Below are 68,285 nucleotides of genomic sequence, written 5' to 3'. Positions count from 1 at the left end.
ACTGGTGCACAACAGTGCTGGGAGGAAACTTGGCAACAGGTATTACAAGCCATGGGAACCCAGTCCTTGCCATGTATCTCCAAGAGTGAAAAGCTGCAATCTAGAGAAGTGCACTATTCTCCAAAATGCTTGGAACTAGCAAGAACATCGGAGGAGCTCCAAGGCACTGAGCTGGAAAGACTTGGAAAAATGACTGTCAAGGTAGAAGCTGGATCCACGCTTGCTGCTCAGGTTCTGACAGAGCCAGTCCCCCAAGAGGCTGATGCCTTAGGAAAGCTGGCCTGTCTGCCCAGCATGGTGCAGTGTGGCACAATTGAAGAGCTGCTCCATCGTGTGGCTCCAGAGCAGGTAAAAACTGGTACACAACAGTGCTGGGAGGACTCTTGGCAGCAAGTGTTACAAGCCATGGGAACCCAGTCCTTGCCATGTGTCTCCAAGAGTGAAAAGCTGCAATCTAGAGAAGCCCACCATTCTCTAATGTGCTTGGAACCAGCGAGGGCACCTAGGGATCTACATCGTACAGGTCTAGATGCCTCTTCTGAGACAGCACCAATGTTGTCACTCTCATTGAACAACATATGGGCACTTAAATTCCACCCGGAGGATGATATTGAAGCCTATCTGGAGGCCTTTGAAGGGGTGGCCCGCGCCTGCCAGTGGCCCAGAAATAAGTGGGTTGTCCGACTGAAACCATATCTGAGTGGCCAAGCTCTTCAGGCCTGCAGTGTCTCTGAGTGCCTCTCTAAAAACTACGACCTAGTGAAGGAGAGAATTCTGAACAGGTACAGTATCACTCCAGAGAAACAACGGCAACGCTTCAGGCAGTTCCAATACCAGGAGGCTGAGGGGCCCCGAGAGGCATGTAAGAAGCTCCAGGCACTTGGACACCGCTGGCTGAAGCCAGAGAAACATACCAAGGAGCAGATCTTGGCGCTGTTGATCTTAGAGCAGTTCCTGATGATCCTGCCAGAGGAAATGCAAAGTTGGGTCAGAGAACGTAGCCCTGACACCTGCGCCCAGGCAGTGGATCTTGCTGAAAGCTTCCTGCTGGGAAAACAGGTAACTGAGCAGAGACAGTGGGAGAGATGGAGAGGAGTGCTCCCTATGCATTTATTTCTTTGTTAACCTTGAGGGATTAAGAACACAAGAAGTACCCAGCTGGTTCTGGGCTTGCCAACTCCAGGCTGAGAAATTCCTGACAATTTGGGGGTGGTGCCTAGGGAGAGCAGGGTTTAGGTAGGAGAGGGACCTCAGTGAGATATGATGCCATAGAGTCCCCCCTCCAAGCCATCCACAGCAACTGATCTGTGTAGACTGGAGATTTCCCAGAAGTACAACTGATCTCCAGATGACAGATGGCAGCATCATGGGAGAGTGGACTCTGTGGACTCTATACCCCACTGAGATACTTCTCCCAAACCCTGTTCTTCCCCAGGCTCTGCCCCACCCCATACTCCAGGAATTTCCCAACCTGAAGCTGGCAACTTGGTAATTCTGGGAGATCTCCAGGTCCCTCCTGAAGGATGCCAATCCTAGCTGGGTGAGACCAAAGGCCCAGCTAGACTGGGGTCAGTCAGCAATTTTTCTCCAGGCCATTTTGGCAAGGGATCCTGGAGGTTTTTGCCATCTTCTGGGCATGGAGCAGGAGTCACTGGAGATGTGGAGGGAGAGAAGAGGAATGTGAAGTTCCTGCACTGTACAGGGGGTTGGACTAGATGACTCTGGAAGTTCCTTCCAACTCTATGATCTCTCTTTCCTACAGTGGCCAATCTGATGCCTTTGGGAAGCCCGCAAGGAGGGTATGAAGGCAGTAGCAACCCCCAGAGGTGCCGCAGTTAAAGTAGCTTGAATGCTTTGCAAGGAGGGGGGTGGGGTTGGGAGGAAAGATGGTGGCCTTTGGGTTGGATCCAACCAGCTTCTCCACTGGTAAAAAAAAAAAACAGAGGAGATATTCCCTTTTAGCACCTCAAAAAGCTATACTGCAGATCATAGGACCTGCATGGACAAAAGCTATGGGGGACAGGAGCTGAGTTAAGGAGGAAAATTGGGTGAGATTAAGTGCAAAAGCTGCCTGGATCCAACCTTGTATGTCTGGGGACACTGTTCAGGTTTTATAGCTGAGTTTGGGCTAGATGCTGAATTGTTCTTACAGCTGTATTAGAATGGGAAAAGGGCCTTTCCCTCAGTGTATTTTGGGTCTAGTGAAGTCTGGTTTGTGTTTCCCTAATTCTGTTTCTAAACAGATGCTTCTTTCCTCCCTTTAAAGCCAGAGGTGCCATTCAGAGAGGTCTGTGTGAAGTTCACTGATGCCGAATGGGCCTCACTGTCAGAGGAGCAGAAAATACTGTATTGCGAGGTCATGTTGGAGAACTTCCGGAATGTGTCCACACTGGGTGAGAAGAATTGGCCTGTTCACTAGGTTTCTCTCTTGTTTCCCTGACAACAAGCACCAGGGTTGACTCTTCCCTCATCAACCCTGGGGGCCTAACTACTATGATACAATTATCCCCACTGATGACTAGGGTTGCCAAGTCTAACTCAGAAAATACCTGGGGACTTTCGAGGTGGAGATGGGAGACTTTGGGGGTGGAGTCAGGAGACTCTCCCATTTCCTAAAATGAATAGAAATACAGCAGTGCAGTCCCCCTGAATACAGTCTTCATTTCCTCATTCCCCAGCAGCTGACTGTACTTCCACTCAATCACTCTCTCTCTCTTACACACACACACAAAGCAACCAAAATAAACAGTTTGGAAGCACACACTTTGTGGTCCCACTGAGGCAATTTACTCACCATGGGAGTTGTTGAATGCTATATACTCAACCAAGTTCTTCAGACTAACACATGGAAACCAGAGGTTCTAGTTTACTCTTTACTCTCTATTTTACTTTGCAAACAACTTCTGAAGGGACTGCAAAACAAACAGAGGGACTGAGATGCTTTCATTTCCTTTCTCACAACTACGTTGTTCTGCAGGCTTGCCCCACCCCCATTCAGCCTGGCTCTGGAGATTTAAAGGCACACACACTTTTCAAAAAGCAAACTGTTCCCAAGCATCTTCTAAGCCTTTGTAGGTGGAAAGGTACATGGTGGTGGTTGGGGTGGGCCTTCCCCCTACCGGCAGCTGGCTGGGCACAGGAAGGGACCTGCAAAACTGGGGGATCCCCCGCGGGGACCTGGAGACTGGCAAACCTACTCATGACAGCAGCAGTACACATGCATTCAGTCAGTACACATGCAGCCCTCAATGTGTCAAAAAAGAGCAGCAGCTTGGGGCTATTTCAAGTCCGGAAGGCATTGCTGTACATTTTTCTTAGGCATTCTGAGAACTTCTTTTCCTGAAGTCCCTTGGTCATGATCCCTAACAATTAAAGCAGGTCTGAAATGTGTTATAGAGACATGCTGACTCTATAACAGCCTTTCTTGGTTTTCACTTTAAGCAGATCCTGCTCATGCCCTGACAGAGTTCTTTTTCTCTTTCGTAGGAGTTTCTGTGCCGAAACCTCAGTTGATCACCCAGATAGAGGAAACGGGAGAACCACATTTCCAAGATGAAAGCTCAGATACCATAACGGATTATTCTTCAAAAGGTCAGTTTAAGGGAGGGGATGCGATGGAGAGTTTAGCTGTGATTCACTTAATTTGAATGGGAACTCAACCTTTGATGTTGCTGGGAAAGGCACAGGGCCTCTCTCAGTGGGAAGGGATAACCTTGTCAACCAGCCAATTCAGTTTGTTTACCCATTTTGCCAAGCAGGTGATGTGTGTGTGTGTCAAGTGCCATCACTTCCAATATGGCAACCCCATGAATTAATGACTTCCAAAACGTCCTATCATTAACAGCCTTGTACAGTTCTTGCAAACTGAGGGTCATGGCTTCCTTTACTGAGTCACTCCCCACCGCAGGATCAGCATTCCTTTGTTGCCTTCAGCCTTTCCTAGCATTATTGCTTTTTCCAGTGAGTCTTCTAATGATGTGCTCAAAGTTCAACGGCCTCAGGTTGGTCATTTTAGTTTCCAGGGGGAGTTCAAGCTTGATTTGACCTAGAGTGCGTTGGGGACAAGTGAGTAAAATACAGGTCTGAGATGCGGAAGTTTGTTGTCATTTTTGCCATCAAGTCACAGCTTGATTCTTCCTTTTATAAGTGTATGTATGTATGAATATATATGTGTGCATGTGCACATACGTGTGTATAATTCCTTTTTTCACCTTTATTTTTTGGGGAGGGGCATGCTTGTGCTTGTATATGTATCCTTGGGGTTCTTTCTCCTCTTTATGTTTCCTTTTAAAATTAAATAAAATTTAAAAAGAGAGAGAAAAAAAGTCACAGCTGACTTATAGCAACCCGGTAATATTTTCAAGGCAAGAGACATTTAGAAGTGGTTTGCCATTGCCTGCCTCTGCATAGCGTCCCTGATCTTCCTTTGTGTTTTCCCATCCAGCCAAGGCTGACCCTGCTTAGCGCCTGAGATCTGACAATGTTGGGCTAGCCTGGGCTATCCAGGACAGGAAAATATAGAAGTAGAGGACATGAATTGCATTCAGGCAGAACTATCAGGCCCAGGAATTGTAGACTGGGATGGAAGGTCCACTGCTGAGTAAAAATGACCTCCTGTTGAAGCTGATCCTAGAATCTTTAATCATTTTCAAAAGAAACTTCTTTTTATGTTTTCAGGTTTGTTTTCTGCCATAAGAGTCTGAAAGTTGCTAATTAAAAAAGAGAGAGAGAAATCTTGGGTTTCTGAGCCAACCACCATATAAGCAAACCTGTTTCCAAACCTTGATGGTGGCCATACAAACAGATTCTCTAGAACTGTATGAGTCTGCGTGCAAATATTTGAATCAAAATCAGAAGCTTGTCTGAGATTTGGTGGCTATCAATGTAAAGGTTAAAATTGCTCTGGTGAAGTTTAAAAACCCATCAATGTTCTGGATTCAGGAAGGGAGTGCAGAGTGAGGTTGTGATAGCCATCAGCAGGGCTTTTTTGGTGGAATGGAGTTCCAGAACTTCTTTGTGGAAACAAAATTCTCAAAAAATGTTTCAAAGTTCATAAGGGTCACCCGTGTGTTTCTTCTTCATTTCCCTCTTGAGAGTTCCAGCACCTCTTTTTCCAGAGGGGGAAAAAAGCCCTGGCCATCAGTGTCCTTTGACTTGACTTAGGTTTGAGACTGCAGACAAGCAAAGACCTGGAGCAAAGACTGTGGCAGAGGGGGGAAAAATAGGAAACTAAATGGAGGGAGACCTCAGTGACATGGGGAGACAGGGACAGATTTTATGGCTTGAGCACTTCAGAACTGAGGTATCCAACCTGCCATCCTTGGGGACCATGATACCCATTGGAACCTTTTATGGCACCCAGTCAATGTTTTAGCCCCAAACACTTTCTTTACCCATTGGGGCTTCTGACTGATCTGATTGGCTAAGCAAATTCAAATAATGCTGTTTCAGTAGCAGCTAAATTACCCCTCTTCTCCCCTGCACTTGGAAGTCGTCTATGTGTATGGATCCACCTTCTGTGGCAGCCAATTTGTGGCTGTCTGCCTCCCGTGGTGACCATTTTGGGGGTTGCACCCACCATCCCATGTCAGAATTTCAAAGGTGCTCAGAGGCTCAGAAAGTTTAGAGATTCTTGTTTCAGTGCATAATTTCAATAATAAACTAACTGTGGGAGTTCAGCCATCACATTTTAGGCATGTATACAATCCTCTTCGCAGAACTGACAGTCATCCTTCTCACAGCAATTTTTAAAAGTGTTTTCCGAAATACACAAAAATGCTTTTAAAAGAGATCCAGTGCAAGGCCCTGGAAATGAAAACAAAGCGGACAGCTCACCTGGAAATCACACAAGGTTGCCAGTCTCCAAGTGGGGCCTGGAATTATGGTTACAGCTGTTTCCCAGACTGACTACAGATTTGAGTTTGCCAGAAGGAAATGGCAGCTCTGGAGGGCAGACTCTGTGGCATCCCATCTGCCCTGAGCTCCTTCCCCAGTCTCTGCTCTCCCCAGTCTCTCCCCCTCAGATCTCCAGGAATTTCCCAAACTGGAGTTGGCAACTCTAAACAGAATGGGTGATCAGGAAAAAATACTTAATCTGGAAGCTGCAGAAGTTCTGGTTCAGGAGAAATGGGAAAGTAAACCTCAGTTCCCAGCTTCTGCTCCTAGGTAGGGCTGGACAAATATTTATCTAGCTTTTATCGCAAGTATCTTCTCAGGAGCCCATTTTTACAACAGAGTTCCTGTACCTTTGACAACCATGTAAGCAGCCAAACATCCTCATTACTGCATCGCTGTGCTAGGAAAATAAATTTCTGCCTTAGCAGAAATGTAGGCAAAGGAACAAGAGTTGCCATGGGGGGAAAGGAGCAAAAGGTGGAATTCTAGCATGATGGCTAGTATGGTGCAACTTCAGATCCCCGCTCTGCCAGGAAAGTCTGCTGGGTGACTTAAGGGCAGTCACATATTTTCAGCCTAGCCTACCTCACAGGGTTGTGTGGTTAAAAATAGAAGTGAGAAGAATGATGTAGGTGGCTTTGGGTCTCCACTGGTGAGAAAGGCAGGGCATAACTGAAAGTTTAAGTTTTACTGGATTTATATCCCGCTCTCCCTGCCGAAGCAGGCTCAGGGCAGCCCACAACCTGCAAAATAAGAACAGTTAAACAATACAACAAGTTAAACAATTAAAATGGTTAAGGACAATTAAACAATTAAAACAATTAACAATTAAAACAACTTATTGAAGGAAATAAATTCCTAACTTTATTTATTTACTTATTACTCTTTTCTCCATGACTGAGAGAAAGCAGCTTATTCCTTCTCCTCTGTACAATTTAATCCTCACAACACTCCCTTGAGGCAGGCTAGGCTGCGAAAACGTGACCGGCCCAAGGTCACCCAGCAAGTTTCCATGGCAGAGTAGCGAATCAAACCCAGATCTCCCCTATCTTGGTCTGACATTCTAACCACTACACTATGCTGGCTCTCTCTTTTGAGATACAGAACCCTGTCCTTGTGTCTAAAATAGCTTTTCCCCCTATAGAATTCAATAGCAGCAACAATAAATGCTGATTCCTGGCTCTTATCATCTCTGGGGTCCTTCAGCACAGACCATGCGTCCTCATTCAGTTAGCTTTCTAACAGATAAACCAGGATGGCCACAGAATGTATGGGATGTGGAGCAGAAGGTGGTTGTGGAACTTCTTATACATATTCCTATTATGCACCAAAAACATATGATGGTCTTTCCTCCCCACATCTTACATGCATTTTTTCGTATCAAGTAGAAATTCAAACTAGGGGAGCTATTGGGAGGGGAGGGGGAGGCTTTCAGAGACAAACTTGCATCAGCTTTTCATTCTTTCTCTTGCAGGAAATGCACTGCTTCTAGCCTTTAAGAAACTGGTACTGGAGAAGAAGACTGCAGCAAAGAGAGCCCAAAGAGTGGGCATGGGAGAGTCCATGGCAAAGAAAGCAAGGCAGGACTCTTCAGGCCCAGTGGGTATGGCTAACAATGAATTTTCCACTCCTGAGAAGCAGCGGTCTTCTAAAGCCCCCAAACAGGCACATAAAAGGATGTCCCCGAGCAAAAATCGCCCCACAAAAAGGCAAGCGCCAGCTCCCAAAGGTAAAAATCTCAAAAGAAAAATACAGGAAACACCGCTGATAAGCGAGCTTGCTTCCAGGCCACAGATGTCTCGGTCACCCCTGCAAGGAGAAACATCTGGAGAGCAGGAAGAGAACACCATGACTGCAACCACCAAACCCCATAAGCACAAGAAGAGACCAGGGACACAGGACAGACCCCCAAAGCTGAAGCAGCAGCCATCGTTGCTAGGCAAACCTTCCAAACTAAAAAATAACCTTGAGGCAAGCAATCAGCTCCTTGAGCTGAAGAAGGAAAGCCTGTTGCAAGATGACACACCTCCTCAAGAGAAGAGCCAGCCTAAGGAGGAGAAACAGCGGCTGCCGTTTGTAGAGGTGAAATTCCCTGACACCACCATCCCAATCATCACGTGGCACCCACCGTCCAGTGCCTCGGTGGTTTCAGACCTCGCGTGTCCAGATTGCGGGCGGGCCTTCAAGCAGAGGGCCGACGTGCGCCGCCATCGGTACGTCCACACCAAGGAGAAGCCATACGCCTGCAAGCAGTGCGACAAGCGTTTTGGCCACCCAAGCAACCTACACATTCACCTTCGGACGCACAGCGGCGAGCGGCCTTACAAGTGCCCAGAGTGTGGGAAGGCCTTCACCCAGAGCTGCAACCTTCAGACACACCGCCGGATCCACAGCGGGAGCAAGCCGTATTGCTGCTGTGTTTGCGGCAAGTCCTTCCGCCACCGCTCTATCCTCACCATCCACCAGCGCGTACACACTGGAGAGCGCCCCTACACCTGCTCCGTCTGCCCCAAGCGCTTTGGAGACAGATCTACCTTGGTGCAACACGAGCGCACGCACACAGGTGAGAGACCTTACGCATGTCAGGTCTGCGAGCAGAGGTTCAGCCAGCTTTCACACCTGGTCAAGCACACCCGGGTCCACCCAGGTGCCAGAGGGTCACCCCCCAAGTCCTCTCTTGGCATGCAAAAGATCATGCAGCCAAATTCCAAAGACTTGCAAAATTACACAAAGCAGCTGATTAATCAATCAAAAAACGCCGCCTGATCAACTAAGAAAGAGCTTCTGATGAATCAGGAGACCCGTTTTTTAAAGAAAAGTCATCTTTCAAAACATAAGCAGATTAAAAACTGCAAACAGCCCTTTTCTTTCAAAAAGGAAGGCACACCTCTTTTAATAAGACAGGACCTTCTGCAGCACAGATACCCTCTAAAAACCCAACATGCTCTTATTTTTTCCCTTTGGGAAGCGTTCTTTTACTCAAGTTATGTTACAATTTCATTAAGTGGATGATAACAATAGAAACAATGATAATAGATGATAGGATAAATAACGGACAATTTGCTCTGCTTGGGTAGCATCCAAGGAAACTGCTTCAAGGCAGGGCCAGCCCTGTCACATAGGAAGTGAAGAAATGCATGTTGGTTCAGAAAAAATGATCCACTCCCATCAGCACCCTCTCTTCAGACAATAGCCACAAGGCAACTCACAAACCAAGTGAGATTCCTCGATCTCTCTGTATCCCAGCCATTTGATTGCCAGGAGTGCTTATGTGATGAATGAAAGCTGCAAGTCTTCCCAGAACTCTCAGAATGCCTTGCTGATGCTTTAAGCTTTTCATAATGAATGCAGATGAAATGGTTTGTCCAGAAGTCTGTGAGGTCGTGCTGAGAAATTATATACAGCTGTGTTGATGGCCAGTCAAAGAAAGAGTCATCTCTAAGTGACCAAACAGCAAAACTGGGGGAGGGGACTTGGTGCAGTGGGGCAGCACATGCAGAAGATGTCAGGTTCCATTGCTTGTCATCTCCATTAAAAAGGGACATGGGGCACTGCACGAGATGTTCCTCCACATGGCGTTCTGCCAGTCAGAACAGACAACACTGAACTAGATGGACCCTGGACAGCACTTTGTACATTCTGATTTTTATAAAATGATGTGGCCAGCAGGCTAGATAACCCTTTGTGGACTAGTAACTTGCATGGGCTAGTTTTCAAGGTTGTCATCATTCTTGTCTGTTCCCACCTACCGTCATCACTGGTATTCTGTGCCCAGAATTTGCTCTTCTGATTAAATAACTGTACAACAGCTCATCCTCCTCATATTTATCTGATCTGATTTTGTGAACACACCATAGAATGAGTTTGCATGAATGTGTGTTTGTGTGTGAGTGTGGGCCAGTGTGCTTCCGTGTGAGCCTGCCAAAAATGCTTATAGTATAAACCTATGCAGCTTTGTAGAGCACGTGCTGAATTTAGTGTCCTCCCAGTGTCTCTCCAGAGGGTGAGGAGTTCTGGAAAGCTCCTGGAATTTAGCAGTTGGAAACAAAGGAGCTGCTGAGACAAACCAGCATCTGCTTGATTAACCTCCATCCCAGTTTCAATATGGGTTGGCCCAGGGCCTTTTTTTGTAGAAAAAGCCCAGCAGGAACCTATTTGCATATTAAGCCACACCCCCTGATGTCACCATTGTTTCACACAGAGCGTTTTTTGTAGAAAAAGCCCAGCAGGAACCTATTTGCATGTTAAGCCACACCCCCTGATGTCACCATTGTTTCATACAGAGCGTTTTTTATAGAAAACGCCCAGCAGGAATTCATTTGCACATTAGGCCATGCCCCCTGACACCAAGCCAGTTGGAACTGCATTCTTGTGCGTTCCTGCTAGAGCCCTAGGTTGGCCAGATTGCTGGCAGCATCTATGAGCCATTTGAGCATCAGAGTTCAGTAGCTGCTGCTTCTGTGTGGAGCTCCCCTTTCTCACCACAGGGGCTCACTCCAGTTCTAGCCTATGCCCACAGAAGAAGCAGAGAAAGTTGTCTTCTCACAAAGATTTGGTCTTTGGGGTCAAGCCAACTGAGGGGAGTATTTTCATTTCATATACTATTTCTGTTATTTTTTAAAAACTTAGTGCAGAGCCTCTACAAAAAGGTGAGATGTTTGCTAAAATAAACTGCAAAGAATTATGCAGGTGGGGACAGAGGCCAGTTTTGGGGAAGGGGGTGCTGCAAGGATAATGAGATTAAAAAGGTAACCCTGTGCAAGCACCAGTCATTTTCAACTCTGGGGTGACGTTGCTTTCACAACGTTTTCATGGCAGACTTTTTACAGGGTGGTTTGCCATTGCCTTCCCCAGTCATCTACACTTCCCGCCCCCCACAGCAAGCTGGGTATTCAATTTCACCGACCTTGTTAGGATGGAAGGCTGATTCAACCTGGAGCCAGCTACCTGAACCAGCTTCTGCTGGGATCAAACTCAGGTCATGAGCAGAGGGCTCCGACTGCAGTACTGCAGCTTTACCACTCTGTGCCACGGGGCTCTTATAATGAGATTAGGGTGGACTAAAAGCTACAAAATCAAAATTAGGGTGAACTAATGAGTTGGTGGAAGGGGCTGTCAACTTATGGCAACCCTGTCGGGTTTTCAAGGCAAGAGATGTTCAGCGGTGGTTTGGCATTGCCTGGCTCTGCGTCATGACCCTGGACTTCTTTGGTGGTCTCCCATCCAAATAGCCAGGGCTAACCTTACAAGATCAGGCTAGCCTGGTCCATCTGAGTCAGGGCGGGATTGACCAGTAGCTAAAATGAATGGATTTACTGGGTCAGGGTATGGTTATTAGGAGTGAATAAGCATTACCTCCAAGTGAACAGAAACAAACTTTTTTTTTTCAAAGCCAGGGCACATAATAGAAGCTAAATATAGTAATGGGGGAATTAGCTGGAAGCAGGCAGGATAATATTGGAGTGGAGGATCATAACTCGCTCTCACTGGCAATTTTGCCTGACTTTTTGTTATTTAGAAATACAACATTTGTTATTCTGAAATACAAGCCATTGGAGCTGGGGTCTGTGAAATAAGCTTTGAAGCCATAGACCTTAGATGGAAATGGGAAATAAGATGTTGCATGCATCCAGGGCCTTTTTCGGCTGGCTTGGCATCAAGGGGTCTAATATGCTAATGAGTTCCTGCTGGGTTTTTTCTACAAAAAAAAAGCCCTGGATGCATCAATATATTAAACCAACAGACTGTTGTTATTGTCTTCATTGTATCTCTTATTAATATTGCCCATAGATATGACAATAATACAATGTGAATGGATGACAGAAACATGTATACTGCTTTGGTTTCCTTGGAAGAAGGTAGGATAAAACCAAAACAGATAGGGAGATAGATAACATACCTTACTAGAGAGACAGAGATAAAATACATCACAATGGCTGTTTTCGGGTTTCACAGTAGATATAAAGGGCAAGAATGAAGGAGTGAGGCAGTCTGTATAGTACACATGAATAGATATGGCCCAGTACAGAGTACTAACATAAAAGTTTACTAACCATCATCAAGAGTTTGAAAAGTTCCCCAAATTTCTCAGAAAGCTTCAGGGTTCTAACAGCACTTCCAGGGTTCCAACTTATGTGAGAACCCTTCTCGCTGTTCTTATAGAATATTGCTTCATGTCAATTGGCTTAAATGAGGAACGTAGCCAGGGACAGGAGGCACTGATACCTACAATGGGCTCTAGTTGCACTTTTAAGACCAACAAAGTTTTATTCAGAATGTAAGCTTTTGTATGCATGCATACTTCTTCAGACAAGGGGATAGGGTACAGTGGGCTAAAATACATGTAGTTGTACCATTTGGCCTAGCTGTCATCCTCAAAGAAAAGGAAAAAAACCCCAATCATTTGACTGGTACTTGTCCTAAGGGCATTAAAGTCTAAATGCTGCTAGTGAGCAGAGAGGCAAAGGTTGCAATCCTTGGAAGCTAGTTAACAGCTTTCTCCCCATCTTCCTCATCCTGTTTTCTCAACCTGAAACAACCCTGTCCTCCCCAGATTCCACCCCCAAATCTCCAAGAATTTCTCAGCCTGGAGTTGGCAGCCCTAACAAGAGTATCCTGCAAGGATACCAGCCTCCAGGTGGGACCTGGGGACATACCCAGGCTACAGAGATCATTTCCCATGCAGAAAACAGATACATCGGAGGGTGGACTGTATGAGATTGTATCCCACTGAGGTTCCTGTGGCCCCCAGTCTCAACCCTCAAATCTTCAGATGTTTCCAGCCTGGATCTGGCAACTCTACCCATGCTGGTGGCCTGGGGGGGGGGAGGGGGGGATCAGGCAACCTTAGCAGCAGGCACACCACATCCAGCACTCTTGGGCCCCAAACACTCCACAGGAAGTTGGGTAAGTACTGTTGGGAGAATAGTTTTCCCTATTAGTTTCTCTGTAATTACTGACATGTGGATTGCGAAACCACTGATAAACATCTGCAGATCACAATTTGAAAACTACTGCTCCAGTCAATCCTGTATGGACACAGGATTCAAGGCAGTCCTAACATATGCCCTTTTAATGTTTTCCTTGTGATAAATTTGTGGGTCCTTCTTGCTCAATTTGAGCTAAATAAAACAAGAATCCAGTGGCACCACAACTGAATGCCTGTTTTATTTAGACTAACACAGTTTCCCATGTGGAATGATCCGGGGGGGGGGGGGGGGGGGTTTGAGCAGAAATGCACAGGAACGCAGTTCCGGTTGGCTTGGTGTCAGGGTGTGTGGTCTAATATGCTAATGAATTCCTGCTGGGCTTTTTCTACAAAAATAGCCCTGGGAATGATTATATTCCGGCTGTGAAATCAGCCTATATTCTCTGCCTTTTTATATACCAGAGAATCGAAGGTCGGATGCTGAAGGGTGCTGGAGAGAAGGTGGCTCAAAATATCAGCCATTAATTTGCAAGGACATAACTCCAACCACCATCTTCAGCTAACATACAAAACTGGAAACTGAATCAACAGCTCCACTCAGTAGGACCAAACTAAATCCTAGGGGGGAGGAAGCAGACTGTTCCATTACATATATACACATACACAATAAACATACTACAAAAACGAATGAGGGGAGAATGGCCCGCTCTGAGGAAAAAGCGGGGTACAACTATGTGCCCTCCGTATTTGCATGCCAACAACCGGTGAGTGACCCTTTTTTTGTAGTCTCCTGCAGACACTGAGGCTGCGCCCACCTGGGAATCCTGTTTGCTTTGCAGCTGCTTCATATACGAGCCCTGCTAGCTATTTCTGCGATAAGTGGCAATTCTACAGCGAGGAAATCACCACTCCTTTCCCAATCAGCAAGCGGCTGCTTGAGCCTCTGAGCTTGTCTTCCGATGGGCCTTTCCTCTAGAATACACGTGCATAGGGGTTGCGGTTTCCAACGCCTTGCAACCCCGAAAGGGTTAACAAAATCCAAACCGCAGCCGGGCTCCTAGAGAGGCTCGGAGCTATTCCCGGGGAGGGGTGCAAATGTCGCCTCGCTTTCCCTTTCCGCCCAAACTGTGAAAGGAAGTGTATTGGGCTTTTTGAAAAAAAATTTTTGATAGCAGCTGCAAAGGGGGAAAGAGGCTGCGCTGTAGAAGGGGGGTGAGTTCGATGCAATGGCGGGGGGTGGGGGAGTTTAAAGAGGAATGGACAAAAACTGCAAAGATTCTTAGGGCTGAAAGCTGGGGGACCTCGAGGTTTCTGCTTCCCTTCCTTCCAGAGCCGTGGGACCCTTGGAAGTTTTAGCCAAGGGGTTCTCGCTTGGTCTCCTTAGCTGGGAGTTCATTGGGGGGGGGGGGGCTGGGGAGCCAATTCGAAATCGGTCTTGGGGCTGCTTGCACTAAAACACGTGAGCGACGCCTTTCTCGCTTTGGCGCGGCGTTCTCAAGACGGCCGCACACGGGTTGGCAGCTCCTAACAGCCCTGGGGTCAAAAGCAGAACACCTTAGCAGAGCCGCGGGTCTTCTGAAAACCACGCCCTCCTGGTGCGTCCTGGTCCGTGTGTGTGAAGCTGTAACCATCAGAGGTGACAGTACCTGCGGCTTTTCACACGCAAGGCTTTTGCGTCCTTAGCGACGTTCAGACGGACAGAAACGTCTGCTCTAGCATAGTGTATTGGCTAAGAGCTTTGCAGCCGTTCAGATCTGGCCTCAGAACAAACTCACTTCGTTAAGCAGGCTGCTGATTCTCAGTTGCCCCATCACAATATGGGGTGAGAGCCTGTGTGGTGTAGTAGATGCAGGGTGTAGGACTTGGATCCTGGGAGACCCTGATTTGAATCCTCAATTTTGTCATGGAAGTTTGCAAGGGTGACCTTGGGCTTTGCCTGCCTCATAGACAAATGTTGTGGGGGGATGGAAGGAGGGGAGAACTGTGTTCTAAGCCTTATTTGGTCTCAACTGGAGAGAAAAGCAGAATATAAATATGTAAATATATTTGCATGTGGTAATAATACTGTTGTACCTTACAGACTCAATCTAGAAATTAAAGTAATATTTTATTTTATTTTTTATTTTATTCTATTTTTAGCCCACCCTTCCCGTAGAACAGGCTCAGGGCGGGTTACATCATAAAACAATCAACAGTAAAAAACCAATTTAAAATATATAAAATCTAAAATTACAAAGTAACAGTAGATACTAAAATGGCAAATTCTGCCTCACAGACATGGCCTATTGTCCTGGTGAAGTGCTCAAAATGCAGTGAAGGGCTAACAGGAATGTGTGATTAGTAAATGCATTCTGTTGTGTTTGCTCGCATTCCTCACCCTATCTTGATATTGTTTTGCCCACTGACTGTGTTAGACTAGAAGTTCTTTGAAGAGGAAGGACTTAATAATTTTTCCATGTCCTTCTGCTTCACCCTTGGCACTGGTGCCCCTCTTGATATCACCTTAGTGCCTGAAGACTGTATACATGGACAGTTTTGTGTAATAGTAGAAATTAAGTTGGTGAAGTTGGAAGCCTCCTTTTCTTGCCATGCTGGGAGGAGCTGATCTGTCTTTCTTTTGTACAGTTGGAATAGAGAGGAACACTGAAGGAAGGGGTCAGAAATAACGGTGAAAACCCCAAGAGGAGCAGCTGTGCTTTTGAAGTACATTGATCAAATGAAACTAAAAGTCTTTTTTCCCCTGACAGGATCATGCCTGCCCTGCCTGGCCACAGATTTCTCTAAAGGTAGACCAAGGTCAAAAGCCTGACACTTACTCTCCAGTGGAAGAAACGAAGAGGAGACTCTTGCTGAGATAACCCCAACTGTAGTCTCTTGAGAAACCAAATCACCTCACAACCACATAAAATGGCTGCTTCTCCAGAAGAAACGACAGGAGCAGGACTGCCATTGCCAATTTGTGTGAAATTGGAGGCCCAGTGCCAAGCAGACAACAGAGCAAGGGGAGATGGGAAAGCCCCTTGCATGATCCAGTCTGCAGGCACTGAGGGGGTATCAAGAGGGGCACCTGTGCCAAGGGTGAAGCAGGAGCAGGCTGAGGGACTGTTTCCCAGCTGGGATTGCCAGTGGCAGCGGGTGCTGGAGGTGGTGCAGACTCCTGTGATTGCCCCAGTATGGGACAATTTACAGTTGCCCCCTCTCCCTCAAGCAGGCAGCACTGAGGCCTATCTGACCACTTTTGAGCGGGTGGCAGATGCTTCCCAGTGGCCTAGGGAAGAGTGGGTGGCTCGGCTCATGCCTGTTCTCAGTGGGCAAGCCCAACAAGCGTATTTTAGCCTGGATCCAAAAGACAAGGGTGACTATGGGAAGGTAAAGGTAGCCATTTTGAGGCTGGACAACTACATGGCCACAGAGACGCACCGCCAAGGTTTCAGGCATTTCTGTTACCAGGATGCTGAGGGCCCACGAGGGACGTGCCAGAAACTCCAGGAGCTTTGCCATCGTTGGTTGAGGCCTGAAGGTCAGACCAAGGAGCAGATCTTGGATCTGTTGGTCTTAGAGCAGTTCCTTGTCATTCTGCCACAAGAAATGCAAAGCTGGATTAGAGAACGTGGGCCGGAGACTTGTGACCGAGCGGTGGCCCTGGCTGAGGAGTTTTTGCAGGAGCAGCAGGTGACTGAGAGATGGGAACAACAGGTAAGGAACTTCTAAATGCTGGTTTTCTTTGGGGGCAAAGAGAGCAGACTTTGATTTTCAAGGAGAAAACTGCATATTTCATTTGTGTATTTATTGAAAGCATTTAGTAGCAATCTGTCTTCCTTAGGGAACTCAAGGCAGCTTACAAAATAAATAAAATGTTACACAGAATCCACAAAAGACATTTAAAAAAACAAACCAAAATTTAAGTTCATTATTTAGGACTGCCAGTAAATTAATCATATGTGAACTATCTTCAGCTGGTTCCTAAAGATTGAAAGTGAGGAGGCCAGACACACCTCCCTGTGGAATTTGTTTCATAATTGTGAGGCTGCCACTGAAAAGATCCTCTCTCATGTACCTGCCAAATGAGATTTTTTTTAATAGGACAATCAGGAGGGCTTCATCCTGTGATCTTTTCCTGGGAAGGAACATCTGGGAGGAGACAGTCCTTTGTGCCTTATGGGTTTTCCTGCCTTCATAGACAGTTATGAATCAGGCAAAAAAAAAGTAAACTGCATGCCCAGAAGGATTGCATATCATTTGATTTTGTTAGGGCAGACTTGAAAGTCACCTTTGCGTTTAGAAATTTAAGAAAAGGTTAAACAGAGCTTGACTTGGCTACAACAGAAGGGGGGAGTCAGTTCCTTCTTCATGTTGTTCTTGGGGAGGGGCTGTCCCCCTGGAGCAACATTTAAGGAGGCGTTTGGGGCTGCAGCAAGCAGGGGAGGTGAGAAAGTCAGGCTCTATGGATGGAAAATCCCTTCCATCCACAGAAATAATGGGATTCAAGCTATTGAGGTAATCTGCCCTGCCTTCTCTGAAAGCAGCATGAATTTGCTTGAGTGTGCAGGCTGTTATAATTTTTTTTGTTATAGTCCCACTCAGAATGTCATCTGTGGGGTCCTGGCCCAGTGATAGAGCATCTGCTTGGTAAGCAGATGGCCCTAGGTTCAGTCTCTGGCATCTCCAGTAACAAGAGCTGGGAAAGTAGGTGGTCTGAGTAGACAGTACTGACCTTGCTGGACCAATAGTTTGATCCAGAATAAGGCAGCTTTGTGTGTTCAGTGGAGCCAGAGCTTGCTGACCAAGCAGAAATGCATTCTGATGCATCTGTATCAGCTTGAATTGTGAGTACAGTTGTGTGGCACCTTTGCCATAGATGAGGGAAGTGATGACTTCAGCCTGAAGTGGGCAGCCCTTGGTTTCCAATATGGCAATGGCAGAAGGAGCATGTTGACTAACTTTGTCCGCAGTGGGCGGTGCAGTTGTGTCACTCCTGGGTGCAAGTAGAACCACAGGGACTTTGCCGTTTTCCCCACCCTGCCTTCTCTCCCATGGCACACATTGATCCAGCCAATTTTTTTCAATCTGTAACAATTTTACTCCTTATTCCAGCCCCTGTCCCATATGGCTTTTATATATGAAGGTCCCATGTTCTCCAGCATAGCCAAATAGGGACTCCCTTTTTTTTTAATCAGAAAAGCCTGTTGGATCCGACCCATATACTCTGTGGATTCCCTGGCTGTCTCATGCATCCACACACTGTACTTCTTATGGTAAATATTCAGGTGGTCACTTTCAACATTCATAGGGGAAACCTCTTTCCCTAATCAAGGGAAATCTCATGGCTTGGCTTTTCAAAGGGTGTGTTCATACTACACTGATGCATTTTGCAACTAGATTTTTACTGTGTTAAGAATAGCAAAAATCCAGCTGCAAAACATTATTTAATGTAGTCTATATGCACCCAAAATGTCCTCAGGGAGTGCCCATACTATTTCAAGTTCCTTTGTCCAATCAGATGGGCTAGGAACCAGAGTTTTGTTCCACACAAAATCTAAGCCCTTCTGGATGCCAAATTCTACACACCCCATTTTATTTTCTGTGCAAACCGGCTATCCCTCGCTTATAGTAGCAAAGCAGGTGCTGCATCTTGGGAGTATAGTTACACTGCTCCTTTTCACCCTATCCTTTTCAGCTATCCCAATCCTCTGTGGTTTTGTTTTTCCCCAGATAACCGTGCCTGTTGAGATGGTGATCATAAACTCCCCTATCATAGATCAGGCTCTGTCTGATACAACGCAGAGACATCCTCCCAAGGAGACCAGCCAAGCTGACAATAAGGATGACGGCTCTGAGAGTACTTGTAAGTTCTGGGCGGCAAACGTCCTTGCCATGGAAAAACCAGCATCTTCATGATGCTGAGCAAAAAGAGGGGGGAGTGAAAAAAAAGACTGTCTAAAGGAATGTGAAGCAGGGGTGGGGATTCTACCATGAAGTCACCTTTGGCCAGTTACTTCCTCCTCCCTTCCCCCTCGATCTGGAACTTGGGAGAGGGGATCAAACATTAGGCTTGAAGTGATCCTCAGTATAGTGCGTAGCACCCAACATATGCTACCCCAAATCTTCACACCTAAGAAGCTGATGCCACTAGAAGGTCCTTGGCCCCATTAGTGACATCAGGTTCTTAGGCCTCCTCCCTTCCCCCTCGATCTGGAACTTGGGAGAGGGGATCAAACATTAGGCTTGAAGCGATCCTCAGTATAGTGCGTAGCACCCAACATATGCCACCCCAAATCTTCACACCTAAGAAGCTGATGCCACTAGAAGGTCCTTGGCCCCATTAGTGGCATCAGGTTCTTAGGCCTCCTCCCTTCCCCCTCGATCTGGAACTTGGGAGAGGGGATCAAACATTAGGCTTGAAGCGATCCTCAGTATAGTGCGTAGCACCCAACATATGCCACCCCAAATCTTCACACCTAAGAAGCTGATGCCACTAGAAGGTCCTTGGCCCTATTAGTGGCATCAGGTTCTTAGGCCTGAATCACCAGTGGTGGCTACTGTATGGCAAAGGACCTGCACATGTTCAAAATGATCTTAAGGGCTAGAGACTTGCTTTAAGTTAAAATCTTAGCTTTGCTGAATGTTGCACTGGAGACATTTTATACTCCTTGGTAGCTGGAAAAGCAAAACAAAACACCTGCTGGTCTACCCTTTTCCATTGAATCCCAACATGGACCTCAGGGTGGTGTCTGAGGTTCTTCCCCTGGTCCAGTGGCACCTTGAAGACGAACGTCATTGATTCCAGCTAGGGCTGCCAGCTTCCAGGTGGTGACTGAAGACCTCTTGGGATTACCACTGATCTCCAGGTGACAGAGGTCAGTTCCCCTGGAGAAAATGACCACTTTGGAAGATGGGCTTTATGGCATTATACCCCCTGAAGTGTGTCCCTTCTGCAAACCTCGCCCATTTCAGTCTCTACCCCCAAAATCTCCAAGTATTTCTCAACCTGGAGCTGGCAATCCTAGTACCAGCATGAGCTTTTGTGAGTCAGAATTCATCCCTTCAAATGCAATGTAGTCATATTCCACATTTTTATTAGGGAAAACTACAGAAGGGAAGAGGGGAAAGGGAGGAGGAAGTAATTGGCCAAAGGTGACTTCATGGTAGAATGAACACAGGCCTCTCTCTGCAAATCTGCAGTGATACCAGCTTGTTAATGTGACTTGCCAGATGTTTTCTTCCCAGCAGGTAGCAGCTTTGCAAGCAGAATCGGGGCCAAGGAGGTACACCAGGGAGAGTCCGAGGCAGATGATCCAGGAAGGAGACCTCAAGGAGGATTTCGAGAGGGTGCCTTCCAGAGGGCTGACCCTAAAAGAACGTACGTGAGTGAGCTGAGCCTGGGAAGACCGCAGAAGAGCTGTCTCTCAGTCGGAGTGCTGAAGGACAAAGACCTCGATGGGGTCCTTGCTGACCCGGAACTCAAACGGCACTTGTGTAAGGAGTGTGGGAAAAGGTTCCGCAAGAAGTGGGACCTCATTAGACATGAAAGGATCCACACAGGCGAGAAGCCCTACCAGTGCCCAGAATGTGGGAATAGCTTCAACCGGAATGCAACCCTCACAAAACACCTCCTCATTCATTCGGGAGAGAAACCCCACCAGTGCGCTTACTGTGGGAAGAGGTTCACACGGCGTTCACATGTGGTGAACCACCAGAGACGCCACTCATGGTAAAAGTCCACAGCCTTCCTTTGCTCCCCTTTAGGGCCTCAACTAACAGCACATGGGTGTTATGTGTGTGTTTGAGGGTAGAACTAAACAAGACATTGGGACTTCCATGAACAGAGCTTCTACCCCCCCCCCCCTGCTTTTAAAAATCAGGTGCTTAGGAGCCAATGTGGCTCCCCAGCATGAATGGGGCGGGGGCTAATGCCTCTCCCCCTTGCCTTTTTTTCTTGAAGCAGCCCTGTGGAACTGATATTTTGCCCTTATAGTTCCTGTATTTCCCCCCAAAATAGAAAATGGCTGCTTCTTGGTGCCATTTTGTGTTGGGGGAAAAGGCTGAACAAGTACAATTCTGTGCAGTTAAGAGTTGTTTGTGAATCGGTATCCATAGGATTCCAGCGATTGTAGCCCTGCCTGAGACCCCTGTCCTCTCCTGCTTTCTGGGGAAGGACTACCTTGGCGCATTTAATCATACCTAATAGGCATTGGGTTGTTGTATCCATGGCAACTGCATCACTAGAGTCACATTTGAAGTGAGTCTGTCAAATCTTTTAAAAAGAAGTCATGTATGGTCTTCCTATGGACATTGGAGACTGGTATTTGGTGACCCAGGTTAAGTTTCACATTGGGTGTCAGAGTTAGTAAGTTTGGATTGCCCTCTGAGCTGATCTTTACTTACATCTGAGGAGGGGTGGGCTCTAAAAGGGAGCTGATGGACCAGGGAGGAAGAAGCTGCTGAGAGGTGCCGACCAGGAGGAGAAGGAACCTGGTGCAGCAGCCCTCTTCTCGCCCAGTTCTGAGGCATGTGGGGTCCCTGCTAAAGAATTGCAGGCTCCCAAGAGAGCCAGTTTGGTATAGTGGGTAAGTGTGCAGACTCTTACCTGGGAGAACTGCATTTGATTCCCCACTCTTCCACTTGCAGCTACTGGAATGGCCTTGGGTCAGCCATAGCTCTTGCAGAGTTGTCCTTGAAAGAGCAGCTGCCATAAGAGCTCTCTCAGCCCCACCTACCTCACAGGGTGTTTATTGTGAGGGAGGAAGGTAAAGGAGATTATTATTATTAGTTTATTTCTATTCTGCCCCTTCCCCCTTTTGGGGGGCTCAGAGCGGAGTACAACAATTTAAATTAAAATCACAATAAAATCATAATAAAAACAAATTTAACATTCAGTAAGTGCAGTAAGTTAAATTCAGCAAGGTGGTATGAAGCAAGATGGTATAGCTCCACAATACAGTGATGCAGTGGGTCTTAAGAGCGTAGGGAGAGGCCAACCGATCTAATAGATGGATGCCCGCTGCCTCATCCAAGGACCTGGTGGAACAGCTCCGTTTTACAGGCCCTATGATTGTGAGCTGCTCTGAGATTCGGCGTGTAGGTCGGGTTATAAATCCAGTTTCTTCTTCTTCTACTGAGCATGCTCAGAAGGGGATTCAAGGATTGAAAATGAAATGTCTCATGTCAAAAATTCACTTCCTCTAGAAAGCTAGCATGTCAAAGTCCTGCAACCCAATTTTGGGTTCTGACATGCCAGCTGCAGTCCGGTGTTCCTGGGGGTGGGGCATTCTTGGCTTGCACATTTTGGGCCTCACTCTCACCCTATGTAACAACACATCTTACCTGCCCCAGTTTCTTTGTGTTGCAAGGAAAGATCAGGAACTGCTGGGAAGTTTTCTTTGGGGGAAGCTTGTTTGCCAATATCTTCTTGAAGAGGAACCCGACGAAGTTTTCCCCAAACCTGCAAGTTTCCCTGAAATGTTTGCACAACAATTTTCTACATGAAAAAAAAGCTGTGGCACAAATCAATCTATTCTTAGCCTTGGGCCTTGTTAGGTGGGGGTTTTATGTTCAGTGTTGGTCTTCAACGATACCCAAAATTGACTGAGAGCAACTCTTGACTCCTTGTTGTAATAATGTACCCTCTCTTGACTCCTTGTTCTAATAATGTACCCTCTGCTTTGGTTGCAGCCAAGGAAGGTCTTGATGAAGCATCCTGCGAGACTAGTCCATATGACAGAAGGGAGTATGTGGAAGCATTTTTAACCTGCAGCTCAGAAGATGGGAACAGCTGCGTGTGGTGTTGGGAATATCGGCTAACCTGTTTGAGTGACTTTGGGATGTTCTCCTCTTCACAAGCATCTCATGAGCCAAGGACAAACCATCCCTTTGAAGGGTCTCTGCTTCAATCAGGGTGGGGAAAAGAATTCTTATCTGCTTCTGGCAAGAGGCTGAGGGGGGGACAAATGTGATCCAAGCAGCATGTGCCAGTGTAGGTGAAATGCCATCTTTTAATGCGTTGCTGAAGTAATAAGCACAGCCTAACTAATGTTGCTGGAAGGACGGGGGACTAAGACCTTTTGAATAGGCTGCTTATTTTAATGCCAGATGACCCTTGCTGAGCAAGGTCATCTCTTTGATGTGTATGCCTGGTTGCCTAAATGGGGCAGGAGATGCAACAGGTCGCCACAATAACTGTGGTTGTTTGCTGAAATCTTAATAGCACTTTGACCTTGTACTGCACTGGCAGAAGTAATGCTTTTGCTACCTTGCAGTATCGGTGACTGAAATTAGCTATTCATGCTGTGTGAGGTTTTTGAGAGTGAAATATGCTACAGGAACAAAGAAGTAGGAGCAAATCTGACCCTAGCTGCCTCTGGGGACGGTTTGTAACACTGCACCAGGACCAGGACAAACCAGGTGCCGCCCATTTCAGCTTGAAATCACTCCAGGGCAGTCTTTGCAGTAAGGTTTGCTGGCCTGTTTGCGCAGCTTCATGTGCAGAAACAGACGTGGTGCTTTCAATATTGTGGCATGGAGAGTAATGTTATCACCTGCTGGTCTTGTGTCTAGGAGGCAGTAAGGGATGGTGCAGCTGATGGGACTGGTTGAAAAACTGGTGATCTGAGTCAGAGGAATGGGGTAGGGAAACCAGAACCATGTTAGTCTCACTCTTTTAATTACAGCTGGTGTGCTGTTCTGTGAACATATGCCAAGGATCCCTGGCATTGGTTTCGCTGGCTGGGAGCATGCCCTTGCTGTTGCTAAGTTAAGACTGTATTGCCCTCAGCTGTGCCAGCAGCAATCACATCATTACAAAGCTAAAGCGCTTTAAGACAGAAAGTCCACTTGGCTGTTGAGGTGTTTCTGTGTTAAAAGGGTTACTTAAAAAAAACAGTCGGTTCTAGATCTGCTTAAGTTATTTCTCACCTTTCCAGAAACACGTTACAAGGTTTGAATATATACAGTGCCAGTCATTCACATACTAAGACATCTGCCCTAATAAAAATCTGGTAGGAATCCCCCAACACTCCCCTGGCCAGGGGGATTGCTTCGAGCATCCAGTGGACCACTTCTAGCCAAAGCTGATCATCTGCAAAAGCAACACAGCATCTATAGTATATGGAGCTTTCATCACAACAGAGTCCAGACTTTTTAAAAAATGTGTTGGAATGGCCACAGCAAGAGGATGTGTTGGCACGGTCAGCTGTTTGTATCAGTCTCAGTGTTGCAGTACCCCTAATAACAGCAGTTCTACTGAAGTGAAGCAAGTCCAGTCAGTGCCTGGAAGAGAGACTCCTTGGGACCCCTGTGCACACCACCTTGAATTCCATGATGGACAGGATGTAAATAAAATCCCCATGGCTGCTTTAAGAAACTTGGGACAGAGCGTGGGACAAGATTGCCTTCTGATTAGGGGAGGGACAGTGACTCAGTGATAAGAGTATCTGCTTGGTAAGCAGAAGGTCCCAGGTTCAGTCCCCGCCATCTCCAACTAAAAAGGGTCCAGGCAAATAGACGTGAAAAACCTCCACTTGAGTACCTGGAGAGCCGCTGCCAGTCTGAGTAGACAATACTGGCTTTGCTGGACCGAGGGCCTGATTCAGTAGAAGGCAGCTTCATATGTTCATATGATCTGAACCAACTAGTTTTTAAAATGCTTTATAAATAAGGTCCCTTTCAACTCTGTGATTCTCTAGAGTGAGCCCACCTTCAAACTATAGTTGTCCATCTGATTAGTGGCAGACTGGCTCATCTCCCACTTCATAAATTTCCTTGGTTGCCACAGGCAAAGCCCTACTCTCTTCGTCTTCCCTTCTCTATGTGCAGTTATGAGAATAATACTGGCCTACTGCTCTGAACTATTAAGATTCCTAAACAACATACATAAGGACTGTGGCTGCTCAAATAAAGCAGCATACATGAAGTGTGGTCATCTCCACTTCAGAGTCACAACTTTTTCCATCCTGTGGCCAAGAACCATACATCTTCTGCATTATGTATTACTTTTATTTAAAACATTTGTACACTGCCCAACTTAGGGTGCCCAGTCCACTCTGTAAATATTTATTACTGTGATGGTCAGTTTTACTGTTGCATGCTAGGGTTCATGGCCTACATTTCTGTCTTATTCTGGCTGTGCTATTTGGAATTTTAGTGGCACCACTCAGACAACAGTCAATGGAAGAGAGCTTCCAGGGTCCTGTGTGAAGATAGACTTTCACTGGCAAGGATGATCAGGGGCCCAGAGACCAAGCCCTATGAGGAAAGGCTGACAGACTTGGGAATGTTCAGTCTGGAGAAGAGGAGGGTGAGGCGGGGTGGGGGATGATGGCTTTTGAAGTATTTGAAGGGCTGTCACAGAGGAGGGCAAGGAGCTGTTCCTGTTAGCAGCAGAGGAGAGAACTTGTAATAATGGGTTTAAATTAAAGGTATTGAAGGTAACAGCTGGATATTAGGAAAAACTTTTTTTACAGTAAGAGTAGTTCAACAGTGGAAGCAGCTACCTGGGGAAGTAGTGAGCTCCCCCTCGCTGGCAGTCTTTAAGCAGCAGCTGAGTGAACACTTGTCGGGGATGAGAAGAAGAAGAAGAATTGCAGATTTATACTCCACCCTTATCTCTGAATCAGACTCAGAGTGGCTTACAATCTCCTATATCTTCTCCTCCCACAACAGACACCCTGTGAGGTGGGGGGGGGGCTGGAGGACAACCTCTGCCAGAGCTATGGCTGACCCAAGGCCATGCTAGCAGGTGCAAGTGGAGGAATTAGGAATCAGATCCGGGTCTCCCAGATAAGAGTCCTCGCACTTAACCACTACACCAAACTGGCTCTCTTGGCTGATCCTGCATTGAGCAGGGGTTGGACGAGATGGGCCATATAGCCCCTTCCAGCTCTATGATTCAGTTGAGTTATTCTGATGCTTACTTCCTAGAAGAGTTAAACTAGTCCCCTGCTCCCTTCGTCCTTTCACAGACATCTTGCCTCAATCTCAGTCTCTTTATTTATGTACATGGTCCACTTAAAGTTAAGTTTGTCTTCTCACTTGAAACATAATTGTGGGGGAAGGGGTGAGTTTAAAAAGCCCGGATCCAGCTGGAGAGAGGTAAGGAGACTCCCTGCCATCCAGGAAGCTTAAGAAAGGCCCAGTCTAACTGCTAGGCTTCCAAGGTCATCTTCCACTGAAGAAGAGGAGTCATCCTCAGATGCGTTTCTACTAACCCCATCACAGTTCAGCTCATCAGCCCAGTGTTCCTGCAGACATGAAGGAAAGGGGAGACAGTTACATGGGATGCAATAAAGATATCCAAGTGGAACTGATAAGGATTAGGGTAGGGAATGATGGGAGTCCACAAAGCAGGAACAGGTTACCTTCTTACTTGTACAAGATTTCTTACTGTTGCTGAACAGGAGCCAAGAAAGCATGTTCAGAGGGGTATAAAGAGAAAAGGTTTAGAGAAGGAAGGGGGGTACTTGCAATATATGGAGTGAGGCTTCTAACAGAATCAGGCCTAGGAGTTCCGGGGTAAAGAAATTTACCTGGGAGGAGGTGGCGGGGTCAGCCTCTAGGTCTCCATAGCACCCTTTATGGTGGCGAATCAGGTCTCCCCAGAGCACAAGATTCTTGCAGCTAGGAAGGAAAAAATAGGGATAAATGGATGTCGTAGTTGGGATGGGAAATGTGTCGGCAGTCAAAGATAGTCGCCTCTTTTGCTTTGCCAGGGCATAGGAGGGGTTGCTTACCATGGGCATTCCCCTTCTATAGGCAGCAACTGATCTGGTTCTTTCTGTAGGAAGGTTTGGGCCAGGCAAATAATATGGGCTGCCATGGAGCAGCCAGCATGGAAACAACGCAAGGAGATATCGTTCTCCTCCTCCTCCTACAAAGAAAAAGATTCTGGTTACAGAGGGGTGCTAGTTTGTTGCAAGAACAAAAGAAGAGCCTGATAGCAGCATTCCCTTTAAGTTGAGTTAGTGTGAGCTAGCTCACAGTTTTTTAGTCTCTGGCTCACACAGTTTTTCTTAGCTCAGGAATATGGCCCCAGAGCAAACTAATTTATGCAGCAGCTCAAAACTTTAATGCCAGTAGCTCATGAAGTAGAATTTTTGCTCACAGGACTGCACAGCTTAGAGGATGTATTGCCTGGTAGAATTTTTAAAGACTTGACAAGTATGCCAAACAAAAATCCTTCAGCTGCTTGAGCCCATTTGGTCAGCTGCATAAAGAAATAGTTTCCATTCCCTTGCTTATAGCCAAACTCTCATATGTACTGAAAGCTTACATTGAATCATCAGTCCATCAATGTCAGTACTGTCTACTCAGACTGGCAGCAGCTCTCCAGGGTCTCAGGCTGAGGTCATCCACACCACCTGTTACACCTGGTCCTTTTAACTGCAAGGATTGAATTTAGGAGCTTCTGCATGCAAAACAAGCTCCACCACTGAGCTACAGCCCTTCTCCCCCACTTCTCCCACCAAGTCCTTTGAAGCAAGTCATTTGTTCACTTGAGCCAAGCAGAAGCAGTATAAAAATAGGAAAAATAAAAAGCAAACTTTGCTCCTAAGTCAAGGAACATACCTCGCTTCTTAGCCCCACCCCCACCCCGTCCTTCTCCACTCCATTATCTTGCTGACCTTGCAGAATTGACATTACCTGGAACCTTTTTAGACAGATGCTGCAGCATTCTGGAGTCACTGGTAGTTCTTCAGAGGACTCTGGTTTCGCTCCCTGGGTTCTCCTGACAGCACGGACTTGACCAAAGGCTACTGGCATGTGTAAGGGAGGTTGCAGGCCCGGAGGAAAGTCTCTGTGATATTCTTGCTTGAGCCATCGTATGGTGAGTGGTAGGCGGCACCAGGGGGCAGTTTGGAGCATGTGGGCTAAGACACGGAGGTGGAAGTCAAACTGGCGCTCCTTTGAAGTGCGACGGGTGACGTGGGTGAGACGGCGAGAGGCATGCGGGTGCTGCCAAGCCCATTCAAACTGCGGCAGAGTGACAAGATGGGAAATCAGTTTGACACTTAGGTTTGCATTAAAATTAGCAGAGGGGGGAGTATCCCATTGTTAAGGTAGCTCAACCTCTGTGAGCTGAAACAGGAACACCTTACCCGCAAGGCAGCCACATCAGAGGGGAAGCCATGAATTATCAGCACCATGTCCCTACAAGGAGAGAAAAAGGGCAGATCAATTTCCCAGCATGCACTAGAATGCTGCCAAACAGCTGGCCTCCAAAGTGAGACACACAAGGTGGAATGTGCAGGAATTACCAAGGCCCACGGCCACTTGTCTTCCAAGCCCCTCCACGACGCTTCCCAGCATTATGCTGACCTATTCGTCGTTCAGGATTAACAGTGAAGCCGACATAAACTCGGCCATGGTAACGTGGGTTGGTGCAATACAGAAGGTAGACTCCAAAGAAGCTGCACACCTCCACCACCATAGCTGCCTCAGAGGGATTCGTAGGCTAGGGCTGAGAGACCTGGATGTAGAAAGAATATGTGTTAGAAGAGTGGTCTCCCCTCATTCTAACACCTCTTGAGTTTCCCACCCGCCTTTGTGTCCTGCTGGTAGGATTGCCCACCTCCTGGCAGGGTCTGGAGATCTGAAATTGCATCTTATTTCCATATGACAGAGATCAGTTCCCATGGAGAAAATGGCACTTTGGAAGGTGGACTTCGGCATTATACCTTGCTGAGATCCCTCCTTCAATCCCAGCTTCCTCCTCCCCAATTTCCTCTTCTACAATTTCCCAAACAGGAATTTGCAATCCTACCTGCTGGGGATTGTCCCGGTTCCTCTAACACAGCTCCTAGATTTTAACAGCCGCATCACAACAGGTAGAAATTCAGCATCTCTAAGGTGGGGGAAACCTCACATGTTTGAACTGCTGCCTGTCTCACAGCACAAAACCCCGTACCCATGAGAAAACTGATGAACGCTCGTGTATCCCTTACCTTACAAGCCTGCTTTCCAACACAGCCTGGCTTCACAACTTTGACACTTCCCATCACCCCCTGCGCCTTTCAAACAGGTTGAACGCATTGCCACTTACCATCATGCACTGCGCCCTTCCACTACCGGGAGTGACTTGAGGATTGCCGGTCGGTGGTTGCCTTGGCAACGCTATCCCTCTCCCCCTAATTTTAGATTAAGTTAGAGTCCAATGGCACTTTAAGACCAACTAAGTGTTATTCAGGGTGTGAGCTTTCAAGCTACTCTTTGAATTTTTTTTGCCGTTTCCCTCCTTTCCTCCTATTGGCTAGTGAGCGGAACTATCCCGCCCCATCAAAGAAAATGCTGGAGTTGGCGGAAGCGATGTAAAGTACGGGCAGAAACGGAATGCTAGATTATACTCGGGCCTGATTGGTTAAACAAGGCGGAACCCTTAGTAGAGAGGGATGTGACGTACACCATAGGCGGAAATGGGGTGACTGGTGGTTCTCTTTCATTCGCGGCGTCTTTGTAAATAGGATGGAGGCGTCCGTAGTTCTCAGCGCGGAGTCTTTGCGGGAACGGCTGTTGCAGGGCCTGGAAGCCGAGCATGTGGTAAGAGGAACTCGCTGCTCCCCTTCTTCCTCTTCCCCTCCTGTTCTTTATAATCCTTTGTTTTGCTCGGGAGTAAGTCCCGCTGTGTTTAATGTGATTTACTACTAGGTAAGGGAGTCGGGTCGTAGATTTAGATGTGGAATAGGAGTGGGGAGTGAGTTTTTTTTCAAGGCTGTGCTATTTTCCGGAAATCCTTATAAATACCTTCCTTATTTTGTCAGGTAATGCGGCATAAAGGGGGTAGTAATATGTAATTAAAAACTGCATGATTCCAGTTACGAAGGGCGAGTGAAGAAATGGTAGACTGATGCACCCAACAAATGATGCAGCAGCGTGAACCTAGGTGGAGCTCGAATCGTGTTGCATGTTCTAAGGTCTCCTGGCTTGTTCAGCCAATACGTGGAAACCACTTACAGTGTACTGAAGGGGTAAGGAGAGCATGCCCCCGGACTGGTGGGCCTTGCTCAGCTTTCTGGCAGATGTGGCAGCTGTCTAGTTTTGGACCTGAGTTCCATTTAGCTGTATTCTTTTTTTTAAATAATATTTCCTGCTTAGAAAAGCCATTAGGCTCCTTCTTACATATCCCTTGTTTCTTACTACTTGCCCAACATTTTTCCTAGACTTTTGGTGCTTTCTCTGACCTGACTTCTTTTAGAATATCTTCCTGCAGATCCTCAGTTGCATCCTGGCTTTGTATGGCCTGGATCCAACATTAGGTGTCTTCAGGCACATAACTTTTCTGTGTCCCTATTTTTGTTGCCCATTGAATTTTTCCGCCTGAGGATTAGTGGACACTGGGGAGGGCATAGGGGGCAAAGTGGAATCTGCAGTGGACGGAATATCAGTAGAAATCACTGCTTAAGACAAATTAGATCTCTTAAATTCTTAAGAAGTCAGCTAGTACTTTGTGGGTCTGTTGAATGTGTTTGTGTTGCTGGTGCTGTGTTTTGATAGTTGTTTACTGTTGCCTGCCTTCATTCACAGTTGTCTAAGAGAAAGATAGACCTATATATTAATTGAAAACAGATCTTCACAACTGCATATTTGGATACAGACCAGTTTCCTCACTAACTGTATTTCAAAACCTTTTGTTTTCTCCCTGGTTCTCTATGTGCATGTTTCACTCAAATATGCTCTTGAAGTATGCAGACAAATTAGTTCATAATATGCCAGTGTCTCAATTTAAGATTATTTGCAGTGAAGAGGGTGACAGATCCTTTTCCAAACAATGTTAAATTTCTTTTCCCCCTGCCATGGAAGGAGGTGGAAGACACAACCCCCGGACGCTGTGCCACAAGCTTCAAAGTTTTGGTAGTTTCCCCACAGTTCCAGGGGAAACCACTGCTCCAGCGGCACCGGTAAGTGGGACTGCATAGAAATTTAATTGTTTCAGAGGGAACTATTAACTGTTTTTGATAACTTACCCCTTTAAGACTATCTAAGGCAGTGGTCATCATGTTCTCCTATGGCAGAGAATTTATTTATTTAAACTTGTATCCCATCCTATCACACAAATGGTTTTAGGATGGCTCACAACATATAAAACCAAACCGCAATAAGCATATGATCTAAAATCCAAATTAAAACAAACAGAAACAAGATTGCAGCTAAGAACAACTTCAAGGTTGTTCATAGTATCTCCTGCAGGATGTTAGTCAGATAATAGATTGCTGTGAGCAGGAGAGGCTGAGATGGTTAAACATCTGCACTCTCAGTCAAAGGCTGATTATGTGTTCTGGCGAGAAGTACTTTCGTCTGTCCTGTCCAGTCAGTTTTGATATGATCTTCCCAAAACGTACAATATTAGAAGAGGATGGGGGGCAGGGGGGCGGAACCCCTGCAGTTCATCCTCTCCATCTAATTCAGAACTTTATGATTCTCTGTCATCTCCTTTTCCATTAAGTCTCAGCTTCCCTTGGTGTGAGGGAGGCAAGGAAGACAAATGCACCAGCTTTGCTTTTTTTTTTTAAAAAAACAAAAGCATCTCCAACTTCATGGTCATTTTAGTTGGCCTTTTGTGCACTTTTTCCAGATCATGACTAACGTTTTCATGGAGCAGCTGGAACCATATATTTTAGAAAAGGTGTCACAATGGTGGCTTTTCTGCTCCTAATATACTACCCTGTACTGTCTCCAGTTGGCAAATGTTGCCTTTCATGTGCCTCTTCATATACATGTTCAAATTTGATTGGGTAAAACCCACCCAGCCCTGATCCACACGGCCTCTGTAATGCCAGTCTGACTCATCATTTTTGGTTGATGTTGCTGCCAGCAGCCTAGGTGGAGCTTGAGAAATTCTAGAAGCAGGAGACCACAGAAACATGTTCCTAATCTTCTCCCCATTTCTACTCTTTTCACTCTCTGTTCTTCCCACTCCTCTGCCCAGGCTGGTCAATGAAGTCTTAGCAGAAGAGCTGAAACACATTCATGCCTTTGAACAGCGAACTCTGACGCCAGAACAGTGGGCCAAAGAGCAAGAAGCCAAGTGAGAGCTGCACCCTCCTTGGACAGGAAGACCAGAATATCTCCTTAAGAGGAGGGAAAGACAGCAGTGGGAGAAATGTCTGATGCAGATGAGGGACCCGTCCAGAGCACTTAGCCCACCCCCCTGGGGTGGGAGTGTTAGAAGGACTTGAAAGAGAGCATGCAGCAGCAAATAAAAATGGTTTCCTGAGTATATGAGGTGTCTCTCTTGGCTCTGTCTGGTCAGTGAGGTTTTCTTTTATACCTAAATGTTAAAAACTCAAAAGAATAAATTTCTAATGGAAAGGTCTGGAAAGGTTGAAGAGCATGGAAATAAGGATGTGGGTGTGATCCCTTCTCTTCCAGCATGATTGCATGTTTTAAAATGTCCTTTTAGGAGGATGAACATTGAGCTGTCCTACTGCCTCCCCACTCTGGGCCCAAAGAAATGCTGCTGGCAGCTATTTACAGGCTTTATTAAAGCTCCCCCGAAGAGAGAGGGTGATCGGCAGCCTGACCATATACGGAGAAAGAATGTCCTTCTGGTATCCAGCAAAGTCTGATATATTCAGAAACTGGTAAATAGAATGTGTTGAACTGGGCTTTTTCCAGGCCTGGCAAACTGTTGGAAATGAGAGCGGAGCGCTGCCTTCTGGTCTTTCCAGAAAGTAGCAATCTGGAATGACTTGGTGTGTCACACAGGGGAATATTGGAACAGATATATATTTATTGCCCTCTGGTGGTGCCTACGGACCAGGCACCCCTGGATTGGCCTTTGGGTATGGAAAAAACCCTGCTGACAGTGGTGGTCTGTCATCTGTCCTGCTTCAAAGTCCTCTGCAGAAGGCTGCAAATGTAAACACCCAGCTGTCACTGTGATAAGAGCCAAACTGAGGGCTGTCACTTAAAGAAACTGTAGTCAGATTTTTAATCCATCTGCATAAATGTGCAAATTATTAAAAAAAACCCACATAGCTCTACAAGGAAAAAGTTGTTTTATTTTGAGATGATGCACATATTTTATTGCAGTAGGCATCATGGAAGAGGCATTCCTCCTCTCACACCGGGGGCACAGAATGTTGCTTTTTAAAAAGGGCTTTGCCAGCTGCAGGGCTTTTAAAATAAAAGTATTTATTTGCTTTTTTAAAAAAAAATCCAAAATCAGCTACATAGTTAAGGGCATAGTTTTAGCTTACCAGAGTTTTGGGCGGGTTTTTTAAACTGAGCCATCGGTTTAATTGCCAGAATGCAATCCCTGCGCTCCGAAGTCCAAATGAAGAGGATGATCCTCTGATTGTTCCTGCTTAGCTTCTGGAGAAGGGAGTCCTTTGCTGGGGGAAAATGGCAAGGGAGAAAGCAGGCATCCTTCCTACCCTCTGGGAGAGTCAATAGCCTCTGAAGGGGAAGGGCTACAGAATTTGAGAAGGCTGCCTTTAACTTCCCAGAAGTGTAGCCAGCAGGTCCACTTACTGCCTCCTTGTGGAAAGTTAGGCATTTACACAGCACATGTCAAGCCTGTGACGGGCAAGCTGTGGTAGGGAACAGCCCTGGCAGATCCCTTTCTGCCCTGAGTTTTGGAAGGGGTGGGTGGAGCTTAATAATGCCCTGAGGATCCACCCATGAAAGACTGGAGGGCTTCAAAAAGACTGCTGAAATCAAGTCCGGTGTGACAGATGGGGAAACAGATTGATTGGGGATCCAGACAGCCCAGGATTTCCTATTTCTTCACAAGATGCTCCAGTTCCAAGATGCGCCGTTCCTGTTCGGAGACGGTGGCTTGCAGCCGCTTCAGATCCTCGGAGAGCTGCTCTAAAGCGGAACCCTACGAGAGGTCATAGGATAAACTTCAATTGTGACGCACGATACCTCTTCCTCCCCAATCTATATTCTCATCTCAGTGCTCCACACGGTGCAGGTGACCCTTAATACCTCTGGGTCTCTCCTTCCTTACCCCTTTTTGTTCCCTTTCCTGGGACACTTGGCTTCTCTTTGGTCCTTCCAGGAGGTTCTTGTTGACCTTGAACTCTCTGGTCTTCTGAGGAGTGTAGCCATCCTTGAGTGATATGAGGATGGGGTCGGCGTTCTTCCCTGAAAGCCATTCTTCTGCTGTGAGGGCAGAGTCCGGGCCAGCCGTGTCAGGGTACAGATCCTCTTGGAACAGGTCTGACTGCAGGCGAAATAGAGATGGGTCAAAAAGACAAAAAAGAGCTCCTTTCCATAGAGTGAAAGGAAATGGAACATATGAAGATGCCTTCTACTGAATCAGACCCTTGGTCCATCAAAGTCAGTATTGTCTACTCAGACTGGCAGTGGCTCTCCAGGGTCTCAAGCTGAGGTTTTTCATGCCTATTTGCCTGGACCGTTTTTAGTTGGAGATGCCAGGGATTGAACCTGGGACCTTCTGCTTCCCAAGCAGATGCTCTACCACTGAGCCACGGTCCTTCCCCTGCTCCAAGGTATTTCCCCTGCTCCAAAACTTTAAAAGTGTAGTCCTGCTGGGCGTCTCTACTCCCAGAACTTTCTGAATAGTCTCTCTGGATTGAGAACGGGGAAGGAAAAAGCTTCAGCACAGAGTAGTATCAGGGATAAAGTGAGTGTTTTTTTGCTCTGTTATGTGAAAGTTGGGATTTCAGCAGCCATGGCTCCCCCCAGAAAAGTGAGATGACTGTTCCATGTTAAATATTCTTCTCTATTTGAAAGGGACCTTCAAAGTAATTCACAAAATGTCCCTTACAGATGGGCACTGTATCACAAAGGAAGCCATATCTGAATGGCCTTCCCAGATACACAAGAGGCGGGTCCCCCTGTTTAAAGTTAGCCAGTAGTAAATGAGATTCAAATGCAAGTCCAAAGTGCATCTTCCCTCTGTCTGACACTTGTGCAAAAGGAACAGTTCCACCAGTGCAGGAGAATCTGCTCCTCTCCACCCAGCTCTTTGCTTCACCTGCTGTATCCGAAGAAGTGAGCAGAGACTCACGAAAGCTCCTGCCCTGCTTTTAAGGTGCTACTAGATTCTTGCTCTTTTAGACTAACATGGCTACCCATCTATCTCCATAACCTGCTGTCTCCCTGCAGGTGCTAGGTGTTCCAGCTATGCTCCACTTTCTTGCTAAAGAATTCTGTTTAATTTCCTAGTACCTTTTAATGTTCTTGGTACTTCTAAAATGCACTGGTCCCAACCAACCAGGAATCCTGGATCCCTGTAATCTTCTTTCCCCATCTCACCCCTGTTCCACAACCCTCCCAAGTCACTGTTTTCTCAGCCTGCTGAGAGTGGGATTACACTTTAAAAAAAAAAAAAAAATTAAACCTAGAGGTGCAGCTAACAGCCAAGGCTTACTTTCAAAATAATTAGGAGCAAGACCTGCTACCTCAGAGCAGTCCACACTATATTTCTACATGAGCTATTTTTCTGGCGGCATCCTTTCCCAAGGCAGCTAGAGGGACAGTGTGGTATAATAGATCAAAATGGGCAGCTGTGTTGGTCTGAAGCAATAGAACAAGCAGTAAAGTTGCACCATTAAGACCAATTAAGTTTTATTCAGAATGTAAGCTTTCATGTGCTCTAAGCAGACTTCATCCGACAAAATTGGAATGGCAAGCAGTCCTAAATATAGAGAAAGTGGGCAGTGAGTATGTAGAGTCATGGAAAAGTTTTTAGCAGATTAAAAGAATCACAAATTGGGGTCTGTGTTTGTTAGTGTTGTTAACTGGGCTGAAACAACAATGGAGGGTGATAAAAAAGCAGATTGATGTCATAGGTGTGAAGTGCCATAAATAAGAGTTTGTTGTTAGTTCTGGGTTTATATAGAGGGCATTAGTTTCTCAAGAGGTTTAAATATCATTCTCATTTGCCATTAGAAAAAAAGAAAACATTAAAATATAGTGGAAGATGGGTTAGTATATGTAATAAGATAAACAGCCAATATCCCTTATTTGAGTATGTCAGTACCAAAAAAAACCAATCCAGGAAAGTCAGGTTTGAATTCTCCATTCTGCCATGGAAACTTGCTTGGTGACCTTGAGCCAGTCACATACACAGCCTAAACCTACTTTGCAGAGTTATTGCAAGGGGAATGACATAATGGGTTCCCAATGGGGAAGGGAGGCGCCAGGAAGGAGGCGGGCCCAGAGCATTCAGTTATGCAGAAATGAAACAGATAGAGACTCCTCTCCAGGTAGTTATTTTGAACTTATGAGTGCCTTGAATTGTGGGCTTTTTTGTTATACTACACTAGCATAGTTTGCTGTATTGCCTGCCTGCTTCTCCCTCCCATCTGTCTAGAAAGAATGCAAGAATCTTGACTTACTTTCCGAGGCACAGTCATAGCAATGGGCTCACATTTCCTCTCATGGAGCTTGTAAAACCTGTAAGGGATGAGAATATCATTTGAGGAAGGGTCGTTTCCGGGGAGGGGGAGGAGGAAGTTTCTTGGAAGCCCAGAGGTACAGGTGTTTCTCCCTGCCCCAGATCATACCTAGCGATCTCACACTTGCTGACATCCAGCCCACGCTTGGGCATCCACCCCCCGCCTCGTTGTGAGTCCTTGGAGCTGAACATGGACAGATAGTGCACAAAGGGAGCCTCTCCTGTGACCTCAAAATAGCGGATGCTGCTGTCACCCTGCAGAGGAGGGAAGGACATTCGGAGGGTTGATTCTTCTTCCCTGGTCTAAGGCTTTGCTGTTTGAAAAGCCCTTTTGGGAGCCAGTTTGGTGTAGTGGTTAAGTGCGCAGACTCTTATCTGGGAGAACTGGGTTTGATTCCCCACTCCTCCACTTGCAGCTGCTGGAATGGCCTTGAGTCAGCCATAGCTCTCGCAGAGCTGTCCTTGAAAGGGCAGATTCTGTGAGAGCTCTCCAAGCCCTGCCCACCTCAGGGTTTTCTGTTGTTGGGGAAGAAGATAAAGAAGATTGTAAGCCACTCTGATTCAGAGAGAAGGGCGGGGTATAAATCTGCAGTCGTCTTCTTCTTATCCCTGTAGTCTGAGATAGGCTTAGAAAAGATTCACCAGAGGATGCTGGGCTTTTTCTTTCTCCACCAAAGCATTGCAGTTGGGTTTATTTATATCCAGTGTCTTTTTCTGGTCCCCCATCCCTTACTGAGATGTCAGTTTCAGGATCCCTGCCTGCTGCCTCCCCTGTTTAGTATAACCCCAACCTGCTGCTGCACATTTGAGTGAAATCTTTACCAGCTGTTCCAACAATCTTTTCCCAGACCAAATCCCACCACTGGTCCAGATCTCTTGAACACATGAAGCTGCCTTTCATTGAATCAGACCACTGGTCCATCAGTATCGGTGTAGTCTACTCAGATGGCAGCAGCTCTGCAGAATGTCAGGTAGACGTTTCATATCACCTAAGACAGGGGTCCCCAGTGTTGTGCCCTTTACTGGCACCTTCTGTTTTTAGGGAGTGGGTGGGACCAGGTAGGGCTTTTGCCCAGCAAGGCTTCTGATTGGGTACTGGAGATTTAATTGACTATGCAGAGGTTTTTTTGGCTTTGGCAACAGCTGCTACCACAGCACAAGGATTTACACTGTGTCACTGAAATTAAGTTGTAGCAATCATTTTGTGACTGGTTTTGTCTCCTGAAGGCAATGTTCCCTCTAAGCTGAGTTAGTGTGAGCTAGCTCACAGTTTTTTAGCGTTCAGCTCACACATTTTTGCCTTAGCTCAGGAAAAATGGCCCCAGAGCAAACTATGCAGTAGCTCACAACTTTGATGCCAGTAGCTCACAAAGCAAAATTTTTGCTCACAAGGCTCCACTGCTTAGAGGGAGCATTGCCTACAGCAGCCATTCTATGGCAGCCCACCAGGGTTTTTTTGGGGGGGTGGGGTGGGGGGTTTGGCATCAAGTCACAGCTGACTTACAGTGACCCTGAAGGGTTTTCAAAGCAAGAGACATTCAGAGGTGGTTTGTCTGCCTCGGCATCACGACACTGGTATTCCTTGGAGGTCTCTCATCCAAATACTAGCCAGGACCAACTCTGCTTTGCTTTTGGAAACAAGATCAGACTCACCTGGGCCATCAGGGCCACACCCACCATGCTGTGTCAAAATTACAAATGCTTCTGCAGGCTCAAATAGGTTGCAAATCCCTGACTTACTCCCAGACCCTTTTAAGTGGAGATGGCAGGGACTGAACCTGGGACCTCCCATATGCCAAGCTAACCTCTGCTGCTAAACCACGGCCCCCTTTACCTTGCCAGTCAGGTAAACCACATTGGTGTCTGGATCATAGTAAGGCAGCAGAACCCCACTGCTTGTGTCCAGCTCCTGGAGGGTCAACGGCTCCTCAGGATTCCTCTGTGGGGCAAAGAGAAGGGGAGTTAAATGCAAAAGTGGATTGGGGCAAAGGCTCCAAGCAGAGGAGCTGGGGGTCCAAAAGTCTAATTTGAGACTGAAGAGATGGTTCTGTTTTTGCAGGACATTCAAATGTCCTCCTTTGCAGTTGCTGGATCCAGTGATTCTGATGTTGCTCAAAGGACAGTTTGCTGGGCCAGAGCCACAAGCTTTGATGCAGAAGCCCCTGGATACAAATGCCATGAACTCATTCGGTGGCCACAGGCAAGTTGGTCTCAGGAACAGCCTGTCTACCGCCCCACAGCAAGACAAGGATTGTCTCCCCCTTCCCAATGCAGAATTATTGTATTAAAAAAAAAAAAGGTAGTCCCCTGTACAAGCACCAGTCGTTTCCGACTCTGGGGTGACACTGCTTTCACGTTTTCACAGCAGACTTTTATGGGGTGGTTTGCCATTGCCTTCCCCAGTCATCTACACTTTCCCCCCAGCAAGCTGGGTACTCATTTTACCAACCTTCGAAGGATGGAAGGCTGAGTCAACCTTGAGCCAGCTACCTGAATCCAGCTTCCACCGGGATTGAATTCAGGTTGTGAGCAGAGCATAGAACTGCAGTACTGCAGCTTTACCACTCTGCGCTGTGGGGCTCCTCAGAATTATTGTAGGAATAGCTAAAATTATGACTGTATAGTACACGGAATGCTCTAAAGTACTCTATAACTATTAAGTGCTATTAAAACCAGATCCTCCCTCCTACACATACACACTCTGCTGTTGTTACTACATTCTTGTCAAAGATCCTGCTTGTGTCTATCACAGAGACCAGCAGGTTCAGTGTCCATGATGTGACTGCTGATGTCAGGTTGCCGGTTGCCCCATAATGCCTGTATCTCTTTTATTTAAAAGTGGTTTCCTTTTTATGCAGCAGCGTGAGCAAATGTATGTTCCAGCCACGTGCTTATGCTGCCTTCTTTTCTGTCTCTTCCTCTCTCAGAATCCCATCTTTTCAAAAGGCATTGCCTCACTCCAGCTGCCAGGACAGAAGTCACTCCTGTTAAGGCTCATCTCTACATAGCTTAAATATCATTCTCATTTTTTCCCCTCACCGGGTCCCACAGAGCCACCTGTCGCTCACTCATACGGCTGAAGCCGGTGGTCAGCAGTTTTCCATCATTCACCGCAACTGCCCGGACAGGACGGGAACCCTCGTGGGCACGTGGCAGCTCCTGTTGATGAGACAGAAGTGGTGTGAATATAAATTGCATCCACTCCAGCTGGGTGTGCTGCTGTAAACCCCTACGCACTGTGGTGGGGGGAGTGATCAGCCCATTTCTCTTCCCCATACCGGATCATTCTCTGGATTTCCATCTCTCCCTCTTTCTCTGAAACATTAAGGGCTTGGAAGCTATCCAGCTGTACCAGATAGTACAGGACAAATGGTGGAACAACATCAAATGATGTTGTCACGACCAGGTGTTTGTGTTTTTTAAAAAATAATGTGACAGATTCATGGATGAGTTGGTTACAAATGGCTTCAAACCATGACTGCTCAGATTGAAACTTTCCATTGCGGAGCCTGTCTTCCTCTGATACTCAGATGCTTGTGCTAAGCAAGGAGGGATTATGAGTTTCATCACACCCTGATGTGAAATGAAGAGCCAAATGGAGATCCCGCTGTAAACCCCAGCTCTGCCATAGAAGCTCACTGGGTGACCTTGGGCTGGCCACACACCTTCAGCCTAACCTACCCCACAGGGTTGTTGTGAGAATAAAACAGAGAGGAGAAGGATGTAAACCACTTTGGGCTTTCATTCAAAAGCAAAGTGGGGTATAAGTGAAGTTAAAATGTCTCATCGTGGCCCATGTTGAAGTTCAAATGCTGGCTCAGATAGATGTGCAGGCTGATTCAGCCAGGCAACTAGTGGTATATTCTCCTCCACTCTCCCCCACTGGTCCAGATCTGCACTCTGTGGCACTGCCAGATGAAGCTTGCAAGTTACACTTACATTGGCAACTTTGCCCCCTGCCCGTGGGTCAAACAGCCGGACATGCTTGTCCCGGCAGGCCGTGCAGAGCAGAGATCCGTCCCGGTTCCAAACCGTGCTGTAGATGGCATCCGGGTGCAGGTCTTCCAACGAGATTGACGCCTGCCCGACTCCAACATCCCAGACAGTCACTACATTGTCACAGCCTGTAGAGAAAGCAAGGCCCCCGAGATGAACGAGGACAGCTCGAAAATCCACAGATTAGAATGGATAAAAGGAAGTATTTCTTCACCCAAAGGATGATTAACATGTGGAATTCACTGCCACAGGAGGTGGTGGCAGCTACAAGCATAGCCAGCTTCAAGAGGGGATTGAATAAAATATGGAGCACAGGTCCATCAGTGCCTATTAGCCACAGCATATTGTTGGAACTATCTGGGGCACTGATGCTCTGTATTCTTGGTGCTTACGGAAGGACAAAGTGGAAGGGCTTCTAGCCCCACTTGTAAACATCCTGATGGCACTTGGGGGTTTTTTTGGCCACTGTGTGACACAGAGTGTTGGACTAGATGGGCCATTGGCCTGATCCAACATGGCTTCTCTTATGTTCTTATGTTTCATAGATCTGAGAGGGGAGCTTTGGTCAGGTTCAGTATTTGGCCTTCTGCAGCTAGCCATACCTGTTGCCCCTTACCTGCACTAAGCAGAAGATTCTGTACTGTTGGGTGCCATGTGACAATCCCTACCCGCTTGGAATGGCCTTCAAGGGTCACCAAAGGTTCATTTAAGGATCGTACAAGGCCAGCTTCGGGCACTGCCCAGACCTGAGAACAAGAGAAGGCAATGTGGAGGGCAGCTGTGGCAGAACAGTTCAAGGACTTTGCCTCACCTTATTTACTTACTCCCGGCCCAGCTCCACAAGCAACTCCTGCAGCTGATAGTAGGTGGATAAATAGACAGCATCCCCTGGATGTTGCAGAGGATTCTGGGATGCAACGCTTGGATCGCTCCCACCCATCCTCAGTGACATTGTGAGGAATTGCAGTGTGTGCCTCAGTCTGTAATGGGCAGGGCCTTGGGACAGAAAACTGCCTGAGAGCCGCCCTTCTCAGACTGTGAGTGAACTCTCCCTTTCAGTACCAGTAAGATCCCCCCATTTGGAATCTACTGTCCCTTCAAGTCCCCATACTTTTCCCACCACCATCCTACTGTGTTGTGGTTTTCCCCACCCCATTCCTCTGATCATCTATCTCCAAGCTCCGCCTACTTTTCCAAGGCCAGCTCTTTCTCACAGAAGCCACGCCCACTTCATCTCAAGCCACGCTTCTTCTCCCCTCCCCCACAGCCTATGTCACTCTGCTCCTCTCCTCTCCTCTCCATTGACTCACTCACCATAATGCTGCAGTCCTCGGATCCACTGGCAATGACATGGTCGTTGTGGGGGCACCACTCCACGTCCAACACTGGGGCCGTGTGCCCCGAGACCACAGGATAGGACTTTTCCAGGCGGCCCGTCTGCAAGGACATGAAGATGGAGAGAAAAGTATATCTTTCCAGAAGCATGGAAGTTTTTGCACAACACAGAACTTACCCCCACAGCCTGAAGGTGCATTTCATTTGGTGGTGGAAAATGCCGTCAAGTCACAGTATGCCAACCCCATAATCAGAGGGGTGGGGTGTTTCAGGGCAAGAGATGTTCAGAGGTGGTTGCCATTGCCTGCCTCTGCATTGCAACCCTGAACTTCCTTGGTAGTCTCCCATCCAAATATTAGCTAGGGCCGGTGTTCCCTCTAAGCTGAATTAGTGCAAGCTAGCTCAGTTTTAGTAGGATAGCACTGAGAGCCGCCATCCTACTATGTTGTGTTGTGGAGTTCTCTTAGACAGATATCTTAGCTCAGGAAAAATGGCCCCAGAGCAAACTAATTTATGCCCTAGCTCACAAAGAATTTTTGCTCACAAGACTCCGCAGCTTAGAGGGAGTATTGGCCAGGGCTGACCTTGATTAGCTTTCAAGATCTGACAAGGTAGCCTGGGCTATCCAGGACATTCTCCAGGTGTAAAAAAGGTAAAGGTAGTCTCCTGTGCAAGCACCAGTCGTTTCCAACTCTGGGGTGAGGTTACTTTCACGATGTTTTCGTGGTAGACTTTTTACGGGGTGGTTTGCCATTGCCTTCCCCAGTCATCTACACTTCCCCCCCCCCCCAGCAGTCTGGGCACTCATTTTACCGACCTCGGAAGGATGGAAGGCTGAGTCAACCTGCAGCCAGCTACCCAGCTTTTCAGGTGTACCCAACTTCTTAAAAAAAAAAAGAAGAAACCTGTCCCTACATTCAATGGTGGACCCTGAAAAGCTGGGGAACTTTTGCAGGTTAGCTGAGGTGACCCCTCCTGGCCACATTAGAGAAGCACAAGCAGTGCCGTAATGTAAGGTGCTGTCCAAGCTTAAAGGTACAGAAACATCCACTCTCTTCTCCCCGATCTCTCTCTCTGTCATTTGCACACACAAGCAGCTTGAAAGAACAGTTAGATTCAAGTCCAGTAGCACCTTATAGACCAACAAGATTTTCAGGAAGAGTCAAGCTTCTCTTAGACATCTTGAGTGTTGACTCTCAAAAGCTCATACCCTAAAAACCCTCTTGATCTCAAAGGTGCTACCAGGCTCAAAACTAACTATTTTACTGCAGACCAACACAGTTCCCCTCTGAAGCTGGAAGGAAGAATTCTGGATCTCAGGTCTCCTACAATAGCCTGGGTGTCTCACAGGCAGAATACCCATCATCACTCTCTGACAAGCCTCCAGTGCCTCCACCAGCTGCACAACCAACAGAAACTGTCTCCTGAAGTGTCCAGTGTTGGCGGATGATGTGCAAGGCCAGACTAAAACATGGCACATGCCAGGAAAGGACCCAGCTCCACTGCACTCTTATCTTGGTTGGGCCCTCTATGTTCTTCTAGATTGGTGTTTCTTTTTTTAGAGCTGGAATCTCCACTCCATTCAAAGCAGACTGCATTTGCAGCACACAGACACACATCTTGAAACTTCACAGATGGGAGCACTGTTTTCCCCCCCCTATAATGTGCAGAAACCCACAGCATTTGTTAAAGAGCCAAGGAGAAGAACTCCTTGTGGCAAAGCTGGGTGCCAGTCAGAATTCTTGTGCTCCTCACAGGAAGTACCAGCAAAGCCCCTGATTATCTTCCTTCTCAGTGGCGCACTCCCGTTCCTTTGTGCGAAATCACACATAGCCACCATTTCTCCTCTCCCAGGGTTCCTACCATCACCCTGTCTTGAAACCACACCACAGCTCTTACAGTCTGAGTTAACTGTAGGGTGGCCAGATTTCCAGCTCCTCTGCTTGTAGCAGCTCCTCGATTGGCTGATATTGTTAGTGCGAATATTTATTTTTAGCTGTTCAATGTATAGATTGTTTCTTCCTGAGCTGAATCACACGAGGAGGCAGTCGTTTTAAGCTGCAGGCTTTCCTTGTGGATTTCTGCACACCAAGCTCTGGTTAGAGACACAAGAGTGCACCCAACAGTGTGATATTGGCAGCCCAATGTGACTGAGGATGCTGCCACCCTTTCTGCTCTGCCAGCCATGTTGGGGAAGCACTGGGTTTCCTGACCGGCCAAACAGTGCCCCCTGGGACCATTTCAAGTCAGGACAATGGGGTAGGGTGAGGGGACTGAAGCCCCATCTCCGTGTGTGCTACAGTTGCAATTTGAATTGGGCATCCTGTGTATACAGGAACTAGATCACATTTGACTGTTATGCAGGAGCCAGGGTGGAGACCCCAACCAATATATTCTGATATGTGGAGACAGGCAGATGACACTTGAATGCTACGGTTGGAGCCCCAGGATCTCTGTCTTGGCTGGATTGGCCCCTGCCTGGTGGAATCAGCTCGCTGAACTACTGCCATTTCGTAGGGCCTGCAAGACAGAGGTGTTCTGCTGGGCTTATGGTTGAGGCAGTGGACGTCCTATTATTGCATCATTTGGCCTCTCTTGTGGTGACATTGTGCCCTACTGCAGTGCTATCTTATTGCTATTACCATCATTTAATGTGGGCCTATAACCAGTTACTTGATATGCTGTGCCCTTTCCACCAGTGGTGCATTTTATTTATTGTTTTACTGTTTAATTTTAATGTGCTGTTTTTAACTTTGATCTGTAGGTTTTTATTGTTACTATTATATGTTGTGATCCGCCTTGAGCTCGTTTACAGGAAAGGATGAAATATAAACCTACTAAATAAACAAAATAATTCAGGCCTAAAATGTGCCTGCAGGTGAGCTGGATCTGGATTGGGGCCATTACGATGGGGAATAGTGGTTAGTGCTCCTTCCACCCTGCTCTCTTCTTTTCTCCAGTCAGAAATAGGACCCATAAGCCGCTTTAAATCCACGCAGGGAGAAGAGACAGGCAAATTAGGGGGAACTTTCTTATTTTTCCCTCCAGAGTTTGAAGTAGCTGAGGGGGAGGGGACATTACTGCTCTGGGAAATAACAAAGGGGAAGAGTTAACACACCCACAGTACTGGGGCCTCAGACTGGACTCCAGTGCTGCTACTTTAAGGGGGGGGACAGGTGCAGTATGGGTGTTTATCCCCCCCTCCCCCAATACATGAGTTTAAAGCCACTTCCAGCTGGATAAACAACATAGGGGAAGAGCTGCTTTTGTTTGTGCACAGGAAAGCTCATATTTTGAATAAAACTTTGTGGGTAAAACTTTGTGGACTCAAACTTTGTTCTGCTGCTTCAGACCAACACGGCTGCCCACCTGAATCCCTCACACTGAATCAGATTATGAGTGGGAGGACGTGGGTTCAAATCCTCCCCTCATCTGTGAAGCTCCCTTGAGCCAGTCACTCACTCTCTGAGTTGTGAAGATAAAACAGAGGAAGAGGAGCATTAATCCTTTGGAGAAAGCATAGAATTTTTTTTAAAGATAGGTGTCTAGTCTGGCCTAAGACATGCAAATATGCTTGTCTTGGATTGAGTCAGACCTTCCTCTGTCAATCTATTCTGACTGGCAGCCTACCTCACAGGGTTGTTGTGAGGAGAAAAACGGAGAAGAGAACAATGTAAGCTGATTTGGACCCCGGTGGGAGGAAATAAACAAACTTCAGCCAACTGCAACGGGCTGCTGCCTCTTCTTCCTCCCTCCCCCTCGCCTTTAGCTCACTCTGAGGAGTGTGAATCCTCCCCTCGCTCCTGGATCTATCACGCTGGAGTCATGAGATGCTGGTATCCTGGGGGCAAACCCAGATACTTCCACCAGAGCCTAAACTTAGCCGCCTGTCCCAACCCTCACCCACACGGGATCTTCTTTGAACCTCTGGGGAGCATGACGCCCCTGTTTGAAGAACCAGCAGGGGCGGGGAGGGAATTGAGATGTCTCAGACAGTTGCAAGGGCAACAGGGTCTACTTATGAGATGCTGAGGGGGTGTCTGGGAGGCCATCTTCTGGATCCTCTGTGACAGGAATAGAGCCTGGTAGGCTTCTGTGGGGGAAAGTGGAAAGGGGGCAAAGCCTACACAAAAAAACAACTTGCTGGCACTCGTTTGTATGTGGCTAGAAAGGGTCTGTCTGAGAGAGAGAGCCAGGACTCCTGGGTTTCTCAGCAGAGGGGTAAGAAGAGAACTTGAGACAGGCAGATGCAAAGCAGGGCGAGAGCTGGGAAGTGTACCAACCGCTCTCCACATTTCCTTCCCCCTCAGCCTGCCCCAAACCCACTTCCCTTTCTCTGGGCCCTGTTTCCGCAGCAGGTTCAAACTTCAGGCCATTTAAGGCAAAAAAAGTGTCACAGATATGTTGCTTCGGCAGTTTCACAACTCCACAGTCCCTCCCACCCACCACCATTGCTACGCTCCCCGGAAATGTGAAGTAGGGTGGGGAGACATTGCACTGAAGTTAGATTTATACATGGTGCTATAAATTACAGGTGGGGGGGAGGGGACCAAGGAGTCAAGACTGAAGCAACTCAGAGTTTCGAGGAGGTCATTTGGGGGATTCTACGTACCTTGGACAAGGGCAAGACCAAGAAGGCTCCTCCCCCACTGGATTCAACAACGATGGCCAGGAATTTGGGGTTGACCGAGCAAAAATTCCCATCCCAGGTCATCTGGGAAACACGGATGTCGTCATAACACTGGTCGGCCTTGACCGGCTGGCCATAAACATGGCGGAATTTACTGGACCTCACGACTTTGCGGCTCATGGTTCCTGCTCGAGAGTTGCCAAAGAACAGCTGTTAGTAGGGGGCACCGATCCCAAATTAAAAGCCCAAAGCTCAGCCCCAGCTCACCCCCTCAGACCTGCTGATGTGCTTGAAACTTCGGTCAGCCCACTGTGCCCTAGACTATACAGGAGGTCTGGTTGCATGCCCCCCCCCAAATTTGTTCATTGCTTTTCATTGTGACACTACCTCAGAAGAACCAAGGATCTTGGCATGGGAGATCTGTCTGTGAATGAATACATATTTGCACCCCCACAGCGGCTCCAACTGGCCAATTAGTCCACCACTAGTTTTATAGCCAACTGGCAGAGAGTTCCACAAGCAGAGAGCAGGCAACCTTGTTCACCACCCAGTCCGATCCCAAGTGTGTTTACTCAGAAGTAAATCCTGCAGGGTTCAGTGAGACTTTACTGTCTGGTAAACGCATCCAGGGTTGCAGACTGTCACTGTTTGGATAGCTCAAGCAAAACAGCCAAGCCACACATTGCACAAATTCCACTCCAGGTCACACACAGAACAGGTAAAATTGCAGTATTCAAGACATTTTATCCCTCACTTCCTTCCAAAGAGGATGGGGGAGGTGAACAAAAGATGATCCTGTTTTATCCTTGCAACAATCCTCTGAGGTAGACTAAATTGCAGGATTTCACTGACTTGCTGCAGATTTCACTGATTTGCCATGCTATAATTTGATTCCAAGTACAACAAATCAATGAAATCTGAAGCATCAGCCAAACGACATCATGTGAGCCTTCTTGAGGGAAGTCTGCCTCGTGCCTCAGTTTCCCAGTCTTTACAATGGGACTGATAGTGTGATCCACCTCACAGGGTTCTGCAGAGGACGAAGAAGAGCAGGACTGTGCATTGCTTTCCACATTAGAAAGTGCTACAGGCATGATCAAATGATTCCTGGAGCCCCCCCCCACCCCGCTTTGCTGCACAAGCAAGGGTCTCCCCCACACACACATACTTTCCACTGCTTCCCCTCCCTCCCAACCCAAAGTCCTTCCTCCCCCCATCCTCCCACCCAGCGCTCTCACCTGCAGCCTTTGTAACGGATGTGCCACACAATGAATTGGAGACCAAGCGGCTCAGAGCTTTTTAACAGAGCCATCGCCCTGGAACTGTCAGAGCTGGGAGGGTTGGTCTCTTAAAGGGCCAGCGTGCAGCAAGTGGCATCTCTGCTTGTATCTTTCTCCTTGGTGCTTCCATCTGCCAGCCTCCCCCCACCCCCCAAAAAACCCCGTTTCTCTAATTTTCATCTATTTCACACCATTATAGTTATATATAGTTGTCCCATCATTATAATTGCCTGGCTTCTTGAGCCACTTGTATTTGTCAGAGGAGCAAGTTTCCAAGTTGCACAGATTTCTTTGGCTCCTGCCCAGAGATGGGTTTCTGCACAATTCAAAAGCTTTCTGGTTTGAAATGGATTGAAACAGATTATTTTGCTGAACCAAAAAAAGTCTGCAGGGTTGCAGGTTTCCCAATTATGTAGAGCTTTTCTGCTAGAAGTCTTCTGTGGAGCATTTCTAGCTCGCCATTAGCATTGTTTGCAAGAACTGATATAATCTGGAGCACTTTAGATACTGTTTTATGTTCCTAAAACTAGCTGTGTACACGTCTAAACCTTTATCTCCTTTCCTCATCCATTCACCTCTGAGAAACTTGTTTGCCTGAATTCCTAAAGAGCTCGAAAAAGCCCTCAGATTTTAGTCCTGGGGACAGTGGAATCCCATGGAATCACAGGTTTAAGTCATCACCCAATGTCTGGTCCTTATGGCACTGCAGATTCTTAGTGTGAGTTTGCTGTCTGAGATCTGTGAATGAGTCTATTGCATGGCTTTGCCCTCAAGTAGTAAGGGAGAGATTAACATCTGAGCTTTGACAAAAGAAATGCTAAAGGTTGTTTTAATGGCTGTGGATGGTCCCCTGTGGGGAATGCACCTGTCAAGGCTTGGAGTGAGCAGAGAGAAAGACAGGCTTTTAGGTGCAGGTAGCTGAAGTGGGGAATGAAAACAGCCTGGAGGCATTGCCAAAGGTCCTGTCTAGGGGGGACTTCTGCTCTGTAGAAGTGGACTCGTTTAGCAAGAAAGAAGCTGAAAAGCAGCTGTAGTGGCATGTGTGCCACTTTAACTCTAAGTTCCGCAGGACAAAGACACTTCTAGTTTGCTCATTTTGTTAATTTTACTATTCTGTCATTGGCTTTTAAATTTGTACCATTTTGCATTCTAAACCATTGCTTACCAGCTGTATGTAGCTCCGCTCACTGTACCTGATTCCTCATCTGAAGAAGTGTGCATGCACACATGAAAGCTTACATTCTGAATAAAACTTTGTAGGTCTGAAAGGTGATACTTGACTCCTACTTTGTTTGACTCCTACTTTGTTCTACTTATAGTGGATGCTCTGTGTAACACACCAGATGCACAGACAGTATGCTCTGTAATACATCAGAAGCATGGAGGGACAGCTACCACCAGTGTTCCCTCTACGCTGAGTTAGTGTGAGCTAACTCACAACTTTTTAGCCTCCGGCTAACACATTTTTTACCTTAGCTCAGGAAAAATGGCCCCAGAGCAAACTCATTTATGCAGTAGCTCACAACTTTAATGCCAGTAGCTCACAAAGTTGAATTTTTGCTCACAAGGCTCCACAACTTAGAGGGAGTATTGGCTACTACCACTACTAATCTGACTGAAAGGGAGTAGCACTTAGTGCAGGCTTAGTACTTGGAAACCAGAAGAATTTCTGGATAATATTTCCAGTGGGTTGTGGACTCTAATTTGCGATCCTGCCTCTCCCCTTAAAAAGTAGATTACATGATGCCAATGAATGAAACCTGCAGAATAAGTTAAGCAGACTCTAGAGACATACAGCTTTTCCATGAACAAAAGTGCATTTATTAATTTAGTTATTTGGGGGTGAGGGGGGAATGTATATGCCACCAGAGACCTGCTTGGGGCAGTTCACACAATATAATAAAACCATAAAAGCAACAATCATAAAATTAAATAAATAAAAATAAAATAAAAGGTAGCTATCCTTGGCTGTTGCCACAAAACCAACAGACTCCTGTGGTACCCTAAAGACTCTATTGAAGTCTCTATTGAAGGAACTGTACTGAAGACATTGTGCTTAAAAGGTTGTAGCTCTTTACACTCTGAGTCAGATTCATTGTGGCATTGGGGGGGGGGGGTTGTAGGCAAAAGCTCTCTTCTCCAGATGTATGCCTAAAGAGGGAAATAAATCCTCAAGAACTGTCATAGGACTCTTTTGTTTGTTTGCAAGGTGGTAACATGAATGACAATGTGTGAAGGGAAGGCTGCAAGAATGTAGGATGAACAAAATAAAAGAATCCTTCAAAAGCAAATGGTCTCCACTTATGCAGCAAGCGATGCCACAAAAATGAAAGAGGGAGAACCTCTCTTGTTTTAAGCTCAATCAAGGTCAAGGCTTTCCCACCCACTACAATATTAAATGAGTTCAGAAATCATGGAAGCACTAGTGACTGCAGCTGTCAATGATCACTGGGTTTATCCTGTGAATTGTTGAGCTTTACATAGAAATGCCACTAGCCAAATCTCTCACACATCACAGATGTGCTCACTGTGCACAGCTCTTGCTTTTTACCCACATATGTATATATTTGCCAGTGACAGTAGTTCTTCATGCCTCTGATAAAGAAAGCTCCAGTACACAAAAGCTAATGCCTCAATAAACATAACTGGGCTGAGTTCAAGCAATGCTCCACTATCATGGACCCTTCCTGGGCCGGGGTGGGGAGTGGAGGCTTCCTCCAATGGAAGAGGGGTGTTCCACTGCTGGAAAGGTCCATCAATCACAAGAGACCATTTAGATTCAACCTTTAGAGTCTAAGTTGTCCCAACACGGCCTTTTGCAATTGCATCCACAAGTCACTGAATATTGTGCTATCACTTTTGTTTGTTTTTGCAATCAAGTCACAGTTGTCTTATGCCAACTTGGTAGGGTTTTCAAGATGAGATGTTCGGAGGTGGTCTGCCATTGCCAGCCTCAGTGTAGCAACCCTGGACGTAGTAACCAGGGCTGACCCTGCTTAGCTTCCAAGATCTAATGAGAAGCAATCATTGGCAACTCAATTTTCCTGGTGCACATGACAGTCCAGTTGCAAAAGCTTGCTAAAAAATAGCACGGGGATGGCCAAACTGTGGCTCAGGAGCCACATGTGGCTGTTTCACACATATTGTGTGGCTTTTGAAGCCTCCACTGCCCTGTGGGCTGGCTTGGAGAAGGCATTTCTCTCTTTAAATTCCTCCTCCAAGCCAAGCCAGTCAGCAGCTTGGAGAATTCATTTAAAGTTGCTTTCTTTCCACCTCTTCCTCCTCCCCATCTATTTGCCCACCTGCCTTCCTGGGTCTGAAACATCTGACATTTATTCTGTGTGGCTCTTACATTAAGTTTGGCCACCCCTGGTATAGCACAATAATAATGCAATATCCAACAATGTGCAAATGCAGCTTTTGTTTTACTTTTCCCTCTGAACAAACTTGGTATTAAACAGGTGGATTTGTTGCATGAATGAAAATAAACTATCAAGGAGGTAGTATTTTCTCATCACAAATATAGGAAGGGGCTAATTTAGTGGTGCAAAAACGATGCTGTAAGGTCCCAAGGGAGAAAACAAGCAGCATTTTTTTTTTTTTTTTGCCTGCAAAACTACTGTGAGTTTTGCATCAGTGTTTCATTTTCAGGGCAGAGTTCTCAAAGTGTTTTAAAATAACAAAGTCATGTTCCCCTTTCTCACCAGTGTGTCTGAAAGCACAAATATTACTAACCTCCCTCAAGGGCCCAGAAGTCTCCATCTCCAGCCAGCCTCTGTTTCCTCTTTTGCCCTAATTTTATGAGAGTGGAATGCTACCTCTCCATTAGGCCATCCTTCATAGCAGTTCCACAATTCTCTCTCTGCCCCTCCCAACATTTGTCACTGTAGCCATGAGGCCTTCCTAATTAATGTTTCTTTTTATCCAGAAAGACGGCCACAGAGGCTTGCAGAAAGAAATCTTTGGAAGCTGCTAGCAGAGCTCCTGTGACTCACAACTGTGCAACAGGCAGAAATCCAATAGGCATAGCTTTGCTAATTTCCATAGATGGAATAGGTTAGAAATGATGTAATGACTGAATAAGAGCACTTTAAAGATGCCATCAGGGTTTTTAATCTTTTTAATGTATGTTTTTATGTATTTTTTAAATGTTGTACATCACCCAGAGCTTGACACTAGCTGGGATAGGGCAATTAATCAAATGCAATAAAAAATAACAATACATTTATAAAAGGTTGCATATACATTTACAATTCTTTATATGGGATGTATACGAACGATGGAAGTTTCCTGGAGGCCCACTGGATATAATGGAAACTACTGATGTTTAATTGATTTAACTGGGCTCCCCTTCTTTTCCCCTGAAGCCCATGGGAAAGAAGCAAATAAAATAAAATGAAGAAGGAATCAAGAGAAGCAAAGGTGTGAATTTGGTTTCTGCATGCAGAATGATGCCTGCTGTGTTCCTAAAACCCCTTTCCTAGGACAGAGAATGCATCTGACAAAAAGAGTTGTGTTTCTCGAAAGGTTATGCTACAATAAAATGTGTTAAGTCTTAAAGGTGCTACTGGACTCTTCCTATTTTCCTAGGATAGATTAAGGTGGGTAGCTGTGTTTACTGGACTCAAACTGTGTTCCCTTTCCTAGGAGTAAGCCTCACTAAATAAAACGGGCTTACCTCTGAGCAGATCTGCTTAAATTCCCTGCTATAGGTGTGGAATGACAGCTCCCAAAACTGTATAACTAATCTATCTCTGGGAATGGACTCGCAAACCCTGTGGTTAATGCTGGTTCACGAGAGTCCAGTGAGAGCTGTCAGGCCGCTTTGCCGGTGGTGAAAGCAGACACTCCGTCTGTTAGAAAATGCATTTAAAGTTGCTTTCTTTCCACCTCTCACTCCCCCATCTATCTGCCTTCCTTCTCTTCCAGTGGAATGAGTGTCATGGAGTCTGCAGCGAGCGCCACGCCTCGCGCAAGGCCACCCCGTCCGATTCCGCCCTGAGAAGAGCCTCGCCGGCGCTGTCAGGCTCAGAACTACAAGGCCGCGGCCGCCTGGCGTCAGCAGTGACACAAGCACACCTGCCTTGGCCCAGGACACCTCCGCCCACAACTGCCGCTCCTCCGCTCCGCAAACCCGCCCCCTCCCCACGACCGCCATTCGAACTCGCGACTAAGCAACAAGGGAGAGTTTAGGGGCGGGCCCCTAGGAGATGAAACGAGCCGCTGCGAGTTGATTGGAGGCGCGCTGAGCCAAGAGGCGTGGCCTAACGCCAGAGAAGCGCGCGAGAGCCTACCACGGGGCGGGGCGCCGCTCGAGTGGAATGTTTTGGGCGCGGCGCTTCCGGGTTGAGTGTGTGTGACGTCCCATTCCGAGCCAGGCGCGCTGCGGCCTGCTCAACGCTAGCGGGCGAACTGAGCGCATGCGCCCTGGACAACTTTCCAAGCCGCAGCTCGCCCGAAGCGCATGGGCAGTGGCAGCCGCTCGTTCCCCCCCCCCCAAGTGGGCGCACGCGCAGTGCGCTCGGGCGGTGTCGGTTCCGGGTAAAGCAGTGATAGGAGCGGTTGCAGGAGAGATCCTTGATCGCATCGGCCATGGCGGCAGCGGCGGCGACAGCGGCCCCGGGTGGGGCAGGCCCTGTGCCCGTGCCAGGAGCTCCCAGGCTAGGAGTGGAGACGGTGAAAGGTCAAGTGTTTGATGTGGGGCCGCGTTACACGGATCTACAGTACATCGGCGAGGGGGCCTACGGCATGGTCTGGTGAGTGAGCGCCAACGGCCCGGAGTGACCCTGCCCTGGTGCCGTACCCAGCCCCAAAGCCGAGCCTGGCTGGCTGACGTGCCCCGCAAGTCGGGCTCTTGCATTCGCCGTATGGTCTCGAGCAGACTTCCGCCATATTGTTTCTTAGTTACCGAGCCCCCCTCCCTCGTGCTTGTCTTCCACTAATATTGGACCCACCACTCAGATACGCTCCACATTGGTTCCTAGCTGCTCTGCCGCCCCCCGGAAAGTGAGATTCCCACCCTTTGCACCCCTAGATTTCCTTTGCTGCACATTCATCCGACGGATGCTTTTTTCCCGAATGGCATTGCAGTCCACAAAAACACACCCTGGCCCTGCCCAGTCCTCGTGGTGCTGCCGGCCCCTCCCAGGGATTGGCTCTCGCAGGTCACTCTTCCTCCGTGCCAGTATTTACCTATTCTCTTTGTTTGCACCCGGACTGCCCAGCATCTGGCTGGTATTGCGCCAGCCTAAAATTGCCAGAGGCTAGCCCTGAAAAGTGCTTTTTGTGCCTTCAGCGTTTCCGAAGTCAAGAAGCTTAATAGATGGAGCTCTCTTCTTTTGGTCGCTGCAGCTCTGTTAATAGAGAAGGGACGCTTGATGCATTTCTTAGCCACAGTGTGTGTGTATATACACACAAATTTTTTGCCACTGTGCGACACAGAGTGTTGGACTGGATGGGCCATTGGCCTGATCTAACATGGCTTCTCTTATGTTCTTATTTCTTGCCCCGAGGCTGTTAACAGCACAGGTGTCTTGCTGAGTCAGGCACTGGCTAGCCTCTGGACCTCCTGTGCTGCTCCTAAATGCTGTCCGGCTGTGAACCTCATTCAGCACTGTGACTACTTTAGACTGCTGTCTTTGATCTGACATCTGTGAGCCAGATACTTTTACTGTCATTAACTTGGTGCCCTGCTTAGGCTCAGTGATCTTTTATTGTTCATAATGCATGCAGAATTTGTAGTCAGATTAATCTAAAACTGTAGATTGATGCTAGGCTGTGCTGTCCCTAGAGCCTTCTGGGCTGTTATGCATTTGTGTCTAGAGCTGAGATGCTCTTCACTGTACTCCATCAGTGGCTGTTAGCCATAATGTATTGATGGAACTCTGTCTGGGGCAGTGATGCTCTGTATTCTTGGTGCTGGGGGGAAGCAACAGTGGGAGGGCTTCTAGTGTCCTGGCCCCATTGATGGACCTCTTGATGGCACCTGGGTTTTTTTGACCACTTTGTGGCACAGAGTGTTGGACTGGCTGAACCACTGGCCTGATCCAACATGGCTTCTCTTATGTTCTTACCAAACCAACCTTTGTACTATGAGGCAATAAGTAGGGCCTAGTATAAACTCAGCATCTTTATTTGTTTGAGAAATGTGTACGCCACCTCTTCAGAGGCTTATTCAAGGCAAATTACATAATCATAAGAAGAACTATAATAAAAAAATTGAAAGAAGGGAAGAAGCTGACAGACATTAATTTATATTATTTATAGTCTGTCTTTCTCCCTCAGACTCATGGCAGATTACAAAATGACATTCAGCAGCCCACAATGATCATAGTAAACATCTTTCATACTGGAAACCAGCCATTGAAAAGCTTGAAAAAGCAGAATCCTTAAGGCCTAATTGAATAGAAATCTTTTTTGGCCTGTCACCTCAAGGACAGTAAGTTAGGCACCGTGTGAGTCTGAAGGGGGGGAGCATTCCAAAGGGGAGGCGTTGCCATCACTGAAAACAGGCTGTCTCTGATTGTCATCTGCCTTGCCTCTGCAGGCAGGGCACCAGGAAAAGGACTTGGAAAGGGGATCTTAATTGGCAGGTGGTAGAGAAAGGGTGAAGAGGCAGTCCTTAGGTATCTTGCTCATTTAGGGCCTTAAAAACAGGAACAAGCCTTCAAAACGTTCCTAAATTTTTTAAAAATGGAACCATTCAGTTAAAAGCTTTGATACTTGTGACATTCATACTCCCAGTCTTCATGTTCCAAAGTATTCATTAGGGCCAGGTTTCTCTAGAGTTTTGTATTGCTACTACATATCTCAAGGGCTTTTGGCTCTGTCTGTTTGGACCTCTTTAACTTGGACACCAGGCAAGGCCCTTGCTTGTCTCACGATATGCTGTGCCCAACAGCTGGGTCTTGGACACAACTGACTCCACCATATTGTTCATATGTTGTGCCTGCCATTTGCCTGCCTTTCTTTAAGTCGCTGTCATTCAGCCTGCCATTCAGCCTATCGACAGAATTCTAAAATCTGGGCATTGTCTTGGACCTGTCAGTGTGGTTTTCTTGGGAAGGGGTTCTTCCTCTAATTTGCTGCTATGAATTACAAAACTGTTTTCAAATGTGGGCAGAGGGGGGGTATTTGGCAGTTTTGATTTTTAAAATGTTGGTAACATTAAGGAGGAAAAGAGAGAGTGTAACTGGCAGTTCTGATGGGTATTTAATCTTTGTCATCCCTCTGCTTGCAGCTCTGCCTACGATCACGTCAACAAGATCCGGGCTGCCATCAAAAAAATTAGTCCCTTTGAGCACCAGACGTACTGCCAGCGCACGCTGCGTGAGATCAAGATCCTCTTGCGCTTCAAGCATGAGAATGTCATTGGCATCAATGACATTCTGCGTGCACCTACCATCGATCAGATGCGTGATGTGTATCTTTTTTCTGAATGACGGTCCTCTGTTCCAGTGCTGGAGGGATAAGCTGCAAGAGTGGATGTGGACATATGTGGATAGGCCACATTGTGTCCTGGATTTAGTGCCTTCACGTGCCTTTGAGCCAGATGTGGAGCTCCAGCACTTCACCTGCCACAAAACAGTGGGGTTGCTGGGAACAGATTGTACCTGTGCACCAACACTTTATTTATTTGCATTTTTATCCTGCTCTTCCTCTAAGGAGTTGAGGGTGGCATACATCTGTCTCCTAGTCTCCTGTTTATATTCACAACAACTTTGTGAAGTAGCCTAGGTTGAGAGAATATGATGGGCCCAAGGTCACCCATCTGGCTTCATGGCAGAGCAGGGATTTGATCTTGGGTCTTCCAGATCTTAATTTGCCACTTGAACCATTACACCAAGCTAGCACTGCACTGGCTTCTTCTTGTTTTCATACAGTTCCAGGGCACTCTGCTGTCAATGGTTTTGGCTTAAAAAACTGTCTTTGCCTCTTATATTTTGCTTGTGTCCAAGTATACCAGCTGAGAATGCTTGCCATGTAACATCACTGGGAAAGTCCATATAACTGAACTTAGCTGCTGTGTGACAATAAAGCTCTTTTCTGCTGGAGATTCAAGGGTTGTAAGCTGTTTGCATGGATTGGTCTCTAGTGGCCAAGGTTCCACTGACTATGTATACACATGCACACAAACAATGCAAACTTATTTTCCTTGACTCATCTCTTTGCTATCCCTCTGCTTGAGGGATCACTGTTTCTGTTTGCAGATATATAGTTCAGGATTTGATGGAGACCGATCTCTACAAACTGCTGAAAACTCAGCAGCTCAGCAATGATCATATCTGCTATTTCCTGTATCAGATTCTCCGAGGGCTGAAATACATTCACTCTGCCAATGTGCTTCACCGGGACTTGAAGCCCAGCAACCTTCTCATTAACACCACGTGTGACCTAAAGGTGCCCTTCACCAGCCTTTTATCAGACCCTCTGCTAATTCTTCTGTCCAATCCCCCTCATCCCAGCTTCTCTCCTGTTGTAACTGTTTTTACCTTCCCTATCCTCTTCTCTCGACAGATCTGTGATTTTGGCCTGGCCCGGATTGCTGATCCAGACCATGACCACACGGGTTTCTTGACAGAGTATGTTGCCACTCGCTGGTACCGCGCTCCTGAAATCATGCTTAATTCAAAGGTAAGACGATCGAGGTGAGGAGGATCTGGGAACCAGAACTACTAAATCAGGAAAGAGGGCGAGATCATGTCTATTGTCTTAGCAGGGAGTCAGGATTCCTGACTTCTCTGGAAAGAAAAGAGAGGTTTAGCTAGTACAGTAGAGGACAGCGTGCGGACTGTTATTCTAAGAAATGAGCACTCAGCCAGTATCTAGTAGGTGAATCTTTATCCTTTCGCTGATGCATCACCCAGTTCCAAACCAGCCCTCAATGACGTACAGTGTCCTTTCTTGTTGCAGCCTCTTGGTTGCTTAAGTTCTGCTTTCCAGATTCACTCTACCTGACCCTCTCCAGCTTTCAATTTCTGCCTTCTCCTCAAGGCCTTGGGACCATATTCCTTCCTGCACCCTCTTTTACTTATCCTTTTACATCCTCCTCACCCTTCCAAGGGCTGTGGCAGAAAGTGTCACTCTTCTGCATATGTGCGGTGCCCTTCTAGTCTAGACTGGGAGGAAACAGGGCTTACTGAGTACTGTTCTTTTGCTGGGGCACTACAGTTTCAAGATTCTGTGAGGAATAGGAACTAGAAGGTGAGGATGAGAAGAAGCAAGGACCCCCCAAATCCTAGATTCTCTTTCTGTCTCTTCCCCCTTCCCAGGGCTACACCAAGTCCATTGATATATGGTCTGTGGGCTGCATCCTGGCCGAGATGCTGTCAAACCGACCCATCTTTCCTGGCAAGCACTACCTGGACCAGCTCAACCACATTCTGGGTAAGGGGGAAGGAAGGAGAGCTTTTCTAAACTCTCCCATCTCCTGGTCTTTGGCTTTTTTTTAACTCCAGAGAACCCCTCTTTGAAGTCTAGAAGCCTGTTTTTCTTCTAAGTCTCTTACTTGGTGCCCAGGGGCTCTCTTAACTTCCCATTTCTACAGGTATTCTGGGCTCTCCATCTCAAGACGATCTGAACTGCATCATCAACATGAAGGCTCGAAATTATCTCCAGTCTCTGCCCCAAAAGCCCAAGGTTCCTTGGTCTAGACTCTTCCCCAAGGCTGATCCCAAAGGTAAGAGGGAGAGAGAGGACAGACAATACAGGAAGCAGTCAGGTCCTAACATGCATAGCTTATTGTTGATGACCCCTTTTTCCGCATCCCAGGATGTCCTGTCATGTTCCTGATTGGTTAATGCTCATCCATGCTATCTATGCCAGAAGTCTCTTAACTGTTTCTAACCGAGGGCCCATCTTTTATTCCATACTACAGCATGTAACTGAATTCTGTCTCTATAACTACATGTCTTCTCTTGTTTCTTTATCTACTTCTACACACACCAATAAGTCCTGAATAGGATGTATTTATTTATTTACTGAAGTTATCGTCTCTCACTGAGGCTCAAAGCAGGTTACGCAGTGGAAGTCCATAGCAGTTCACACAAAGAGACATCTCAAAAGTGTGGTGCAAGTTGATGCAGTCAAAGTATGCATGTCTTGCAGGTTTCTCCTGATTGTTGCTCAAGGACCCATATTTTGCAGAAAGTTTCCATTCACTTTTCTGGACATCCACCCATGCACTTTTCTCACATTTTTAAAAAACAGTTGGTTGTTCTATTAAAAACCTGGGCCCTGCTTTGCTGATGACTAAAGAAAGTCTTCATGCATGAAATTAATAGAAATTTGAGAGGCGGCATCTTTAAGCATAACCTTGTGTGGTACAAACGTAGCCAGATGTTAATCTGCAGCATTAAAGCTCTGGGTTTTCAAGCTTTCTTTTGCTGGTTGACCTAGATGTAAAGGCAGCTGGAACTTTTATGTCTAACGGTTTGTGTGCAAGGGAGACTGCAACCCCCTATGCATGTTGACTGGGACAACTTCTCATGCTCTTTGTATTTAAGACAGCAGAGCCAGTGTGGGGTAGTGTCAGACTAGGCACTGGGAGGCCCAGGTTCAAATCCCCACTCTGCCATGGAAGCTCACTGGGTGCCTTTGGGCCAGTCACACACTCAGCCTAACCTATTTCACAGGGTTGTTGTAAGGATAAAATGGAGGCGAGAACAATGTCAGCCAGCTCTGGTGTTCATTGAGGAGGAAGGTGAGGTATAAATTAAGTAAACAAATAAGTGGAGGAGCCCTCATGCATGTGGTCTTTTTTTTTCCTGTCTCCCTTTCCCTTTTTCTTAAAATAATTTTATTTCCATGCTGCCTTTTGGCATTTGCAGGTTCCCAATTCACACCTTGAAAAAGCCACCAGCAATGGTAGGCTTATTCAACATTGAGGAGATTCTTTGGGAGAAAGAGTCAGGCTTCCCTTGAACTACAATGTTAGCAGATGGTTGATGCTTAAAATCTGGAAGGTGTAAAAGGACGGCTTGTATAGTGACTTGTAGGGGAAACAGGACAGGAGCCAAGAATCCTGTGTTACAGACAACTCATTCCTTAGCACTCTACGCCTTCTAAATGAAAATAGAACTTGGTAGTGTTTTTGCAAAGACAACAGGCTGCCAAAAGACAACATACAAAAATGACTTCCTACATCCTATAGATGTATGTAGGTTAATGCAAAGATAGGCAAATTAGAACATGATCCTTGGGAGTAAGTTCCAGTTGAGTTCAGTGGGGCTTACTCCCTGGTAAGTCTGTACCAGGGTTTTAGAGAGCACAAGCATAGTGAGAATCTAAAAAACCTGGTGGGGCGGGTGATCAAGGACATAAAAGAGTACACTGCTGTGCCAGGCCATGAAGAAGAAAAAATCTAAACAGAAATATAACATCTGTGGGTATTAGGATGGGGTCCTCCACGTAGTGGCTTTGGGGACCATGGCGCGCTCTGATGCTTCTCCTGATGCCCACCAAAGGGTTTTTAGAAAATGGCCATGGTTAGGTGGGGCTTTTGCCCAGCAAATGTTAACTGGCTATTGGAGATCTGATTGCCTCTGCAGCAGCTGCCATCACAGCACCAGGATCTTCACTGTGTGACTGAAGGTAAGCTGCAGCAGCTGTTTTGTAGCTGGCTGCTCCTCCTGCCAGAACTCCAAAGGTGCCCACAGGCTCAAAAAAAGATTGGGGACCCCTGTAGTAGGATGCAATTACTTTTTTAGGATACGGCCATCCTTGGATATAGAGACTTCAAATGGGGCAGTGTTAGTTCTTTTGCTATGTTAGAAGACATGGGGTAAAAAGAAATTGAAAACTTCAATGGGGAAAATGTGTCCACAGAATCATTGAGAATAGAAATACTAGACCAAAAAGATGAAATAGGTTTGGGCCAGCGTTCCCTCTAAGCTGAGTTAGTGTGAGCTAGCTCCTCGTTTATTAGCTTCTGGCTTACACATTTTTGTCTTAGCTTAGGAAAAATGGCCCCCAGAGCAACCTAATTTATGCAACAGCTCCACAACTTTAATGCCAGTAGCTCACAAAGTGGAATCTTTGCTCTCAAGACTCCACAGCTTAGAGGGAACACTGCATTGCATGTCTCTCCCTCTTCCCCATCCTCTCCCCTGCACCAGTTCTGCTGGTCATCTTGAAATATAGAAAGAAATTGGAGAGCAGCTACAAGGGGAAAAAATGTACTAGTGGATGGATTTGTTTTTTGCATTGACCAGACTGAGTTGTTCAGAATGGCAGAAAATGTCTAGATGTGATAAACTACTGTGCCTCACAAAATTAATCATGGAGCCCAGGACCGTAGCCAGTTGAGGGGGGGCCACAGGGGCGGTGCCCCTTATGGAATCTGCAGCACCCCCACACAGTCTTCCCTTTCACTGCTGGCTGCAGTCCTGATAGAGCCAAATGCCAGTGAGAAACTCTTTGATTTGCCACAAAGTGAGTCTGGGAATTTGGCAATCTCTTGGGGATCCAGGGTTCTTCTTAAGTCAGTACACAGGCAACTGGGAAATTATCTAGAAAGTCCAACACAATCACATTTCAGTTTCAGAAGAGGAGATTTCTCAAACAAGGAGATTTAAGGCAGTCAGATGGGAGAATCTGGAGGGTCAAATCTCCTCAGGAAGCTTGGCAGTTATTTTAAGCCATCCTAATAGAGGCTTAGATAAAATGTATACCATGGATTAGAAAGGAGCACAGATGAGTTCAAGAGGACAAGAGCTGTGTCCAGACAGCCACAAAAATAGTTGTGTTCTAAAAATTGAAAATTAAAAAAAAATACAAAATCTGGTGAAACAAATGATACAAGTATCTAGGAAAAGACTATTATGAGTAAGTCACTAAAATATATAAATGACCTGCATTTAAGCCATATAACGAAACCAAGTCAAAGAAGTAATACAATGGTTAGCTGGCAAAGGCTGATGTGAAAGGCAGGAAAAATTGCAGGGAAACCAAATGAATTCTTGGCTTCAGTCTTCACTGTGGAAGATGTTTGTAGAACAGTTTGCATTTAAGCCACTGTTTACAATGTCTGTAAACAATGGGGCAAAATCTGAGGAGAGACAGTAAACTGCAGATTAAGGTCACTGAGGCCAGGCAGCAATCACATGCGAGATCTTAAAAGGAAATGATGGAAATTTTGAAAAATAAGCAACTTTTCATTAAAGCATCGTTGAGTTTTCTACCAGTTTTGACAATGGCTAGCACAAATGACTTTTAAAAGAGTTAGGCACACACGTAGAAGAAAAGTCTGTCCGTGGTTATCATACCTGATAACAAAACAAAATTCCCATGGGTTGAATGCAGGAGACCTCAGAATCTTGGATGCTGGGGGTATACAAAGAGGGGAGGGTCATCGTCTTCATGGCCCTGTGGACTCCGGGAAGAGTATGGTCTGCCCCCTGCTGGAAACAGGATTCAGACTAGATGCATGCTTGGTGTTAAGAATTATGATGTGGTTCCAGTGGTCCAATCCATGCCAAGTCAGTGCACTAGTTACTTGTGGGTTCCTTCCAGTAGGACTGGTGGCTTAAGGTAATCATGCTGCATTGCTCTACTAGCTTCTGTGGATACACACCAGTCCCTTACCCACTTCTGTTCCTTTTATGATACTGGGGGGTTTTCCCACCTATTGCTACATGCAAGCTGATTGCTGATACTATGTCCTTTTTTTTTTTCTTTTGCTCTGTTTAGCACTGGACCTGCTGGACAAAATGTTAACCTTTAACCCAAACAAGCGCATCACAGTGGAAGAGTCACTGGCCCATTCTTACTTAGAGCAGTACTACGATCCTTCAGATGAGGTGAGCAGTGCGTCAGGAATGTAGACGGAAGGGATGGGAGAGAGACACTAAGGACTCATGGTTTAGGATTGATGATGGCGGGGGGGGGGGGAGGACGAAGTTTGGGCACTAGGATTTCTGAAAGTCCTCCTCCTTTGTGCCCCATCCAGCCAGTTGCTGAGGAACCATTCACCTTTGATATGGAGCTGGATGACCTGCCCAAAGAGAGGCTGAAAGAACTGATATTTGAGGAGACGGCACGATTCCAGCCTGGCTACCAAGGGCCTTGAGTGGCTTTTTGGACCACTGGTAAGTACAACAGATGCTACATGGGTGGGGCTGGTCTGGGGCTGGAGCTTCTGTTTGGCAGCGGCAGGGCACAAGCACACCTTGACTTCAGCGTTGTTTCCATCATCAAAGGCCAGTTGTTCGGTAGCAGCTTTTTGTGAGCAAGATCTCAGCTGGCACAGCCTGTTACCTTTGGGTGATAAATTAGTGACTTCCCCCTCAAGTTACTAAAGGTTCTGCCTCATGGTGTGCCCTCTCCCCCCACCTCCAGCAACTGGTTGCTTTTGCGCCTGGAGGCTCCATCCCACATAGTGGATGGAGCCAGTCTGCGTGGGGAGTCAGTTTTGTAAGTTCCACGGCCCGTGTGAAACCCTTGCTACACCACATGAGCACGGATGGCACGTGAAGAAAGTTTGACCTGAATGGTTCACATGAACGTTGCCATGGAGAAGCAGCACCATGTGCAAATGCTCATTGCAACTATATATCTAATGTTTGTTGTGCTTTTTTTGTCAATAGATAGAGATTTCACTGCTCTGGGACTTTTTGGCATTAAATAAGCAGCAATGAAGGGGGGGCTGCATGCATATGGGAGATAGGCCACTACATGAAAACAAAACACATTCCAGACATCCAATTCCTGGCTTCGTTCATAAGTTATGAACAAGTGCTTAGACCAGGGGTGGCCAAACTTGTTAAACATAAGAGCCACATAGAATAAATGTCAGATGTTTGAGAGCCGCAAGACAGGAACATCAGGTGTTTGAGAGAGGGAAGGCAGGAAGGAAGGGAAATGGGGGAGGGGGAAGGAGGAAGAGATAGAAAGAAAGCAACTTTAAATGCATTCTCCAAGCCAGCCAGTGGAGTGGTGGGGGCTTCAAGAGCCACACAGTCATATGTGGCTCCCGATCTGCAATTTGGCCGCCCTTAGCTTATACGTTGTTGCATTGTATGTTGCACGACTCCTGAGCACTTTGCTGTAATCCTCACAAGGTCTCTTCCTTTGCAGGTCTCTACTTCACCAGGAGATGATTTGGGACTGTACCCAGCTCCCCTGCTGGATTATGGAGGGGAGCACAGGATTCAGGGGGTACTGATTTGGGGGTGCCCCTGTTGACTTGCTGTACAACTGCGCTTTGCTACGTGGCTGTGAACCCCAGTAACCCATCTCTGGACCCCTTAATGTGATGTATTGGGGTGAGACCCTGGTGCCCAGGTTGGGGAAGGGGAGGGGGCTTCTCCCCTCCCCTACAGGAGGGAAAGGAAACGTTTTCTTTCCCCTCCCCCCCCCTTCAGTGAAACAGAAGGGGGGAGTGTCATCTCCTATTCTGGCATTTTATTGTCTTTGTTAATGAACTAATGCTGATTTTTAGCAGGGCCGTTTTCTGATCCCTTGGGCATTATTAGCAAAGGGAGTTGAACATGACATTTTGGCTCCTGGATGCTCTGTCCCTATAATCCACTGAACCCCAGTACTTTTCCAAAACTGGGGACAGAATCCAGGAGATTTGGCGCCCAGCCTTCTTGTAACACTCCTCCTGAATCCAGGAGCCCTGGTTCCTCCCTGCTCAGAGGGAGGGCATGCCTGCTTTGGGTTTTTTTGTTTTGGTCTGCTGATTAGTGCCAATTTGGAACACTCGTAATGCACAGCTGATCTCCGCTATCGCTATAGATAGCATCTGATAAGCTGCATAGGTAAGATTTTAACCAGGCTGAAAAGTGTGCCCAGTGTTGAAAAGGCACGAATTCTCCCCCTTCCCCCCCCCCCCTTTTCAGCTTACTGTATTGTTTGAGACGCTGTGCAGATCAAAAGGAAGGCTTTCAACTTTTTGTCTGCTTCTTCTCACTGGAAACAGCCCAGCTTTTGTGGTTGTTTGCCTCTCCTTTTCCCCCCTGACTTCCCCACACCTTCCGACTTTGCATCGTCTGAAATGGGACTGTTGCATATGCAGACTCCAGGAAACCAACCGGCCTCGACGACAGCACAGCACTTTTTGCCATCTTGCTGCTATGATTCTATCATGGCTGCCCTTTTAATTTTCCCCCTCCTTGATTTGTATTTTTAAAACGGTGTGCAGGTGTTTGTTTGTTTTTTTAAATCCAGTCTTGGGTTGCGTGAAACAAAGTCCAAAAAGCACGGGATCCAGAAACGTGACTTTAAGGGAGGGAAAGGCTGGGAAGATGATGGACGGTCACATCCGTGGCGTCCTGAGAGGACAGCCCAGTTGCCCCATAACAACCTACCACATGGTTGGAGGAGGTATTTCAGATCCGTGAGCGCTCAAAGGGAGCAGGTGGCAAGACTGAAGTCTGCAGTGAAAAGGAAACCACCAGAGCTGCGATTCTCTCCCCCCCCCCCCACAAACTCCGATGGACTAACTTTTTGATGACGTCCTTCCATTTCTGCGTGCCCCGTTTTTGGGTACCAATTTGGATGAGTGAAACTGGCGGGATCTTTTGGGTTCTTGAAGGAGGAAGTTCTTTAAAGCAGAAAAACTGGAATGTAGGATGTTCTGGTTTTCTTAATGTGATTAAGGGAGGAGGAAGCTTCTCTGAGGTAACATTGCATGATGATAAGCAATGGGCTTCCTGCCTAGGGGTTAATGAAACGTTCTGAGGGAACTTGGATTGAAAGGGAATTAATGCCTCCCCATCCCCTCCTGCTTCAGACTGTATAAAGACCCTGAAATAAATCATTCCTTTATTCCTTCAGTGTTTGGTTTTTATTTTTTTTAGTGTTTTGGGCAGGAGTGGGAAGAAGGTGGAGATGTTATGTTGCCTGACAGGGATAAGTGCTGGCTTTAACAAAAATGAAACACCTTCAGCCTTCTGCCCCTATTAAAATTCCAGGTTGAAATTTAGCTCCCTACGAAGACAGTTGTTGTTCTTGGCTTCAAAACTGGTTTGTCAGGGTAAATGTGAAACCCCAAAAAATGTACAGCTGAATTAATTGGGAGTCTTCGCATGCTCATCGCTGCAGCTGCTTAGTAAACAAGGGCTTGGTGCAGATTTCAAGTTTGCAAAGTGTAAGAGAGGTGGTTTGTCACGAGGTAGGAAGGTGAACATGATGTAAGGGTACAAAAAGGGGTGCCGGCACGGGATCATGACTTGGCAAGCGTGGGTTGGCAACAGTCTTCTCCTTACTGCTTTTGACACACAAAACCAGAAAGAAGGTACGGATACCTCCATCAGCACTCTGTATTTCACAACTGGAATGTTATGGTCACAAGGAAAACAAACTTTGCATGTATGTACAAGTAAAACAAACTCTGCTCCCAACATTACCCTAGATTCACCGCTATGGCATTTTTGAATCAATTACCTGATAGTCAAACTATTATTATTATTATTTATTAAATTTATGAATGCCAGGCTCCAGGACAGCCGGACCTCTTTAGGGCCGAGGATCACCAGTAGATTTCGACCAGTAGAGCGTAGTGCTCTTCCAGGGACATAGTGGACATTGTTTTATTTATAAGAAGTTACAGTTTCAACGACAAGGAAATAGGAACAAAGAACTGCCAGCAACCTGTGCTATGGTACTGGCACTGGCAGAATTTTGGTGCTGAACTGAAGCCCAGTTGTAGTTGTAGTTACAAATGGCGCCTTTTCCTCTGTCGTAGTTTTCAGCAGCAGGAGCAGAAGAGGTCAGGACAAGCAGGGGCTTGAGTTGCTGGGAGATCACCCTACCCTGCCATCCCTTTCACTACCCCAAAGGTGATTCTGCCTATGTGGGGACACTGTTGCTCCTCATCGTCCTTTGCCTTTGTGAAATATGTCATGGAAACGATCCCAGTTATGGGTAGTGACACCATCCTTTACACCTTCAGAAGGGCCTGCATACTTCCCTCGTCACCAGGCAAGAGAGCCAATTTTGCTGTCAGTCAGATTTACTTCCATCCTTAAATGGCCTTGAGTAACAGCCGCCTTTGTGAAGGCACACAGAATGAAAATAACTTGAAAGTCTAGAGGCAGATCTGAGCAATTATCAGAAATGCGTTTTCTGCTGTGGGCTGGTTATCTTTTTATGCAGGAAGGCATTTCAAAGACAATTTAGATAGTGCCTGGGTTACCACTGCAGAAGAAAATATTATGCGTTGTTTTAATGGACATGGCTCAGCCTCTTGCCATGCAACTACATAAATCATTTAAACTGGTCCCACCAAATCCTGTTGTTTCATTTAGTGGGAGCAAACTTTCCCTTGCAGACAAGACAATGGGTGCTTTCACGTGGCAACTGTTTGCAAGTCGATTTTTCCATTTCACTCAGTAAAACCTAATAGCAAATTGCATTAAAATTGATTGTTTAGAGCAGGGGTGTCAAACATGCAGCTCGAGGGCCAAGCTGTTGTCTGCTTCTTTTTCCCTCTTGTTTCCTTCTGCATTACAGCTTGCTTTGGAGGGCTTGCTCAATCACACAGGAGTGGCAGAGCAAAACCTCTATTTTCTCCATTGGCTGAGTCTCCTCCCTTGGGAAGGAAGGGGGGAGGGAGAGTTTACTTTGCCAGACTCTCAATCGTACAGCAGAGCTACTGAGCCAAGCCTCTCTTCCTTCTATCGGCTGAGGCTCTTCCCCATCCTGGTCCCCTGGGGAAGGAAGGAAAAAGCCAGAACTTCCTTTGCCCAGTTCCCTGGATCCCATGGGAGAAATGCAAAGAAAGCACCTTTGAGACCAATGAGTGCTATGTTTGAAGCATGTTTTTTTTAAAAAACTATAATCGTGTTTGTGCCTTTATAACATTTGTCTCTGCTACCTGGTATTACATTTTATGATACACATGGTCCGGCCTGATAAAGTCTAATTTATGTCAGATTTGGCCCTCGTAACAAATGAGTTTGACACCCCTGGTTTAGAGAGTGTGAAAGCACCCCTATGTGGCTTGGTTTGCACTGAAAAGTGCATGGAAGCCGCCTTCCTTTGCCATAGAAGCATCAAATGCGCTAACAACTGGAGCTATATTTTGTTTGTTATAGAAGAGGTGGCTTTTGTTCTGGAACTGCCTGCCATCCCACCATCAGTGCCTCTTGCCTGACTTGCAAAGCCAGTCACTTCTACATTTTTCTTCCAGAAACATCCAGTGTGTATAACATGACGTGCCTGAGATAAATCAGTAATCCTTCCCTTCAGCCTTGGGGATTTCCATTCAGGAGAAAGGAGACGCTCTCTCCCTCACCTCTCATCTCTATTACAAACACCAGGAGGCTGTCCAGGCACAAGCTAACCTGGATCTGGGAGCTCCAGATTAACGTCCCTTCTCTGGCATGAAGCTCACAGAGTATCCTTTGGCACTGAGAGTGACTGGTCTATGTATTTCACAGGGTTGTTGTGAGGATAAAATGGGGAAACTAAAATATTGCATGTTGCCAGACTGCTCTGCCAAGTACTTTGGACAACAATGGGTAGAGAGCTAAGAAAAAGACGGAGGCTCTACCTGCTTCTAGCCAACTTCTTCAGGTCCCCACACAGAAGTGGAATATTCCACAGTGCTTCTACACAGCCTTCTCTCCCTGCATCAGTCAGAGGAGATGAACCACCACCTACAGGAAACCACAGGCATCCTGTAAGGAAGGGCCACATAATCAGCAACAACACGACCAGCAATTGCTGTACAAAGACCACAAAGTATTAGCACAAGTGTCAGAGGAAATGGTGTGAACACCAGAGAGAGCTGATCTGTATGTAAGGTCCCAGGATTTGGTTTTTTAGCTGGCATCCTTCCTTCTTTCAAATGTGTCCTATAGTTCTCTCTGTGTTCTCATTAATCTGCTTCATTTGGGGAGAGCAAGCTCGTGTTGT

The 68,285-nt window shown here is 46.7% G+C and overlaps 5 protein-coding genes across 9 annotated transcripts; 3 read left to right on the top strand and 2 right to left on the bottom strand.

Annotated features, from left to right (window-relative positions):
• Positions 1–13,971: 13,971 nt before the first annotated feature.
• LOC132584401 (zinc finger protein 24-like) lies at positions 13,972–23,711 on the top strand. 3 transcript variants are annotated; one of them, XM_060256269.1, is made up of 5 exons: positions 13,972–14,035; positions 15,571–16,519; positions 18,536–18,662; positions 20,051–20,534; positions 22,496–23,711. In XM_060256269.1, the coding sequence occupies exons 2-5, from the start codon at positions 15,731–15,733 to the stop codon at positions 22,509–22,511; spliced, it is 1,416 nt and encodes a 471-aa protein (XP_060112252.1). In that variant the 5' UTR covers positions 13,972–14,035; positions 15,571–15,730; the 3' UTR covers positions 22,512–23,711. The 3 variants fall into 3 exon arrangements, with proteins under 3 accessions (XP_060112252.1, XP_060112253.1, XP_060112255.1); XM_060256270.1 differs by having other exon boundaries at positions 14,018–14,035; positions 20,054–20,534; XM_060256272.1 differs by lacking the exon at positions 13,972–14,035 and adding an exon at positions 14,317–14,418 and having other exon boundaries at positions 20,054–20,534.
• Positions 23,712–25,789: 2,078 nt separating this feature from the next.
• Positions 25,790–29,118, bottom strand: SLX1A (SLX1 homolog A, structure-specific endonuclease subunit). Of its 3 annotated transcripts, XM_060256641.1 has the most exons (8): positions 28,759–28,811; positions 28,578–28,658; positions 28,072–28,283; positions 27,913–27,964; positions 27,458–27,787; positions 26,548–26,684; positions 26,344–26,434; positions 25,790–26,058 (listed from the first exon to the last, which is right to left on the bottom strand). In XM_060256641.1, exons 3-8 carry the CDS (start codon positions 28,242–28,244, stop codon positions 25,939–25,941), a joined length of 903 nt encoding a protein of 300 aa, XP_060112624.1. In that variant the 5' UTR covers positions 28,245–28,283; positions 28,578–28,658; positions 28,759–28,811; the 3' UTR covers positions 25,790–25,938. The 3 variants fall into 3 exon arrangements, with proteins under 3 accessions (XP_060112624.1, XP_060112623.1, XP_060112622.1); XM_060256640.1 differs by lacking the exons at positions 28,578–28,658; positions 28,759–28,811 and adding an exon at positions 28,857–29,118; XM_060256639.1 differs by lacking the exon at positions 28,578–28,658 and having other exon boundaries at positions 28,759–28,833.
• On the top strand, positions 28,868–32,027 carry BOLA2B (bolA family member 2B). Its single transcript, XM_060256642.1, has 3 exons — positions 28,868–29,350; positions 30,611–30,708; positions 31,737–32,027. Exons 1-3 carry the CDS (start codon positions 29,276–29,278, stop codon positions 31,837–31,839), a joined length of 276 nt encoding a protein of 91 aa, XP_060112625.1. The 5' UTR covers positions 28,868–29,275; the 3' UTR covers positions 31,840–32,027.
• Positions 32,028–32,791: 764 nt separating this feature from the next.
• Positions 32,792–47,521, bottom strand: CORO1A (coronin 1A). Its single transcript, XM_060256767.1, has 11 exons — positions 47,382–47,521; positions 46,126–46,328; positions 41,493–41,615; positions 40,795–40,924; positions 40,122–40,306; positions 39,222–39,341; positions 38,017–38,121; positions 36,292–36,437; positions 36,124–36,181; positions 33,765–33,980; positions 32,792–33,635 (listed from the first exon to the last, which is right to left on the bottom strand). The coding sequence occupies exons 2-11, from the start codon at positions 46,321–46,323 to the stop codon at positions 33,531–33,533; spliced, it is 1,386 nt and encodes a 461-aa protein (XP_060112750.1). The 5' UTR covers positions 46,324–46,328; positions 47,382–47,521; the 3' UTR covers positions 32,792–33,530.
• Positions 47,522–52,918: 5,397 nt separating this feature from the next.
• MAPK3 (mitogen-activated protein kinase 3) lies at positions 52,919–65,200 on the top strand. The gene is made up of 9 exons (XM_060256768.1): positions 52,919–53,179; positions 55,663–55,845; positions 56,633–56,822; positions 56,940–57,056; positions 57,695–57,809; positions 57,970–58,101; positions 62,112–62,221; positions 62,371–62,509; positions 63,498–65,200. Exons 1-8 carry the CDS (start codon positions 53,016–53,018, stop codon positions 62,488–62,490), a joined length of 1,131 nt encoding a protein of 376 aa, XP_060112751.1. The 5' UTR covers positions 52,919–53,015; the 3' UTR covers positions 62,491–62,509; positions 63,498–65,200.
• Positions 65,201–68,285: the final 3,085 nt, after the last annotated feature.

This window comes from Heteronotia binoei, chromosome 15 (assembly GCF_032191835.1).
Source record: "Heteronotia binoei isolate CCM8104 ecotype False Entrance Well chromosome 15, APGP_CSIRO_Hbin_v1, whole genome shotgun sequence".
In the NCBI taxonomy this organism is placed as follows: Eukaryota; Metazoa; Chordata; class Lepidosauria; order Squamata; family Gekkonidae; genus Heteronotia; species Heteronotia binoei.
The sequence above is the reverse complement of the archived record's forward strand: the minus strand, read 5'-3'. Positions and strand labels throughout refer to the sequence as shown.

Coding starts and splice junctions, on each gene's coding strand:
- LOC132584401 (XM_060256269.1), top strand. CDS start 15,731: ATGGCTGCTTCTCCAGAAGAAACGACAGGAGCAGGACTGCCATTGCCA. Junction 16,520..18,535: donor CTGAGAGATGGGAACAACAG/GTAAGGAACTTC, acceptor GTTTTTCCCCAG/ATAACCGTGCCTGTTGAGAT. Junction 18,663..20,050: donor TAAGGATGACGGCTCTGAGA/GTACTTGTAAGT, acceptor TTTTCTTCCCAG/CAGGTAGCAGCTTTGCAAGC.
- SLX1A (XM_060256640.1), bottom strand. CDS start 28,244: ATGGTGGTGGAGGTGTGCAGCTTCTTTGGAGTCTACCTTCTGTATTGC. Junction 27,788..27,912: donor CTGATGTGGCTGCCTTGCGG/GTAAGGTGTTCC, acceptor ACTCTGCCGCAG/TTTGAATGGGCTTGGCAGCA. Junction 26,059..26,343: donor ACCCCGCCACCTCCTCCCAG/GTAAATTTCTTT, acceptor TCATGTCTGCAG/GAACACTGGGCTGATGAGCT.
- BOLA2B (XM_060256642.1), top strand. CDS start 29,276: ATGGAGGCGTCCGTAGTTCTCAGCGCGGAGTCTTTGCGGGAACGGCTG. Junction 29,351..30,610: donor GCCTGGAAGCCGAGCATGTG/GTAAGAGGAACT, acceptor CTGCCATGGAAG/GAGGTGGAAGACACAACCCC. Junction 30,709..31,736: donor CCACTGCTCCAGCGGCACCG/GTAAGTGGGACT, acceptor TCCTCTGCCCAG/GCTGGTCAATGAAGTCTTAG.
- CORO1A (XM_060256767.1), bottom strand. CDS start 46,323: ATGAGCCGCAAAGTCGTGAGGTCCAGTAAATTCCGCCATGTTTATGGC. Junction 33,981..36,123: donor CTATGACTGTGCCTCGGAAA/GTAAGTCAAGAT, acceptor TTTCGCCTGCAG/TCAGACCTGTTCCAAGAGGA. Junction 33,636..33,764: donor AGGAAAGGGAACAAAAAGGG/GTAAGGAAGGAG, acceptor GACCTCTCGTAG/GGTTCCGCTTTAGAGCAGCT.
- MAPK3 (XM_060256768.1), top strand. CDS start 53,016: ATGGCGGCAGCGGCGGCGACAGCGGCCCCGGGTGGGGCAGGCCCTGTG. Junction 58,102..62,111: donor CCCCAAGGCTGATCCCAAAG/GTAAGAGGGAGA, acceptor TGCTCTGTTTAG/CACTGGACCTGCTGGACAAA. Junction 62,222..62,370: donor ACTACGATCCTTCAGATGAG/GTGAGCAGTGCG, acceptor TGCCCCATCCAG/CCAGTTGCTGAGGAACCATT.